Source organism: Mastigoproctus giganteus, chromosome 10 (assembly GCF_048544385.1).
Source record: "Mastigoproctus giganteus isolate SK-2022 chromosome 10, ASM4854438v1, whole genome shotgun sequence".
Taxonomy (NCBI): domain Eukaryota; kingdom Metazoa; phylum Arthropoda; class Arachnida; order Uropygi; family Thelyphonidae; genus Mastigoproctus; species Mastigoproctus giganteus.
Genome location: NC_143584.1, coordinates 182,389,113 through 182,461,201, shown reverse-complemented (window position 1 = coordinate 182,461,201; position 72,089 = coordinate 182,389,113). Strand labels below are relative to the sequence as shown.

The window sequence follows — 72,089 nt, the reverse complement described above, 5'->3', positions numbered from 1 at the left end:
GTGATTCTTGCCGTATATTTTCTGAGAGTCCTTCCGGTAGAGGAGATGTTGCTTGAAGGCTAAGTTTGAGTCTAAAATGATTCCAAGATACTTTAGGTGTCTGCTAAGCTTAATGGTTGCTCCCTCAGTTTTAATCTGTGGGAGCCGATGAGTATCTAGTTTCCCTTTTAATAGGATTGAGCCCATCTCAGTCGGAAATTGTCAATGAGTGCAGCTTCGTCCATTCCAGTAGCTTTTCCAGTACCCTATTTGCCTGGATTTTCAAGCCTGCCCTTGAGTTCGCCTCCATGGTGAGGATGAGGTCATCTGCAAACGCTTGACTGTTAACCTCTCCCAGGTCCATTGAAAGGAAATCATCTAGAACAACATTCCACAGGAGCGATCCCAGCACCAAACCCTGCGGGCAGCCCCGTGTACGGGTCTGATACGGTGTTATAACTTCTACTTCCTGTAGGTATGATCTTACAGTGTAGAGATTCATCGGTAGGCATGCCTCCCAGAGTCTGCCGAGGACGCTCGACTATCAAATACTTTGCCATTGATCAGCAAAGTCAATGGAAAGCACCAGGAAGTATTTCTTGGAACACTGTGTTGCTGCTTTGATAGTTTTGGAGATCATGTACTGTTGACGAGCCTGGTTTGAAACTATATTGTTTGCTAGAGGCGAGGTTTGCTGAGTTGTAGTGGCTAGTAATTCTCATAAGTAGGAGTCTCTTGAACAGTCTGCTCACCATGGAGAGCAGAGCAATTGGCTTATAGGAGTCCGACATATCTTGTGGTTCTATATTATCATTGGTGTTATAGGATTTTAGGCGCATCAGTGACTTAGACCATATTGTTTGTATATATTGTGCATCTAAAATTGTAGGTGTTCTTTGGTGTTTGCATGTTTTCTGGATAAAAAACTGGAGTTTATGGAAGCAGAAGCCATTCTACCCTCGGCCGAGACCAATTAACTCAGCCATGTAAAATATACCCGTAAAAATTCCTCTTTTCGTTAAGGGGATTCGAACTCAGATCTTTTCCACCCAGTTTGGGGAGAATGGTTATAATACCAATTGTGCTACCCACGAGGGCCTACATAATCGATTTCGCACAGTACCGTAATTAGCCCTTTTTCACTCTATACGCAACTTTCTTTTCGCGACTCATTTTTGTATAGGTACCTTTACATTAGGAGCGAGCGATGTTTATTACTGATTGGTATTTATGAAACCATTCACAGTGAGCGATAAAACTGAAGAGCGATGTTGCTTTAAAGCTGATCTTGTTTAAAAACACGAGCGATTTTCGAGCGAGAAACGTTTTTCGCATGCGCACTGGACTTCCCCTCTCTACCTTATGCTAGTGACAAACAGGTTGTTCTTGTCAAATATGCCTTATGCATTAAAGGTTAATGATAAAATTCAATTTTTTACAAAATTCAACCTGATTACATCATTTTCAGACCTTGTAATTTCCTTAATTATATTCTTGAAAGAAAGCATTTCGTGAGGTACATCCATCCATACAGGTTAATTACACTATACATGATATTAATAATAGCCAATTTATTCTGTTGAACAATTACAAAATTAGCATTACATGTGTCATCTGTGTCAATCTCTTGATCATGCACAAGAACTCACTGGTAGAAAATTTAAAAAAAAAGTCATGATTGCTGCTAACATATAAACCTCTAAGTGTCATACATCCGCCACACATCTGGCAAGTGTACGAGAGAATATTATTTACAAACTATTGGGTAGGGCTCAGGATATGAAATTAGAGAGCTTTCTGCTCCCGATTAGCATTTTTCTAGTTGTTCCCAAAGTTTGTTCGAAAGTTATCTCCGTATTGAATTTCCTTTCTTGGAATTTTTTGCAAATTCTTAAGTCAGTGAGTCTTATCATGGTGTTTAGTGTTGTATTTTGGCATATTGAAGCACTCAGCAATTAAAGAAAAACACTAATGGAACTTCTGAGTGTTTAATTAAAAAAAAAAATAGTGTTTTCAGTTGAAGGTGTGTACATCAGTTGGTTTCATTTATTTCCTCAAGTGACTTCGCTCAGACGAATGGAAGAATTTGGTTTGTAAACAGATACTGTCGTCAAAGGCAGCGTCCGTTTACAAACAAAAATAGCGAAATCAGGAAAAACAAAATTAGCATGTACTGCAGTACTGAGTAATTTCGAAAGATTTTGCTTTAAGACTTGGTCAAAAAGGAACGTTGGAAATGAGGATTGTGGAGAAGCAGTAATATTTAAATGTAGTTTCCTCATTGTTCCAATGAGGAAACTACATTTAAACTTTTTACGTATAGTGAGCTAGGGCCAACCAGTTCAAATGAGAAACATTAAAAATAAATAAATATTTATTGTAGCGTAGTCCACACAATATCCCATCACTGCGACAAGCGCCAGGGGTTAACATGTACAAACTTGAATAACATAAAATGATTGCAGAATAAGTGACTGGCGTACAATAATAACATATCAATTATATGTATACATGTATATAATTTGCTTGTGCCCCCCCCCCCCGTCCGTGACTCTCTTTAAACTTGAATAACTCAGAGTAAACAAGCTTTTGACCTGATTCCTTTGCAATAGGATTTTATTTAGCAGTAAAATTGAAATAAATAAATACAGTGTAAATAAAAAATTTCAAAACATTTTCCCACCGATTTTCGAATCCCGAGAATTGATTTAGTTCTTAGTGCAACTAATTTGCCATTTACTTTGAAGAGAAGACAATTTCTTAGCGTTTGTTATCAATCAACAAACCTCATGGTCAGCAGACCTTCAGCGAAATTGGTGTTTTTTACTAATGGACAACTTTAGGCAGCAGTTTCCAGGTCTTGATAATTTTTGTGCAATAATTGTGATTTTTTAAAAGAACGATATAGTTATAGACGGCCGCCGTAGCCTAGTGGTCAGGCGCGAGGGTGCATAAGTACACGTGCCTTGAATGACCGGGGTTCAAGCCCGTGACTGCTGAATACCGCACTGTTTCTTGTATTCTGTATATCTTGTAAACTCCTCTGACCGTTTGGTCGTCCCGGAGTATAAACAGAAAATTTATTTATTATTTATTTATTATATATGTAAAAAATTATAAAACTAAATTTGTAGTCATTTTATTGCTCGAGTACCTCTCTTGGTTCTTAAGGTTGTCATAGACTTGACTTCCTTTTAGGTATGCAAAGCTGGGCTTGCTACTTGGGGAATATAAAATGCTGATGGATCTGATATTTGGGTGACATTCAAGCCAAATGTACCTAATTTCGGTGAAGTCCGGTCAGTCTGTGACAGCCAAATCCTCTGCTTGCACTTACACGATGGTGGGACTGTTAATAACCCTGGGCAAAATCCCATGTGGAAGTCCTGAAATATGGCACCTACTATACTGGAGGTGACCACCCAGCTGCAAACCAACGTAAGCATGGGTCGAGATGTGCTCTCACACTACACGGGGGAATACCGCCCCTCTGTGTTACCAGGCAATTCTAGGTGGTAGATGACTCGCATGAACTGGTGCAATACCACCACATTGCTTATTGGAGGCTTGAAGTCGTGGAACCCATGTTTATTCTCCAGAGCATAGCTCCAGCAAAACCACCCTCCATATCTTCCATTATGCAGTATGATTGATGTCTTTTGAGGTTATGATGGACATCATGGCGAGATTCAATCTTCCTTTAATTTCGAGAGTACAGCTATAAAACGGTGTTCACAGGCCGTCAGCCGACCGGGCTAGCCAGGTGGGTAAAATGCCTGCCTGGCAACCCAAAAGTCGCGGGTTCGAATCCCGCCTCGGACTTGGATCAGAGTAAAATGCAAAAACTTTGGAAGGTGCATTATGGCCACAGAAGCTGATGCGCCAACAACTAACAAAAAAAAAAAAAAAAAAAAGAGAAAACAGGCTGGCCGCTAGACAGTCTACCGGACCGAACCTATTGGTAACTGTCTAGGAGGCTTCCGGATTAGCTAGTATATAATCCCGCTGCCTCTACGCTGCCCGATAATGACTGGAGGAAGTCCGATTAATGTGTATACGGGACATTATCGAGGCCACGTTATGTCAAGCAGATAGTTATATTCTTGCAATGTTTAATCCACATCCAAAATTTTCATTGCTTCGTACAGCATGTCCCACGTTTTCTTACTACTGAATATATCATGAATTGTCAAAATAATATAAACTTAGCGAAATGATATAAACTTCCCACACACTTCCTCATTCATTTCACAAATATACCTGGTCTCAGTTCCAATTTCAATGATATTCATTTCCACTTACATTGCCAAACCTCATGTATTTTTTCTAACAGAATCCCAGTTATTAGTTGTTTCAACCACTGCCCATCTCAATTGTCCGAGTTATTCGCTGTATGATTCCTTTTGCTTCAAAGGTGGTTATCGTTATTGTAGTGGGGTTTTAGGAGTCAGCGACTAAGGCCAAATTGTTCCGTGTATATTGTCTTTAAATTGCTTGGGGTCTGAGGTCGATTTGCTTTCTGCTGAACGCAAAACCCGAGTTTCCAGAAGGAAAAACCATGCTACCCTCTCCTGAGACCGACTAACTCAGGAACTTTGTGAAAAGGGCCAATAAAAATTCTTCCCTTCATCGACGGTACTCAAACTCAGGTCTTTTCCACCCGGTGTCGGGAGGAGGGCGATTATATCAACTGTGCTACTCAGGAGGGCTTCAGTAGTCATATCATCAAAACCTTCCCCTCCTACCGGCGTAGCAAGTTCTGCTATCACACCGATTCCGTTTTCTGCCGGTTCGACCATATTTCCTGAATGAACTTACTATGGCTATACATTTTTCCACACGCATTTAACATTGATGGTTTTACTTCTTTCACCGATAAAGCTATAATTCTGATACAGTTCACAATTGAGAGATGTTTCTGTGCTTCCATTACTTCAATAGATTTGGAATATTTTTTTTTTTTTTTTTTTTTTTGCAAAATCTATTGTAACGATTTTCTGACGTAATGAGATTTAAAAGCGGATATACACTGTGCTGCCACTTTATTAGGTACACCTACCTAATAGCGTGTTGAGCTTCATTTAGCCTTCAAAACCGCCTGAATTCGTCTAGGCATGGATTGAACAAGATGCTGAAAACATTGTGCAGGAATGAGTAAAATGCAGACATGAGTGTGTCACGCAGTTCCTTGAGATTCGACGGAGGTGTAGGCCTGCAGCGAACAACCCTTTCCAGCTCATCCCAAAGATGTTCAATAGGATTGAGATCCGTGGACTGAGTGGGTCACTGCAGCAAAGAAAAGTCACTGTCATGTTCCTGGAACCATTCCATGGTGATTCGGGCTTCGTGCGCCTGCGCATTATCCTGCTGGAAGTAACCATCTGACTGAGGATAAACTGTCAACATGAACGGATGCACTTGGTCAGAAACGATGTTTAGGTACGATGTGACATTCAGACGTGAATCTATGGGTATCAATGGACCCACCGTGTGCAAAAAAAAAAAAAAAAACATTCCCCACACCATAACACTGCCCCCACCACCTTGCACAGTAGTCATCAGACATGACGGGTCCACGGATTCATGTTGTTTTCACCAAATTCTGAGCTTTCCATCAACATGATGCACCAGGAACTTCGACTCGTCAGACCAAGCAACTGTTTTCCAATCCTCGATAGTCCAGTGCTGGTGTTGCTGTGTTCACAGGAGGCGTGCTCTCTTGTTCTTCATTGATAACAAAGATACGCGATGTGGCCGTCGGCTGTTGTAGTCCATTCGCGACAAAGTGCGACTAGTGGTCCGTTGATATTTTGTTCTGCGCACCAAGGTTGTATTCTGACGTGATGTGCGACACTGTGGTCCGTCTGTTTGCTTGCACAATTCTAGCCATCCTCCTCTGACCTCTCTCATCAACAAGCGATTTTCTTCCAGAGGAGAGCCGTTGGGAGGATGTTTTCTGTTTGTTGCACCATTCTCAATACACCCTTGAAACTGTGGTGCGTGATAAGTTCAGGAGAACTGCCGTTTCAGAGATGCTTTTTCCAGCACATCTTGCACCTACTACCATGCCACGTTCGAAGTCCGTTATATCACTCTTTTTCCTCATTCTTGCTACGATTTGTACGCTTAGCTGATACTAGAAAGGTTGTTCTGCTGCATTTATATCCACAACTGTGGTCATGTAACTTGCAACGTTGTGGGACAAATCATTTGTGTGCACAGCAGGGGGTGTACCTAACAAAGTGGCAGCGCAGCACAGTGTAATGCCTTGATCTAACGGTGAATGAAAGAAATTGTATTAACCCACTAGAACTGTGGCGGTTGGAACGTAACTTCAACGTTTGGATGTCTTAAATCTTTTGGATGGCCTGGTGTTCTATCCAATATAATAAAACTTTGAAATCTCGATTTTTCAGCAAGTACAAGTTCAATAGCACAGAACGTAACACCGAAATTTCCCAACAAAATAAAATACAGGGATTTCTCAATAATTTTTTTTTTTTTTTGACTAGCGAGTCAACAGCGGGGATTCAAAAAGAGTGGAAATGTTGAAAAATTACATTCAACATAACAGCAGAGTTTCCCCCGCACAAAAGCTCAAAAATACTCTTTTATACGAGGTTGTGTGTAGGACGGAAAACATTCTCTCTCTCTCTCTCTTTTTTTTTTTTTTTTTAATTTATTTATTTTTTATTTCTTCCCATCCCTTCTCTCCTCTTCGCGTTCTACAGTCAGTGCGGCTGTGATATGGGTTTTTTTCCCTCTCTTTTCTTTTTGCGTTCTTAAGGGTTGCTGTTACATTTTTTTTTTAAATTTTTAATTTTATTTATTTATTTTTAATTTTTTTTCTATTTATTTTATTTTATTATTATTTTTTATTTTTTTTTGTGTTTCTATTATTTTTTCTATTTATTTTTTAATATTTTTTTATTTTATTTTTTTCTATTTATTTTATGTTATTATTATTTTTTAATTTTATTTTTTTCTGTTTATTATTTTTTGTTTTGTTGTTTCGCGTTCTACAGTAATATCACTTTTTTTTTTCATCTCTTCTTTTCTCTTCGCGTTCTTCAGTGTGGCTGTCACGTTATTTTTTTCCCTCTCTCTTCTCATTGCGTTCTTCAGGGTTGCTGTCACACTGTTGTTGTTTTTATTTATTTATTTATTATTATTTTTTTTTGTTGTTGTTTCACATTTTACGGTCATATTACTTTTTTTTTTTTGCACCACGGGAAAATTACATTTTTTTTTTTCTCTCTCCTCTGGAGTGGGCCCCTAGAGGAATCTGGCCCACCTTTTGGCAACATCAGGTGGGCCAGAGTCTCGTATTGAGATAGTACGTGTTTTGCTGGGACTGGCCCACCTTCCCGTGGTGTGGACGAGTACCCAGAATCATCTGTCCAGGTGACTGATGCTTCTGGGTAGCCAAGAGGCCAGAACATAACAACAGAACACACACACATAATACACACAAACCTACGTCATACACATATCTGGCCCATTTGTAGTGATACTGTTCTTCACAGAGATACGAGGCGGAGTTGAACTAACGTTCTAACTCCTCTTACAAAAACACATGTCCACATGTTATACGAGGTTTAAAAAAATAAAATTCACAAGATAGACATAATACAAGAAACAGCACCGTATTCAGCAGTCACGGGCTTCAACCCCGGTCACTCAAGGCACGTTTACCGAAATTCTCTAACCGTGTCAGAGCGAAACCGTGTTATATAAGTACCGTGTTATACGGGGGGAGGGTGCCTGTACGGGCATATATAAGAAATTATGGGTGGCCCTAATATAATAGTTTGAGGTTTTATTATTATTTTTTTGATACTATCTCGACTATATACCCAGAGTATATTTATAAATTTGAGCATCCTAAGCAGTTTTCCAAAGAAGAAACTTGGGGAAAGTTTGTTTTCAAATAATGATGCTTGAAACGTTAATTTGAGCTTATTATTATTTTAAGTTTAAAACTTAATATGACGATTTTTTCTGTGTCTAAAGTATAGCCTGCTGGAGTACTGTAGTAGACTATGTCTAAAGAAACTCTTACAGGTGTCGAATTTTACAAGATATAACCGTCTTGAATCTGGTAATCGAAAAAAATAAATGAATATCAGGTTTGGTTCAGGTTTAGCTTTTTATTATTAATGATATATATATATTTTAATCGTCCGGTTTAGTTTAATCCAAAAATACTGGCTCTTTTTGGTTCCCCTTCAGCCATACCTTTTAAAGCAATGTTAAACTCAATCGAAATGCGAAACCGTACAATATTTTCAATAGGGCGAATTCAATTTAGTCAGTAATAATTAGAGCTGAAGCAACGGCATATAGAGTGCTTATGTATCTATTCATGCTTGTACTTCTAGTGTTCCTATTACTGTACTTGTAAACTTGACCGTGTTCTGTTCTTGTATATCTGAATCTCGTGTATACTTGCGTCTTGTTTGCTATCGTTTGACAATTACGATCCGAATTTCGTCGAATTATACCAATGCTCTTCTCTAATTTCATAATATCGAATTACAATTACGCACAGAAATATGATCCGTTAGCTTAATACAAGCACTTAGCTCTGCCTATGTTCTTTTAAACATAGACGTGCAAGAGATGTCTGATATTCGCAAAGATTACTTATAACTCTTAGATGTGATCGCCTTCCATTAAGGGCGTTTGCAATGGATGGTTAAGTCTAAATCTAAAGATAAAAATTATTATATGAATCAGAGTTTTATGTGAACTACTTGCAGCACCTTTGCAGATAACTGTAGTGAAATATGATACAGTTAGACGGTTCTCGTCCAAAGGAGATGCTTTTATGTGTTTTTGATGCAAAAAATGCGAGGAGACTAAACGATAATTTAGTATTCTAACGTGCGAATATGAGAACGTGAAAAAAAGAGTTATATTATCGAAAGAATTAAAACGAAGGACCCATCAAGCACTCAGCTGCTCAACTCAACACTAGAGATAATCTACAATGGCAGAAAGTGCTGGTCGGTCCCAGAGAAAGTAGCTAGTGTTGGTGAATCTGTTGTCAGCGAAACAGGAAATATATTGTGTAAAAAGGATAGGTGAAATAGTACTAAGGTATATCTGCTAGGGACAAAAGTTAATGTTGTAGAGTGAATATCATTTTTTAAGGGCCCAAAAAGTAATATTGTTGTAAACGTCGGTACTAATTATATCAAGACTAGGCTATCTGAGGATTTACTTAATATCGTGTGGTACCACCTAATCTTAATTCTAACTCTTGGTTTTTGAGAAAAAGGATGTCTAATATAACAACAACAACAACAAAAAAGATTAAGCACTCTGCTTCCCCCTGCCTCCACTCTTCAATTAGCTATTTAATTCATCCTACTCTGGTTGCTGTATCGCTTGGTTAAATTATTCATACATCATTCCCATTTATAAAAAATACTCCAGTCTATGTGTACAGAATTATTGCTCTCAATATCATTAATTCGGTCGCAAAAACTTTCGATTTGCAAATACAGTACGTAATTAGAAACCTTTCCCTTATTTCAACCACTTGCTTTCCATGACACATAGTATGGTTTCTGGCCGGCAGGTCTGTTGGATTTACCGCCTTATAACTTTTGGTAATTTTGCACGTCTTTTGCTGCAGCTAGATGAGGGCCTTCAAACAAATGACAACTAGAGTTTTTTCACTGATTTAGTTCATGGTACCAAATCATCTGATGGTTTTTGTCTGGCGTTTCTGTGTCGACTTAGTTCATGGTGTCTTGGTTGATAATGCCTGGTCAACTTGAATGCGTCATCTGCGCATTTCTACGTTAGATTACAAAGAAAATCCAAGTATTCTGAGGCAATTGATTAGGGGCTAGAGATTTCGATTCTTTGTGCTCTTTGATTATAATCTGGTGCGTCACCTCCTATCATACTCCTGAATGTGATTCCTTTTGCCACTAGTGGCGTCTCTGTACGGATTTTTTTCAAGAAAGATCTGCTCAGAAAGACCTTCAAGAAGGAACTGTTTTCAATCTATTCATGTGTTTTGGAGAATCTGTTACTTGACACTTGATTTGGATTTGAGACCTGATTGTGACATTTTTATGTTATTTTTTTAGGAGTAAATCTGTAAATTTTAAATATTATTTATGTTGAAAATATACGCAGATTCCCAAGGTTTGGCCGGGACCGCCTAGTACGATAAATAAATTAAAACAAAGATCTCACTCACCATTCGCGCGTGGTTATAATCACCGTCCTCCCCATTTGGGCTTCCCGGGTACGAGAACTGCTGGCATCCATTGGAATTACACCATCTATAGTGATACAGGATTCTTTGTGGTCTTCACCACCGTACCTGAATATAGGAGACTGCTGCACCTATACAACTTGCTTATTCCTATGGGTGCTGGATATAATACATTTAGTATAATACATATATAGTTTTTGTCCGTCTCCTCGTGGTGTGGACGGGTACTGGAAAGCAGTCTTCCTTGTGATCGCTGCTTCCTGGTAGCAAAATAGCTAGAAACAACACACACACACTGCACAAACATAGCACTACACTCATTTATGACCATTGTACAGAGTTTTGTGTATCATCACAGAGAACCATGGCGGAGTTGAACTGACTTTTAGGGACTGCCTTACATAAACACAACACATGTCCAGTCACCGTCCTTCCCCACGCCTGGTGGAAAAATCCCAGGTTCGAATCCCGTCAATGATGCAAGGAACTTTTATGGGCTTTTTTTCACTGTATGCTGAGTTAGTCAGTCTCAGGCGTGGATACCAAGATTCCCCTCCAGATATTACGGTTTTTTTTTTTTTTAAGAAAAACAGCCAAACCGACCAGGGAACATTCAATTTAGGACATGATACCTTATGGCTGATGAGATCGTTCTCGAATGACTATTATGACAGTTATTGTTCTCACTCACCTTCGATTCTCTTGCTTCATTATTTCTTCACCCACCTCTTTTACTTGGCCTAATTATGTGGCTTGAAGAAACATAACATTCTCATTGTGTAAGTTCCAATAATCATTCGTATTTGGAGTCACTATAAAAACAAAAATAAAAAGAGAGAAACGTTTCCTCAGCTTTTCGGCCAGATTAAAATGGAGAAACTTGAGGTTGATGGGATGTCTGGGTTCAATGCAACGTATTTGATTATATGGTCGGTTTTCCCGTTTTGCATCAATTTGACTGAATTTGAAAATACGAGAGCGACAGAAATTAAATTTTACAAGCAATTTTTATGAAAATTGTTTTTGTAGAAGAAATAACTGAGTGTGTGATGCATGCTAGATTCATTGTTTCAGATCGCTTGCTCTATATCTGCAAAATGGAATTCATCGGACACACATTACGTGTGTTCACTGCAACAGCGAGTTCCCACACCATGTGACTCGAACCGGGTTGAAAAGGCCCTCGTTCAAATCTCGTCAGTGACACGAGGAAGTTTTATGGGCTTTTTTCATTCTGTGGCTCAATTAGTCGGTCTCAAGCGAGGATAGCAAGGTTCACTCGCTTCCCCTCCCCCGGAAATTTGGATTATTTGTACAGCAAAACAGGCAAACCGACTACAGAACCCATGCAATTTAAGGACATTAATATTGTTAGATACGAAAAGTTTGTGTCTTAGGGAGCCATTCACAAATGACGTGATTGTTTTTAATTTTTTGGACACCCCTCCATAAAGTTTCTCAACACAATCTTTGTCCTCCCTCCTCAATATTACGTAGCAAAATACTTAACTACTTTTTTATTTTTTAAGAGAAAAATCTGTTAGTAACATTCATGCGGTACCTTCCCCCTTTCACCCATAATGCATTATAACATTTTATCTGTCCCGCCCTGTTTGAATTACGTAATTTGTGAATGCTATCTTATGTAAATTGAAGTAGACATTCACCAACATTCTCTTCAACTTCTTGATATCGCCTATTTTTTCCGCAGAAAATCATTATTGTCCACAAAGATTCCACTTTCTACAAACAGGCAAGTCACTTCCATACATTATTTTTTATTTCCTCAGATTTGGAATTTTAATTATCATCTGATACTTACTCCACACCCGGGTAGATTTAGGAACAGGTTTACAAATTAAATTACTATCTGACAGCATAAACTTCGAAATAATTTGACTCTAATAACATTAAATATTCATTATTAAATACTAATTAATAAATAATGTTAAATATCAATAAACAGCTAATAAAATAACCTTTTGAAAGAGATATCGCTTATAAATTTGATAGAAGTAATTTTGGTGGCTTACCTATATCACTTTAACTTCTATTTCAAAAATTAGCGTGCGTTATACCCTATTAGGGAATAAAAAAAAAAAAAAAAAACTCTTCTAGCGGATATCTACGTTTCCTGAAAACCTAACTTCTAAGTGGCATGCAACCCTCTAGTTATCAGCATCTCATCTGTAAAGTTGAATGGACTGCAAGTATACTAGTTAATAACAGTCCAATCACTTCTTTCAAAAATAACACATATCGATATATAATCGATGGGAATCATCATATATATCGATTGTTACATGTTGATAGGCGGTTAAGTGGTGTGGCCTAACCAAGTTTATTATTTTCATTCATATTTTACTTGTTGGCAATTAAACTGACTATAGGAGAGTTAAATTAAGTAGGGGAAGTTCGAGATGGCCCCTTCTTGTGACATTTTACTGCTTTGTGTTTTACTTATGTTTATTTTATCGTATGAGTATTATTTTACATAAAACGCCCCAGCAACTTAGAAAGATTGGATCCGCTATTACAAGTCATCAATATTGCACTTTATTCTGTATGTTCTTCACGAGCTTCCTGTTCGCGTGCCGTTCAGTGTCCTTGAGAAGCACGTGCAGTTCGTGAGAAGAAACGTCACTGAAGTATATAAGGGATCCAGGATACTTAAACATGCGCATAGAACTTCATTAGTGGGACAAGAGTGGTTACAAATACTAGTCCTAAGAATGCAACAAATCTGGCACTTGTTCTACAATACTCTTATGGAAAGAAATCTCAACAAGACTGCTGTTAGATTGCGCTTCTCTACTCTTAGGCTTTCTCCCCCGGTAAGTTCTTAAATTTCTGTGGTGGCGCCTGATACTGAGCTTGGATAAGCCTTGGCCTGCATAATGCTAACGAATGTATATCCGGACGTACTTTCTGGAGCACTTATGGCGATATTTTAAATTGATTACTTTGGAGTTTATATTAATCAAAAGAAAGAAACTCAAGTTTATTTGAAGAATGCGAATACTTCAGTGAAATTCTATTACAACGAACTTGTTGGGGGTGCATGAAATTATTTCAAAAGAATCACTATTTGTTGAAATAAATTCTTTTGCACTTTTCTAATACATAGATAATTATTCAAATTTACTTTATTTTTTTCTTAAATAACTGCTTTAAAATCAACAATAAATTGATAGACAAATTACGTACTATAAAAGTAAAAATTATTTCTTCAGCGATTTTCGTTTTGAAAGCATGTTGTTGATTAAAGGCTTTAATGATAATTTAAACCAATCATTGGATTATTTTATTGAATTATATGGCATGTATACGAAATATTGTATCGTGTACAATTTTAATAACCCAAACTTACAAAATTACAGACTGAATATGAAAATACGAGAGCAACAGAAATGAAATTTAACAAGCGATGTTTGCGCAGTAACCATTGGTAAAAATTTGTTGCTTTGCTTTATGAATTGTAATCCTTTATTTATCATAATTAGAGTAGCTCCTAACCAAACAAAATCCATGTCACTTTTATAAAACGTAAAAATGATTTTCTTGTTGATTGTCAAATATGTTTTCATATGATGTTAAATTATTGAAACAAAATGCTAGTATAATAACTGTCTTTGGTTAAACTTTAGAACAAGATTCTTACTCTTGAAACCTTTGCGACAGCAAAGAGTGAGCACGTCTGGCTCCCTTCCTCCCTGCTTCGCACTCATTGGACGATTTATTTCTTTGTGTAATTTTGTTTCCCGATTTAAAACCAGCAGTAAATGGTGAGGGGGAAGATTGTTTCCTGATTTTAAACCAGCGCCAAATGAGGGAAACTCCTTTCACAATAAACGGTTTTGGGGTACTTTCCCCCCCCCCATCACTTGGGGGAAACAAAATTACGGCAAGGAATAGATCGTCCAATCACCGCGAAGCACTAGCTCATTGTCGGAAAGATCCATGGGTAAGAATCTTGGTCTAAATTTCAGTCTTTTTACAATAAAACAAATAGTGAATTAGCAGTATCTATATAGTTGCTAAGTAATTTTAATGCTAGTTGCAGTTACTTCCTTGTAAGTTTTCATACTCGTAAAACAGAAATGAAGGTATTTTTCATAATCATTCTCGCAATATTAAGCTTTGATTAACAATTACTCAGAGGACCCACTTTATTAAGCAGGCCTATCCTTTACGTTAAATGCAGCGCCCGTTTAGTACCAACATCATCCTTAACATGAGTTCTAAAGCTGCTGAGTGGATACTTAGGGATGTTATATGTATGCAACTTAGTGCGAGAATGGACAAGAGAGATTTAATAACTTTGAATGTGGCATGACAATTAGTATCTCAGAAACTGTAATCCTGCTGGGGTTTTCCCGTGCGACTATGTCGTGGGTTTAATGAGATCGGTTTAATAATATCCAACCAACTGCAATCCTGTGGTGGGTCAGAAAAAGCTGGTTGATGCGAGAGGCCAATGGAAGCCTCTAGCAACAACAGAAGGGCTACAACTAGTCAAATAACCCAGAATACAGTGATAAGCAAAGAGACATTTCAAAATGCAAAACTCGTCGTACACTGTGATGGAAACTTTCAGTAGAAGACCGAACCAGATTCCACTCCTGTCAGCAATAAACACAATATGTGGTTACAGCGGGTTCAGGAACATCAACACTGTACAGTGATTGAAAAAACATTGCCCAGTCTGACGAATTCCGGAAGACCAGAAAATTGTGAAAACAGCACGAGTCAGTGCACTTATTTTGTCAGTTGTTAATAGCGTAGGTTAGTGGTGGCCGTGTAATGGTGTGGGGAGTTTACTCGTGATTCATATTGGTCCCTCGGTACCAATGGACTAACGTTAGTATGCTTTCTGAAAATGTTTCAGGCGCGTGCCTTCATGACTGTAAGGTAGTCACATGAGAGTGAATTTAGCTTTTCTGCTGTGGCGTCCTAAGTTACCAGATCTCAATCCAATTGAACGCCTGTGGGATGAAGTGGAATGAGCTCTTCGGAGTAGAGGTCTGCAATTATCCAATTTATTACACTGCAGGTAGAAATTTAGCCAATATGGGTCAGCACTTGACATGACTAAGCTGGGTTCATTTCCAAACGAATCAATGTTATTTTGAGGGCTAAAATGTATCAACTCGTTGTTAGGTAGGTGTATCTAATATAGTGGTCACTTAGTCTACGTACTGTATTTCTACACAATTCAGAATTTTGAGATAACTCATGATGCTAACCCATGCCTACAAATATTCCAACTATGATGATTAATGCTGCTATCTTTTTTCCTTGTGTAATGAAATATGTAATTAAGTAATATGCAATAAAGGATTTAATGATAATTTAGACCAGTTATTGAATTTTTATATTGAAAATATCAATATCCTCGTTTGACTACTTCAATTTTACATGTAATTTACAGAATTATTTTAAATTTCCTTTTTAGATTCTTTTCAATCACTTAAAAAAAACAAAAAAAAAAAAACAGACATATAGTAAATTGTTTCTACAAACATAGCTAAACCCTCGCTTTAGCTGAATGTCCACTAAACTCGTCTTTTCATCCTTACAGCAGTAACTGAACCTTGTGATAACAGACGGATGGAGCCCATCTGCTGTCACAAAAAATACATGCCCAATTTTTAATAACTTTGAAAGTGGCATATATTAGCTGTAATAAAGCAGTTATAATGAATTCGAATTCGTTAGGTCCCTTGGGGCCGTATCCGTACAAACGGATTTTTTTTTTTCTCTTGTTACCACCCGAAAATTTTCTGCTGTAGCCCTTGATGGGATTCCTCATTTTTTTCCACAACACTAATTTTAAAGTTGTTTGAGCAACTCGTTGTTAGGTAGGTGCGGGAGTGCAGTAGCACACGCTCTTTGAGTAGACCGGGGTTCAAGCCCCTGACTGCTGAATACGGTCGATCTGCCAACCCGCACTGGACGAGCGTGGCAGATTATGGTCCATTTCCCTCAGCATGAATTGTTGAGGAGGCTTCCATCCTGCAGTGGGTTGATAATGGCTGCACTTTACTTTTTTTTTACCTAATTTAGTGGCCACTTGAACCTCGACTTAGCATTTATTTTATTTTTATCAGTATCCATAAATTTTTCCATTTCCCTGTCTTATAATAACTGCAGAACAGTTTTGTGTTGACGTATCGATCTCTGCGGTTATTTTCACTGTATGAGATTACAGAAAATTAAATGATGCAGCCTTTCAGTTAACAATGTTTTTCACTTTAAATAATTGATGTAGCATACTCGCTATCTTCATCTCAGCTCGCATTTTCCCCTCGCTATTGATCTTGCTAGCAGGTGTTAGAGCTCATATTCTACAAGTGTCCAAAAATATCTCGAAGTTTTGAAACTTAATAGTCCAGCGATGTTAAATTTTGAAATATATATACGAGAAATCTATATATCTCATGTATATGTACTGATAGACTGACGAAGTTATGGCAAGTTGTTAAGAATGTATTATGCTAGCTGTCTAATTTATTAAAGGACGTGGATTATTAGGTGGCTTACCGAAGGATCTGCAGTGACTTGTTAGGTGGCTTACAGTGACTTTTCCTATGTATGTTTGACTATAGATCATACCGCAAGTAGTCAGGGAACACCATATTTTATCAGAGGTGTGGGTAGAGGAGGTTCATGGAAAGACTAGTTTCTATTCCAGAACAAACTCTCTGGTTTTGTCACTACGGTTAGCAGGTGAATATCACCAGAGGTTATTTACTCTGGTCATCTATAGGCGTTTCAGAGCATTAATTGAAAACTTACTTTTTATCGTTTAAAATGAGTGGGTATATAAACTGAAAGAGCACGCATGCCTCAACTAGTCATTAATTACGTAGTCGTACATAACGATGGAGATGAAAAAAGGCATTTCCATTAGTCACTGTTTCAAAAATTCCGAAACTTTTTTGACTATGCTATATAACAACAGTAACAAGCATTTGTTTTGCGTGATTTTTACTGTTGAGTGCAACTTTTCATAGCATATAATGCTATGAAATTTCTATAGACAAACTTTGAATGTTATGCAGTAGGCAAAACTTTTTTTTTTTTTTTTTGTAGTAATTGGCGAATCGGCTTCTGTGGCCATAATGCACCTCCCAAGGTTTTTGCAGTACTTTGATCCAAGCCCGAGGCGGGATTCGAACCCGCGACCTTTGGGTTGCTAGGCAGGCACTTTACCCACCCGGCTAGACCGATCGGCTAGGCAAAACTGCTAAAAGACGCTAAACGAAACTTCCGATTCAATGTACCCATAGAATTATGGAAAACCTATTGGCAGGCATAAATGTTGAAGCTAAATCATGCTAATGAAAGTAAAATTGTACTGTATTAAGATATGAGTTAATGTATCACCAGCTCGATCACACTCCAATTGCCCTTCTCTGCAAAATGCAATCCCATGATACCTTTTTCGTCTGCTAACAGGTGCTGATGATCACCATAATATCCTGGTCACAGCATCTAACCTTCCCCCCGCAAAAGAAGTAGCCTCTGATTAAATTGAAAAGGATTAAGAAAATATCTTTGCTTTGTCATCTTCAACGAGAAATCCATCTGGGCGATGCTGAAACCCAAAATGAAATGTAAATGTTTGTCAATTCGATCTCTTATTTCATTTGTTACATTTTTATAAACTCCATTGAATTCTCGTGCCTCTATATTACATTATGGCAAAATTTTACTTTTTATGGATTTTTCAATTGAGAAGCATACTGATATTATAAAGTAAATATTTTGAAAATGAAATGCACTAGGCATAATCCTTATGGGTTTTGGTAATTAACTATATAGTATCGGTGTAAATACGCCATAGTTAACCCCATAAACTTGAGCTACGTATGTAGCGTAGAGGGCATCGTTTTAATTGTATCTCATATTGTGGTTGCCTTCACAACGAGATAACGGCGTTATTTATTGGAAGTAATTCAATAGCAGCTATCTCGTTGTGAAGGCAACCACAATATGAGATACAATTAAAACGATGCCCTCTACGCTACATACGTAGCTCAAGTTTATGGGTTAACTATGGTGTATTTACACCGATACTATATAGTTAAAAAGTAAATAGACGATTGGTATATAAGCACATTTTTGCTTTTTTTTTTTATACAATCTTATAAATGGAAATAAGAGATTAAATCTCTGCTGTGCTGGGTTGTATCAAGTCTTATTTCGTAGACTATCTGGGGGGAAAAAAATAAACTTTGCAGAATGTGTGACCATCTCATCGGGTCACAATCATCTGAAATAATTTAGAGAGAAGAAAAACATCCTTTATCCCACAAACTTTATTAAAATCGCTGCATTTTATGATCGAACATAATAGCATATTAATATTAGCTCTCACTGATAGCGTAAATATTACCGATGTTCTTCGAAACTGTGGAAATTACCTGCTTTCGATTTCTGTCGAGATTGAACTCTCTCTCTCTCTCTCTCTCTCTCTCTCTCTCTCTCAAGCGGAGACCGAGCCAGTCTGTCCCGGGCAAGAGGCAGATTGTTTAGTTTAAAAAAAAAAAAAAAAAAAAAACTAGGAGTTTTCATCATGCAAATCAACCATAAAATGCGGGCAATTTAGATTCCATATATTAATGATTCATGGTATTACCTGTTCAACTTACGAAAGTGAAATGTCGTGACGACCAGAGGTATTTCGACTCCCTAAACACCGTATGGCATCCTTTTCATCGGGCCTTATACATTTTAGAAGTTAAGTTATGATTTTTCAAAAACCTATAAATTCATTTTAACAGAGAATTCCAATTATGCTTTTTTACTAGCAAATTTAGATAAAACAAATTATATTGAGTAAGAAGATCACGTTCTCGGCATTCTTTCGGGTTAATCAGTAAACACTAAGCAATTGTGAAACTGTCAAGCAATTTCCATACTTTATTTGTTTAAAACAGTTCCAAATCATATCTTTTTTTTTTTTATTTTTTGAGGAGCATCGGCGACTAAGGCCATGTTACTCTGTGTATATTGTCTATAAATTGCTTGTGTCCTGAGGTTGATTTTCTGTTTTGATGGACGAAAAACCCGAGTTTCCGGGAAAAACAACCATGGTACCCTCGCCCAACTAACTCAGCTACGTTGTGAAAAAGACCCACAAAAAAAAAATTCCTCCCTTCATCGACGGGATTCGAACTCGGGTCTTTTCTACCCGGTGTGGGGAGGAGGGCGATCATATCAACTGTGCTACTCAGGAGGGCTTCAGTAGTCATATCGTCAAAACCTTCCTCTCCTACCGACGTAGCAAGTTCTACTATCACACCGGTTTCGTTTTCTGCCGGTTCGACCATATTTCCTGAATGAACTTACTATCCTACAATTTTAGGATTGGATTCAATCCTAAAATTCATTTTCAGCGATAAGCTTTTTTATTCATATCCATAATGAAATAGATTATGAATTGTTTTATTGAAATATGATTAATTTTTTTTCAGATTCATAATTATCGGTCATCAACCAGTATATACTGAAACACTCAGAACACTATGTATGTGTAACTGATAAAAATACTTAACTTGAAACACTCATAAAACGCCAGAAAGCGTGCATGCATTACATTCATTTATAATTTCGTAATTAACTTTATAATATCGGCGTAGATAAAAAAAAAAAAAAAAGTAAAGTGCAGCCATTATCAACCCACTGCAGGATGGAAGCCTCCTCAACAATTCATGCTGAGGGAAATGGACCATAATCTGCCACGCTGGTCCAGTGCGGGTTGGCAGATCGACCGTATTCAGCAGTCAGGGGCTTGAACCCCGGTCTACTCAAAGAGCGTGTGCTACTGCACTCCCGCTCCTGACCACTCGGCTACGGAGGCCTATCTCGGCGTAGATACACCATAGTTTACTCATAAATGTAACTACATACGTAGTGTAAAGGCACTGTTTAATTTTATCTCATTGTGGTTACCTTCACAACGAGATACCAGGTATTGCAATACTTCAAATAAATAAGGCTTCTCTAGTAGAGGAAGCTATTGTTATTTATTCTCAGTGAGCACCACCGCCCAGACGCGTTTCGAAGCTTGTTGGCCTACTCATCGGTGTGTGGGCAGGTACCCTGATAATGAAAACGTGCCATCAGTTGCGAAGTTAATTCCACAATATAAGCGATGGTAAACAGAATAATACTGTATTTAAAGACTAAATGCACAAGGCATAATATGATATGGGTTTAAATTAACTATGTAGATACACCATAGTTTACCCATAAATTTAACTACATACGTAGTGTAAAGGCATCGTTTAATTTTATCCAGAATTATATTAATTAAAAATTAATAATTCTGGTTAATATCAGTGTTTCTCGTCAAGACTCTGGAATAATATATTATTTGTCTTTGTAGATGCAAAACTCGATGTTGATATAATGGATGATCAAACATATTTAAGAACGGTTTTGATAATGCATAATAAATTTCCCTTGGAAAAAGAGATCATTAAACTTTTTTAGATTCTAATAACACACACACATATATATATATATATATATATATATATATAATTAGATTTAAATAATGTTAGAAAAGGAATATTACATAATAAAAATAAAAAGGAGGGTACAGCACACATCAGGGGCAGCAAAACGCATAATCCTCTACATGATGCTTGAAATATAATCATATAAATTAGAATAAAGTTATATAATAAAATAAAATAATGCCAGCAGTACGGCAAGACAAGAGCGAAAAAACAAAATTAAACTAAAATTCAAAAAACAGGGAGGGAAGAGAAATGTAACAAGAGTAAAAATATTGCAGCGAAAACTCTAAATTAATTTAAAAAATCTAAATATACGAATAATCATTCTTTGAAATTTAAAAGCCAATTAAATGAAATTTAGCGGTGCCCCCTCTGATGGGCACCAGGTCCAAATTTATGTGAAATATCACCAAACAGAGATTTAAACTACTACAACAAAACCAAACAAAACAAAAATAGACTGACCATTATGCCCCATCTCAACAGAGGACCACAAGGCCAATAATGGTCAGGGAATCGCTGCATTTCGAACGCTAAACAAATCACCGCAAAGGAGAAACGATCGCAAGATCAGTCCGCCACACCAATCCCCAGATCGGGACCACCCCAGATCAGGACCACCGCTGTTCAATTCCCTGCATTGGCGATTCGATCTGGGGATTGGTGTGGCGGACTGATCTTGCGATCGTTTCTCCTTTGCGGTGATTTGTTTAGCGTTCGAAATGCAGCGATTCCCTGACCATTATTGGCCTTGTGGTCCTCTGTTGAGATGGGGCATAATGGTCAGTCTATTTTTGTTTTGTTTGGTTTTGTTGTAGTAGTTTAAATCTCTGTTTGGTGATATTTCACATAAATTTGGACCTGGTGCCCATCAGAGGGGGCACCGCTAAATTTCATTTAATTGGCTTTTAAATTTCAAAGAATGATTATTCGTATATTTAGATTTTTTAAATTAATTTAGAGTTTTCGCTGCAATATTTTTACTCTTGTTACATTTCTCTTCCCTCCCTGTTTTTTGAATTTTAGTTTAATTTTGTTTTTTCGCTCTTGTCTTGCCGTACTGCTGGCATTATTTTATTTTATTATATAACTTTATTCTAATTTATATGATTATATTTCAAGCATCATGTAGAGGATTATGCGTTTTGCTGCCCCTGATGTGTGCTGTACCCTCCTTTTTATTTTTATTATGTAATATTCCTTTTCTAACATTATTTAAATCTAATTATGTCACATGATAGTATTGGGCGAATTGCTAACGCTGCGCCTGTACTGCCATCTATAGTTCATTATTCATTTATATAAACGGGTTAAATTTGCCTTTGTCAGTAGTGTGGCTTTGTACTGGAGTGCTAATGTCTGTTCTATTTTTGATTTTCGCTGCATCAGGACCACCGCTGTTCAATTCCCTGCATTGGCGATTCGATCTGGGGATTGGTGTGGCGGACTGATCTTGCGATCGTTTCTCCTTTGCGGTGATTTGTTTAGCGTTCGAAATGCAGCGATTCCCTGACCATTATTGGCCTTGTGGTCCTCTGTTGAGATGGGGCATAATGGTCAGTCTATTTTTGTTTTGTTTGGTTTTGTTGTAGTAGTTTAAATCTCTGTTTGGTGATATTTCACATAAATTTGGACCTGGTGCCCATCAGAGGGGGCACCGCTAAATTTCATTTAATTGGCTTTTAAATTTCAAAGAATGATTATTCGTATATTTAGATTTTTTAAATTAATTTAGAGTTTTCGCTGCAATATTTTTACTCTTGTTACATTTCTCTTCCCTCCCTGTTTTTTGAATTTTAGTTTAATTTTGTTTTTTCGCTCTTGTCTTGCCGTACTGCTGGCATTATTTTATTTTATTATATAACTTTATTCTAATTTATATGATTATATATATATTTTTTTTTTATTTATTTTTTTTTTTTCGAAGTCTGTTGCTTTAATTTATTTCAATAAACTATAATTTTTCCCAAAATTTACTTGTTTTCAATTCGAGTGCAATGTTTTCAATTCGATATTTACATTTATCACAATTCTCATATCTGATTTTTTTTTTCGGAAATATCAATAATTATTTATTTAATTATTTTTTTTTTTTTTAGTACCAGCAAATATGAAGAGGGCGTAGTTTTTCGCAAGTATTGTCTGCTGGTAAAATTCTAAAAGATGGCAAATCGATATCGGCGTACAGTACATAATGGTTACGTATGGTATTTAAATGTAAGTTAAATTACGTTCTCTTAAAATTACTATTTTATATTATATTATTTAACTTTAACATGAATTTGTTTTGTAATGTTTGTCAATGTAATTCGGCAGCAAATACACAGATAACATCTAAATAATCATAATAAAAAAAAACTGCAATTTTTTAGCATGTTTCGTCTTTACTACAGTGCAAAGTATAAAGAAGTTTACATAATATGAAACTTAGCTTGGAATTCTTTTTTTATAGATTGTGTTTTGTAAAAATAACCCAATTTCGCTTTTTTATTTTAATAAGAGCTGATTTAATTAACTATATCGTGGAATTGGCTTTCAGAATTACGTCTTTGTAAATGCCTTTATGTCGAAGTTCGTTAGTAAAGATTGACTACTTTTAACCGAGTTAGACAAAGATTTTATTTGAAAGACTTAATGATTCACTTGGCCATTTTAAATTGGATTTAATAAATATGAAGAGGGTACAGTTTGTCTCAAATATCATTTGCTGATAAAACCCTTATTGATCGGCTAATATTTTATATTATTTTATGTATTTCTACCCCAGCTTTAGGGATTATTTTTTTCATTTTTCTTGCAATGCATGACTAAGGCGTACTGAAAGCTGTTCTTTATTATTAAAAGATGTTTTCTAATTGAAAAGTTTCCCAAGTTTTTTTATATTTGTATCTTATGTTAGTTTTGGTAATTACTTTGGATTACGGTATGATGGTTTGGGCTTCAGAGAGGAGAAAAGAAATTCAGCGAAAGCAGTCAATTTTGTATTTAAATTAGAAAGTTCCACAGTTGTTACTTATGTTTAAAAAGAATTTTTTAATTGCAGTATATCAAAAGACATAATAAAATTTATTCTTTTTTATAATTTTAAACAGTTCATAGTAATTCATGATGATATTCTTTTGTACCAGGTGGCCGTAATTAAAGTATTCCTATTTAAAGCTGTCTAGAGTCCGACCTAATGGACGACATTCATCATGACTTTGGCGGTTATGCTCCTTGGAGGACGTGGAAGAGGCCTGCGCGAAAAAGTTCCAGAAATCATCACTAGCGGAATATCTTACTAAGAACAATTAATGTTTTGTAGGATCATCTAGACAAGACTGCAGTAATAATTCAGACACAGCATGGATTTGTTAAGGGAAAGTCTTGTCTGACAAATTTGATTGGATACTATGATGTGGTTACAAAGGAATTGGATGCAAAAAATAACTTTAATATTATATACTTGGATTTCAGGAAAGCTTTTGATACTGTTACGCATGGAATACTACTGTACAAATTGGAACAGTATGGTATTAAGGACAAGTTGCTACAATGGATAAAAGGGTGGTTGAGTGGGAGAAGACAGTGGTAATCAATGGACGCTGCTCTTCATGGACTAATGTTATTAGTGGAGTTCCTCAGGGTTTGGTGTTGGCCCCACTGTTGCTTTGTATATTTATCAATGATATCGCTGAAGGTATATCAGGCTTAATGTCCAATTATGCAGATGATACAAATTTTGGCAGGGTTAGTAATGGCAGTGTGGTACTGCAACAGGATCTAGAAAAGTTGGGCAGATGGGCTGGCAACTGAAATTTAACATTTACAAATGCAAAGTACTGCATATGGATAGAAGTAACTCCAGAGAAGCATACCAACTGTGTGGTATTACGCTCAGGGTGGTAGAAAATGAAAAAACCCTGGAGTAATTGTGCAGTCAGATATGAAGGTTTCTGAGCAGTGCAGAAAGGCTGCCAGAGCAGATCATGGGGTATTGTCAATGATATACAGGAATTTTGCTAGTAGGAAAAAGGAGGTGATTATCTCTTTGTATAAGGCAATGGTTAGGCCATGCCTTGAGTAATGTGTACGGTCTGGAGACCCCTTTTAGGAAGGATGCTTGAGAGAGATGGGCAACAAGGTTGGTAAGAGGAACAAAGAGTTGCACTTACCAAGGACGGCTTAAGTTCTACAAACTGCAGCATCTGGAGACTAGGCACCTGCGAAGTGCTTTGAGGTGTATAAGACCTTGAATGGGCTGAGCAGGCTCAATTCTGATAGGATTCTTCCGCTTGCTCAGATTACAAACCTGATGTGGCATAAATTAAAATTGAGGAAAAACAGTTGTATAACAGATGTGCGGAAATTTGCCTTTAGCTAGCAGGTAGTTCATTGCTGGAACAAACTTCCATCTGTCGTTGTGGAAGTTGATAGCTTAAATAAATTCCAGGAGGAACTGGACAAACTTTTAGAGTGAATGGACGTGTGAAATTGTGTTTTGGCTGATGGTACATAAGCTCGCTTTCTTGCATCAGATTCCTCTTCTACTAAGTAGGACCACCACTATCTCTGTGGTTTTGAGTACTACAAATGAAGAACGCGCCTGCATATACAATAACATTGTCACTTGATGTTTGTATAAGTGTATTTGTTTGCTGATTTTTCTGTTTTGCGGACTGAAACTCGGAATAACTAGCATGTTTTGGTAACTGAATAGTTTACAGGTACTGGGACGGCTTTCTTCTTCAAAAAAAGGACCAATAATAAAAAGTGATCTTCAGTGCGTGCAAGGGAATTTTCGGTACTGCATGGGGTGGTTCAGCGGCCCAAACTCTGTAGTTTAGGTGTTCATAGCCCCACTCAAGTAGAAATGGGCCTCATCTCCCCAAAAATATTCCATAGAAAAAACCTAAGCAATACTTATATTCTGTAGAATATGGGATATTTAGCCGTCTTGCTGCCGCACGTGCTCTGGTTCTGCCTATCGATATCGGTATACCACTGGCCACGTATCTTTCTAAGCCTGCAGTAACCACATATCCTCAACCCGCGTTTGGTTGAGGGATTTGCATCCTCTTTTTGGTTTCATCCCCGGAATTCCTTTCTCATCAGACCGTGCGAATCATCAGACGAATCATCTTTCTGACACCATTTTGTGTCATCGGACCTCTTCGCCGTAATCTCGAATCGCTGCTACTGCTGCATTGCTTACATTCTGATAAAGAGCTTCATAATCAAAATACACTCTGGTAAGGTGAGAGGCATTGCCCACCTAAGACTACGGTATTTTCGTTTGCAGAATTTTAGCCTGCCATTAAAACTTTATGGTTTTCCCCTACTGGAAAAAGTTTTTTGCTATGAAATTTTCGGAACTAATTTCGTTTTTCATGTAATTATCTTTCATCCATCAAAGAGGATATCTGCACAATTCAATTGCATTTCCCTATGATCACGCTCTAGACAGCTCTAAATAGGGATACCTTAATTGTGGCCACCCGGTATATTCAGTTATATGTACCTAGAAGAAATAAAAGATTGTTTTTTTTTAATTACTCATAGGACTTGAATATTGGAGAAATAATTCTATAAACAGATATTTATCCATAATCAATTATAATAACAACGAACCTTCATAAAAAACTTAAAATTTGATTTGTGTTCAAACTGGAAATCACTTTGATTCTTATATTTAGCTGATGGGTTTGCGTCCTCTTCTTGGCTTTGCCTCCTGCTAGACTTCCTGTTTCTTTAAACGGTGCAGTCATTTTTCTGACATCACATGGTGATCGATCGACATCGACTTTGTAAAACCTGTTATCTGAGTCAGTTTTGTTCCGTTAGGTACAGTGATAAAAAAAATTAAATTTCTATGAACTTTGTTATTGGCGTCATAAAGACACTGTTTATTAGCTAATTAAAATATAATTAGCTGAACCTTCGCAGCTAATTATTTATTTACAGATCTTATACGCTGAAACCTCACAGCTTTAGTTGCCTTGGCCCAAAAGCAAAAAACGTGAAATTGTTTATAAATTTTTGTTTAACCCGACACGCTCCTTTCAAGCATATTCAACAACCTGAAATGTACTATTTAGTTCTTATACAGTTTAATTCTTTAATAATAATAATTGTATAAACATTATTTAATTTAATTTTTTATGCTAGCCCCTTCGGGGGCAGGATTCACTGGTATCCAGTTTATTAGAGACGGGATTTTCACCTGCTTGTACCCAGAATTAGGATTCCTTGGTACGGGAACTGCTGTCATAACACTTTCTACAGTGGATGCAGGATTCTTTGTGATATTCAACACCGTACATGATTAGAGGAGACGGCTGCACCCATAGGATTTGCGCTTATTTCTATGGGAGCTGGAAATATTACATTTAGTTTAGTACGTGTATAGTTGGACCAGCCTTCTCGTGGCGTGGACGGTTACTAGGAAGCAATATTCGTGGTGATCGCTGCTTCCTGGTAGCAAAGCGGCCAGAAACAACAACACTCATTTCTGGTTATTGTGCAGAGTTCTGTATATCATCACAGAGAACCATGGCGGAAATGAAATAACGTTTAGGGGTTGCCTTGATGTAAGAGAACACATGCCTCACAATTTAGTTACTTTTCTGTATTCTTACTTAACCATCTTCGTCTGAAGACAGGCTCCAGTATGGACCCCGAAACGTAACTAAATTGTATTTTTTTGGTGTGAAAATTTGTATCTTTTTAAGGGTCTCACTAAACTAACTTTTAAAAATAATTTCACACGGTAATAGTCAAGATTTTTCTTAAAGATATTTCGTAATTAAATTTTAATAATAGTGTTTTAATGACGTTATTGCAGTCGTGGCAATGTAAAGTTCTTGAAAACTGCTTATTCCCATGATATCCTTGACTGATTTGTTTCACAAGCTCATCTGCTTTATATGGGTCCATAATTTAATGTGCATTAACAATTGACTCAGCGGTGTAGTTAAGGGGGATAAATTTTCTCCGAAATTTCAAAAAAAAAAAAAAAATCAACGTGAAATGGTAAAAAAAAGGGAGAAATGAATTAAAAAAAAAATCTAACCCGTTTCTTGCACATATACATATTCTCATTTGCATCTAATTTCATCCACATTAGTTTAGATTACATATGTCTCTCGTACGGTGTGCTAAATCCATAAATTATGCTGCTTAAACAGAGCAGTGATTGCTTCGTAATCCTCTTCACGTGGCATATTGCCCTTTCCGGTGTTGTATGCATTTTTTCCCTTCAACTTTTTCGCTCTACTTACTCGAAAAGAGAAGCCACTCCTTTAATTGCTAGGAGACGAACTACCTCAATCTTAAATCAAAAACTGGAGATCGTATCTAATCTGTGTGTCACTTGTGTTTGTAATCAAGAAGCTGTTTAATTTCGTTTTGTTTACTGCCAACCATTACGGTTAACCCGATATTTTCTATCATTTCTATAAATATCAAGAAGTAGTGTAGACCACTCAGTTGGATACGAGTGCAGCTTGTAGTGAGAAATGACATAACTTGTCTGGCACTAGTACAAGCAGTTCAGTCCAAGTTCCAAGCTTGTTAGCTGGCTTTTGTTCAAATGAAATAACTAATTCACGAGATTTTCTGTATTTGCCAGCACTTAAATGGCAGGGGAAACAAAATAAGTTAACTGTAATCTATTTTCGCTTTTACATTTATATTGTTTTCATAACTAAGTTCCTTTTATACCGAAAAATTTTTTCCTCGTTAAATCAATCGATCTATTTAGCCCAAAATCTGTATTTCCTTTATTCTGCACACACACCTAAGAGGTGTGTGCAGAATACAGGGCGTTACCCCATCTAAAGCCTGTAGGAAATTGATTTTAACGCACACGGCAACCACACGTGCCATTAACATTGAACATTATTCATTTTTAGAGCAGTCCTTTGGTGTTGTTTCTTACCATGCGCAACCCAATTTAGAGAATTTCCGGTTACACTAAATGACAAATTCATTAAAAGAGTATCGTTATGTATCATCTGAGAATTATTTATTCTCAATAAATGCCTCTTTTAAACATTAAGTTATTGGGATTCTAACGTACATGTGAATATTTTAGTATAAAAAAGTGGGGGGAAACAACTTTTTTAACTATTGTCGTGTTAAGCAATTTTTCGACGTACAATTTGAGTTTAATTTTATTTAAGTTACAACTCAGTGTGTGGTCTTCGATAGAAAAGCAACTTTCACAACAAAAAGTACGTCTACTAGACTATCCATCCAGCTGTTATTTATGGCGTAGGCACACTGATGCCCATCTTTTCCAAATAATGTTGCCTGACCACTGTCCCGAAGAAATTCCTACTTCCAGGATAGTGAATATGCTAAAGTAGTGACTTTCTGAAGTTAATAATTCACTAGAGTATGTTTTGACTACGCCGAATATGTAAGCCGGAATAATATCAGCTCTAGACTTTTGAGATGATTGTCAAAGGAGAATCCCCTCACCTGCTCTAAGTGCTTTTTCTTAAATGTCGTGCAACACTAATGCAGAAATTTAAATCGCTCCCAAAACTCGTACCAGAGCCATGCAAATGGAGATGCGCCGCACAAGGGTTTCGATCTAGGGAGCCGTCAAAGTCTTAACATAAATAAACGAGGCCCCTTAACCCCTTTTGCATCCTGGCCCCCAAGTACGTTTGCACGGCCATGACTCCTACTGTGCTGTAAAGCGTACTCTAACAAACGATCGCAGCTTAAGAATTAGGCTTTGTATACGCTGCCCTACCATTAATATCTGGATACCTGCATATCTACAAATCTTCATTTACAGGAAAACCAATAATGTGTGCTGAAACCTTTAGCCATTATGGTAACCTCTAGTCTCTGTGGAATTCTCTCCACCAAATCTTTTGTAAATACGTTCCAATATTTTACGCAATTTAGACTTTTTACGCCATTCAGCTCTTGTTCTTTGGGCAGTCTCTCCTCACACGCACCCAACGATTCAACCCATCCCACAGGTTTTCTGTAAAATTGACTTCAGAGCTCGAGCCTGGCTAGACCAGCTTTTCCATGTTCATGTTTTCAAACCAGTGTTCGTCACAACGCGAGCAATATAGCATGGAGTGTTGTCCTGCTGATTCAAGTATGGGCCTTTCCTGACATAGGTAGGTAACACATTGCCCAGATCGTCTAGACAGACCTCTGCATTCATGATTTTATCCAGGACAACCGATGGCTCAAGGCCAAATCATGAAAAACTGTCCAAGACCAACGCGCTGCTTCCGAAAAACTTAAATTTTCTGGACGATACAGACAGGCAAGTAGCTTTCTCTGGGCATCTGCCACACTCAGGCATGACTGTCAGACTTTAGATTGTCTCGTAATTCATCATTCCAAAGCAGCTCTTCATTGGACTGCAGTCCAAGAGCGGTGGGCCTTACACGAAACTAGACTGCTTCTGATGCTATTCGAAATGATTAGTGGATCGTGGACGGCTATGTCCTGTACACTACTGAAGTTGACATGTGTCCCAGTCGTCTCACTGTGTGTCTGTATATGCTGCGATAACATCGACCTGCGTTCCTAGCAGACAATTCTTTGGGGGCATTCTAGTCCAATTCGGAGAGTTTCTTGATAGTTTCGGCACCAGTCTGCTTCTATTTGCAGGTCGCATCACCAATCGTGTACCTCGGGATCTTCAATGCCGTTGAATGTTACCAACAGGCCGATTTCTTATATGGACCCTATCATTCCGCACTTTCTGTTAACTCCTTCGATGGCGATCTAGCATTCACAATCGTACTACTGTCCCCTCGAATGCCTGCAAGCATATTTATAATTGTCTGACACGTGATGCTTAGGACTTGACCAACTGTCAACGGAAGTGTCCGGATATTAATGTTAGCGCAATGTACGTGTGGTTTATTGATATATTTTATATCGATAAATTCCCTTATCGATGTAAAATATGGCCGCACTTGACTGTTAATGTCTGGATGTGGCTGTTTCCATGTTAACACCGTACTGTGTGGCCTTTGTAGTAGAAGAGGATATTCTTGAAGTGATTGGCGGTTAGTCGACAAGCGTTCGCCGAAATTCTGCTGCACGATTTCTTGTAAGAAAATAGATATGGCATGTTGTTACAAAGAATGGTTCCTTATGTAGAATAGGTACAAGAACTTTCGTGTTGAAATAGTGATATGTGCCAGAGTTTATGTTCTAGTTTTTTTACAAAGCTATGAATGATCTGATCTCGATTTCATAAATTTTGCTGTGGTTGGGCGATGCCCAATTCATCGGGGAATTACTACATTGTATAATCCATAATCTCAATATGTGGTTGTTCGAAAATCCTCGCATAATTATCTTTAAAGTATCATTTCCGTGTCCAAATTTATGGAGAGAAACTATGGGATTTATATTTTCAACCAAATACTTAGAAACTATACGTTTTATAAGCAACATTTTCGTGGAAATAATTTTCATTCTTTTAGAAGTACCCCTGAATGAATTACTTCGGTCTATCCAACTTAACGTTGGATTGGCTGAGGAGGTTCAATTACCTAGTTACCACTATCTTCAATAGCTGTTTCGTCTATATACCTCACTTATTTTGTTAGATATATAGATGAAACAAGCCCACGTGGGTAGTACAGTCGGTATAATCACCGTCCTCCTCACACGGGGTGGAAAAGACCAGGGTTCGAATCCCATCAATGACACGAGAAAATTTGTCTTTCACAACGTGACTGAGTTAGTTGGTCTCAGGCGAGGGTAAAATAGTTTTTTGTTTTTTTTTCTCCCGGTAACCGGTTTTGTTTCGTGTGTTGCTGATGCGACTAAAACCTACAACAACCAACCAGTTGAAACAACAGTAAGGAGTCAAACACTGGAGTCCCTCAGGGTTCAATGCCGGAACCTCTTATTATTTTCATTATTTATTAACGATACTGTTGAAGGCATAGCAAGTTTACTGTGTGTTTTCTGAATATTCAAAGATTGGTTACTGACAGGAATAAAGGAGGCGCCTCCGTAGCCAGGTGGGAAGGAGCAGCAGTGCGTAGCACACGCTTCTTGATTAGACCGGGGTTCTAGCCCGTCACCACCAAATACGGAGGATGCGGAAAGGTCAGGGAATGACCACCGCATATCACCTAGCAATATGGCCTTAGTTGCTAATGCTCCTAAAAAACCAAACAACAACGACAGGAATAAAAGCATGGTATTACTGCGGCACGACCTAGAAAACTTACGCAGATGGGTTGAGAAGTGGAAATTGTCACTCATGTGGAACCTAGTGCTGGAAGATTGCCTACTTCACAACTAACAACACTTGAATATGATAAACTGTGCAGATGATATTGGTTAAGAGGAATTTAAAAGTAGAACAGATCGAATTACTTAATGGGTGAGTGGTGTAAACTGCACTGGTTAACAGTATCGGTAACGAAAAAGAAAATTTTGCTTTTGAAAGGAAATGTGTCAGTAAATAGATCACCGCTTGTATGAAGCGACCATGTCAGCCTGCCTTCTGTTATCACATCGAAATACTGTATTAGGGTGTGCAGCTTGGCAGAGGGTTGAATATTGCATCCCATATTAATTATCAGTAAAATAACATGATTTATTGGTATGGTTTCAAGAATCACTAAAGTAGAATGGGGAATCAAGTGAAAAGTATTGGGGCTGCTATATGAGTGCATATTTCTCACGATAATGACCTATCTTGCCTCAGCTTGGGTATCAAACGCATGATGCGTGGCAAGAGCGTTCGGTTGTCATTGAAGGGGCCAGTGATGGAAGTTCTTTCCTAATATTAGAGGGATATCATATTAGAGGAAAGGATGGTTTTCACAAAATCTCCAATGCATATTTTTGCTAACTTTTCGGCAAATTGAATGAACATGGCATTTCAGAAAGGTCCAATTGCTACCATGGAATTAAGAAAACGTGGAAGCATGTATTTTATTACTGCCAGGAATATGAGGATCTGCCTTATGAATTTGTACAGTGTTCTGGGGTGGGGCGTTTAGACAAAGATGAACAGTTGGTTAAAACGCGTGAGGACCTTTTTGGTGTTGCAAAAATTGCACTGGAAGAGGCTTCGTAGGAAGCGTGTGCTCTTGAATTATGAGTAGGTCCAAGCATCTATTTGATAGATTCCAATGAAAAGTATTGGTGTCTGCTTGCGCTTTACTAAGGGCCATCCTTGTTCTGCAGATGGATATGGTATCACCCGTACTTTAATAACAAATTATCGAATTTGATATCTCTGAGTATTATATTCCTGAAGTGGATATAGTCGTCACAAGAAGCTTCTCAGGATATAAAACTTGAGGTAAATAATGAATTAAATACAAGTCATCTATATCCTTGACAAAATCGACAATGTGATATCTCTTAGAATTACGTTCGTGGTCTGAACATAGCCATCACAGAAAATTTGTTCTCTTCTGTTTTTTTTACCGATTTTCGTTTGTACGATATTGTAAATACGGTGGGTTCCCAAATGTTGGCCGGAACCGCCTAATGCAATAAATAAAATAATAATAATAAAATGAGCTTTGATCTTGGTAAATGCAAGATACTCATGGGTAACAGTAATCCGTGAACAACACCAACTTTGATTTCCCCACTAGAGAAACTGCATACGCGTCTGGAAGCCTCATTTTAGGAAAGAGTTTCATCTGTTAAACGGTGCAAAAAAGAACAAGAATAATCGGGGGTCTTTAAGAAAGAGTAAGTCTTTCTTACGCTTACTAAGAAAGACTTCAGTTCTTAAATTGCAGGGTCTAGAAAGTGGGCACCTGCAAGAAGACCCGATTGAAGGTTTTAAGTGGATTGTGTAAACTAAATGCTGATAGCATCCTTATTTTATTTATTTTTTTTTTCGGATGACACATGAGAGGATGTAAATTGAAAAACGACGTGTTTCAGGATTGATCTACGAAAATTTGCTTTCAGCAATAGCGTAATTGATTGTTGGAACTAACTTCCATCTAGCCTTGAGTAAGTGGGTAGGTGAATAAATGTAAGAAAGGGTTATATAAATTAATGGACGGATGAAGGCTTGTTTTTTTTTCTTTTCTTTTCTTCCTCCCCAACTATTTTCTGATGCTGTATTAGCTTGCATCTTTGCATCATTTGCTAATAACTCGGTAAGGCGATCCAGTTTTCCATTATTAAGTTAATATAAATATAACAAATTTTCGATCGGTTAATAAGAATTGTAATTACACATAGCAGGCAGCATGCTTAAACGAAGTTAGTGGAGTAGGATCGCCTTTTGACATTTAAGCAGCTGTCACATTAATTTCCCATGCTCAATGTGTGAAGGTCCAAGACTGTTACATAAAGCCATGTCACCTCAGCTTGCAAACTCATGCTTCAAGTCCTACAGTCGTCTACTGTAAAAAATCTAAATTAGTAGTCTTCGAGCCGTGCTCTGCGGAACTTGGGATCCTGCAAATGTTCCATGTTTTTAATTATTGATTTCCTTAATATATACAGTATTCGAGTATATTACTATTTTAAAATATATATTGGGGTTCCGTATAAAATTTAGGCATGGAGAAGCACGATTTTCAGACCGAGGGAAGGTAAAAGAAACATTTATTGCTCTGTTTTTAAATATTGAAGAATAATTAGTTTTCTATAATTAGAAGATTATTTCATAGAAATTTATTTAGTGAATAAATCGACGTATAATTTTACATTGAAATCTCTGTTAAGGAGTATGTACGAACCTCAAGTTATTAAACACTTTATTTTATTAATATTATTCATTAATATGAACTCCTCCCTCCCGCCAGTCCATGGCCTCACAGCCCCGTCCTCCCCACCCACAGGGTGGAAAAGGCCTGAGTTCGAGTCCTGTCGATGGCATGAGGATTTTTATGGGTCTTTTCGCAACGTGGCTGATTTAGTTGGGTCTCAGACGAGGGTAGCATGGTTTTTTCTCCCGGAAACTCGAGTTTTTTGTCCAGCAAACAGAAAATCGACCACAAAATACGCAATTTACAGACAGTATACACGGAGCAATATGGTCATAGTCGCTGGTTCTCCTAAAACCCTACTATAATAACATGACAGCCCGCCAATTAAGAAACTGGTCTCAGTATATTTATATGACGTTTGGATTTGGCTAAGGAAACATTCTAGTTTCACACGCGAAACAAATTTTCTGAGCGTTTATCTTAAAAGCATCACAAATGATAATACGGCCAGCTTATCAGAATAATCGTATCGTGTGGTTACAAGCGCGATATATTTTAGAGTACCAGACGTTGGTACAGTATGTGCTTGGATCTTTCGTCCAGCAAACAGAAAATCGACCACAGAACACACAATTTACAGACAGTATATTTGGAGTAATATGGTCTTAGTCGGTGATCCTCTTAAAACCCTATTACAACAACAGTATATGCTTATCTTTTGTGTTATCGCTGAAAATATGATGAAGATTTCTCTCTGTCTCAGAGAATGTGGGAGGGGGAATTAAATTTCGTTCTTCAGAAGTTTATTGGTTTTTTGGCAAAATATATCCTCCCTATAAAAAATATATCCTCCCTACACTTCAGAAAAAAATGCTCACTATTATTTAACTGTTAGTTCTTAAATTACAATTTGCTGGAGGTGGTCTGATGGTAGGTGGCTATTTCAACTGCTTCGGATTTAGTCCGTTTATGGTAGCGTCTGGAACTGTAAATTCCATGATCTCTTGAGAGTTTTGAACTGATATGCACGACCCACAATGTGGAACGGGTCCTGCCACTATCAGTGCCCCATGTCATACAAAATGGGACATTGACCTCGGAAAGTTGGACTAGTCGGCTCAGATGCGGACCTCAACCCTATTGAACAGTAGTACAATGAATTGGAACGTGCCAGATTAGCCACTTGCTAAACAGCCTTCTTTCAAACTGGCCCTGGCAATTTCTTTATGAGAGGAATGGAGACTAATTCCAAGTCCGACATCAACCGGAAGTTGGAAGAAAGTATGTCCAGGAGGATCGAGGCCTATTGTGCTTTGTGTCCGAATACTTTTGGTCATATAGTGTGCATAAATACCACAATTTTTCCATTTTTCTTAGTTTATGTTAGTGAGCTTTACTCTTGTTTATACCAATAATTAGATATTAACTCCAAAAATTGGATTTATTTCGTTGACCTACTTTCACCTTATTTATTCTACTTGCTAAACGAATTGCGGATTTCTCTCTATTTATCGAGGGAAGAACTCAACGTATCTCCCACTGATTGCGAAAATGCCATTAGCTCTTCATTTAAACATACTTAAAATATCATCAAACATCCTCATTTGTGGATGTCTTTGATTCGGAGTTTAGCACGCGTGTACGCTATGTATAAGTTTGAATGACGCACGACGTAAATGTTTTGATCGATGTAGCCAGTTACGCCGACCAGTAGGACCCACTTGGCTTGGGAGTTATTAGCCAACACACCATCCGAATGTGAATAATCTGTTTTGACTAAGGTACAGCCTACAAGTTCTCAGTTACACTTAAAAACGATCCATCATTAATAGTATAGCTAAAGTACCTTGGTTGGATGTTTGTTTTGATTTACAGTTAGAAATAGTTCTGATATCCGCATCAGTTACCCGATCTTCAGTAGATCGATCTGTTTGAAGAAAAACAGATTGACTGAACGTTTCCTTGAAGAGATTGGACACGCCTCCTTTGATACTTCTGTATTCAACCGGCGAGCTGTTTAAGTTCTACTAATAATAGTGAATGAGAGGATTCTAGTTAAGCTTTGTCAGGATAGAATTTTATTTTCGTAATAACAGCATGAGTAGCATGGTTATGTTTTGTGACTCCCGTGAAGCGCGAATGACTCTCGACAATTAGCCATTATTAGGAGCTTGCGTACCATGACTGCCAAGGTTAGTAGGACAGTGCAACTGATCAATACACGCTCCCACACCCGTCGGCACCGCAGGTGAGTTTGTCATTCAGTCAGCAAGGGGTAGCTGCGGATGGGAACTAAAGATACTAAAAAGTTTATTTTTTTTGCGATAGCTGTTAGTGTTTGCTGTTATTTCTTCCAGGTGGTCTGCTTGTGGGCAAGGATGTCGTGGAGGTATACAAGTTCATGAGAAGATTTCTCGAAAGTGATTATCTACTAACTTGCTGACCTATTTTGCTATGTCAAGAGAGGACACAAGGTGTAAATTGACGTCATGCTGCTCTCTACGACTCAGACCTGCTCTGATGGTCCTACTGAGTTTTGTTGCATTCACTGGAGTCCTATATAACAGTGGAATGCTGTAAGTTTGTATTTATATTTGCATACGCCTGTACTATAATGTGATTTTAAATTCTTAATTTGTCAAGTGAATTAAAATTAGTATTTGGTTCTGGCGTTTTACTTTTATTATTACTGTGTTTATTTAATACAAACGTTTAAATATTTATACTCGGCATCCTTAATACGATTATAGATAACGCAATTTCTTATATAATATCAGTAACATTTTTCACTCCTTCCTGCAGTTGCACCAGCATGCCAGAACATCACCCACAAGTGATGGAATCCAGCTATGGCTTCTGTCATTGATTTTTCTTTAGTATTATTTCTTACTTTTCTTAAATCCATAATTAAGGTATAAGAATTCTTGTAAGGATTCCTATTTAAATTTATAATCACTTAATATTTTATGACAGTTCTTCGTTGTTTGTACCTATTCGTTTCATTCTAATCCGGTACGTCTGATACGATTTAACAACTCATATTTAATAACCCCGAATAACTCACGGGGGAAGAACTTTACTCCCTTCTGAGGTTAATTAACTATAGCCTTGACTGAAGAAGCCTTTAAAAACTTCTCCAATATTCTACTTCGAACCTTTTACCTCACCAAAGGGGAGGAACACTTTTTTTCTGTTTTTATTCCAGGACGGCCACAATATGTGGCCGTCCTGGAACAAAGGAGTTCTAATATGGAAAGAATACAAGGACATAGTCGCATTTGGCAGTCGTCTGTGATTGAACCATGGCTAACTGAAACGCGTGTACAACTATACCCTCTCCTTGGACCAGTCTGCTGCAATAACAAACGTTGAAGATCACATTGTTTTACAAACCCATCATATAGGAATTATAAGTAAAAATCATTTTTGCTCTATTTATTTTTACGGAATATTTTCTTGATATATATACTATTTGCCCACTTTATTAGAGTCACGGGAGTTTTGACTATTTAAAAAAAAAATGTAAGTCAAAGAGGATCCAAATGTGTGATTGCCCTTAGGATTGCGCTATAAATCCGTGTGACCGACTGGTGATCGTATCAGTTAACCAGTAATAGGAAAGACTTCTAAAGGGGAATGGTTGTCAGTACATGTTTAGCAGGTGTTACAGCAGAGAGGACGGCTGCAACTTTCGAATATTCAGTAACTGCTGTCGAGTCTTTAATGAGTGTAAAAGCGGCCGGAAAACATTCGTGATCTGCCGCAGAAAACGTAAGGAGGTGATCGATGTCTGTAGTGGATTATTATGAAGTCTAATCGTCGGCAAATATCGGAACAATTAATCTTCATTTAATGTGAGAAAATTAAAAGGCATCAGTACCTGCACAGATACTGATATAGGGTTCTTTTTTGAGGAAGAAGAATCCTGTAAAACAAGAATGTACTACAGGATTAGGAGACCTTCACGGAAGCCTCATGTTGGACACCAGGCAAAAAATACATCTGCGTTGGTGCAGAAATACAAAGAATAAACGCAAGTTTTAGTCCGATGAGTCCTTATTTACGCTTTTCAGCATCAGTAGAAGAGTACACACATGGAAGAAACAACACGAGGCACTGTAACCATTCTGTTACGTGCCTATAGTACACGCTGTGTGAGTAGGAGGAGATGTAATCATGTGAGGAGTGTTCACACTTGAAGGCATCTCCAGTGCACATATCTTAACGTCGTTGCGGATCAGGTACACCCAGCAGTGTTGCATGTCTCTTCCTATGGAAATCTTTTTCTCAGGGCAAGAAGCCTTCAAGCATGAAAGGGCTGGACAGAAGACCTGTCCATCCTTTCCAATACTTTCTGTTCTTCTTTGAATTTATTCAAACTGTCCACTTCCACAACAACAGATGGAAGCTTGTACAGCTATCAGCAACCCATTGGCTGAACGCAGAATTCCTCCCATCTGTTCTGCAACCATCCTAAATTTGAATTATGTTCCTTTATGTATGTGTAGTCTGAGCAAGAAAGAAGAATCCCATCAGCATTGAAGTGTGCTCAAGCTATTTAACGCCTTAAACACCTCAGTCAGATGCCTAGTCCAGATGGTGCAGTTTGCAAAACTGAAGCCTTTCTTGGTAAGAGCACTCCTTTATTTTCTCCTAATTTCGTTTCCCTTCTCTGTACCCGTTGCTACATTCCTCATCCTTCCTAAAATGAGGACACCAGACCTGTATGCAGTACCCAAGATGTGGCCTGACAATCGCTTTATACAATGGGATAATCTCTCCTTCTTATCCCTTCTAGAAAAATTCCTGCATATCATTGACAAAACCCCATGAGCTGTCTAGGCAGCCTGTCTGTACTACTCAGAACTTCGCTGAGTGCACAGTTACGTACAGGTAACTTTCATTTTCCACTACCCTGAGTGTAGTAACACACAATTGGTACATTATTCTGGGATTACTGCTATCCATGTGCAGTACATTGCATTTGTCATTATTAAACTTCAATTGCTATTTCTCAACTCAACTACCTAATTTTTCTAGATCTTGTTGCAGTAGCATACTTCAGTACTGTCATTAGCCACCATACCAACCTTTGTATCATCTGCAAGCTTAGACATGAAACCTGATATACCATCATCGCAGTCATTAATAAATGCAGAAAATAACATTGGGCCCAGTACCGAAACCCGAGGGACTCCTAATAATATTAGTTCATGAAGAACAGTGTCCATTGATAATCACGCTGTCTTCTCCCACTCAACTGTCCCTTTGTCCTTGTCAGTAACCTGACAGTCGTTCAAATGCACTGCTCGACAAAATTAACAGAACAAAATGTTTTTAATGAATATTTTATTGTTAACAGTGTCGCCGAAGGCGAATATTTTACGTAATAGGCATCCTGACATGCAAATTCAGATTATCCAATAGAAATCGATCTACCACCTTACAGTGCCGACATTATGCAAATTATTCATGCCTTTAAAAACACGGGTTGCGACCACATCACTTCATTCCCGTTTTTTTTTTTTTTTTTGGCTTGCTCAGTGGGACAGCCAATACCCAGGATGAGAAGTCATCGTCGTTTAGATGATTCCTTGAGATGGCGGGACGTTAGACGACTTGAAGCCGCGCAGGCACCACGTTGGCTTACTGTGTCACGCAGCGTCGTCTCGGCACTATGGAAACAGTTTCCGGAGACAAGAAGATGTGGGCAACTCGTCCGAGGTCTACGTCAATCAGAACAGACCGCTGTCTGTCTCTAACAGCAAGACGGAACTCTACGATGTCCTGTCATCAACTGTCTTTGGGATTGCTGCGGCCACAAGTGAAAACATTTCCAACCGGACTGTTTTAAGAAGGCACAATTCAAGTGGATTCTACGCAAGGAAGCCAGTAGTTTTGTATGCCATTAATTGTCTGCGCGCGTAGCACAGTGGTATCATTATAGTCTTCCCCACACCCATACCGGGTGGAAAAGGTCCAGGATCGAATCCCGTCGATGACGCGAGGAACTTTAATGGACTTTTTTCATTCCGTGGCTGAGTTAATCGGTCTCAGGCGTAGATAGCAAGGTTTTCTCCCCAAGAAATTGGGATTTTTTTTTCGTCCAGCAAAACAGGCAAATCGACCAGAGAACACACGCACTTTACAGACAATATATATATATATATATATATATATATATATATATATATATATATATATATATAAAAAAGAAATTATAGGTGGCCCTAATATAATAGTTTGAAGTTTTGAATGCCATTTACTCTAAACCGCCGCAGAGCTCGTCGAAACTGGTGCTATTAGCATGTGACTTGGATCTCTGACAAATGGGGTACAGTTCTGTACTGGGAGTCCCGTTTTAAGTCTACAAACAGATTCTGGACATTTTTCATCTGGAGACAATGAGGAGTGTGTTACCATCCCTCCAACATCACAGAAAGGGACATGGTGGAGGCTGTGTTCTTATGTGGGAGAGGAATAATGATCAACGGCCGCACCTCTTCGTGTTTTTGATAGGTTACTGTAACTGCGCATAGTGGACATAGTGTTTTTTGTTATGCGGTTCCCGTGGTTTCCCACAAATCCGCGTTAAATACTCTGTTAACATAGCAAAGCCAGTCAGTGTGGGTTATGTGTGAGTAGTGTGTTGTTTGTGTTGTTTGACTGGCCTCTTCGTTACTGGGAGGCGCGATCACCAGGAAGGAGCCTCCCAGCATCCGTCCACTGGCACGAGGAGCCGGACCAGGGAGTAAAAGACATCTGACGGGCCGTCCACACTCTTGCAGGAGCGAGAGTGGGGGGGCCAAGGAAAGAGCAGAGAAGAGACAGGAAAGTGGAAGACAGACAAGATAGCGAGGATGACAGAGCGTAGGCATCCTCCCAGGTGAAACGGAGCAGGAAGAGTGCTAGGTGCAGTTGTGGGAGTCCTGGAGAAAGACTGTGGGTAGGAAGAAGAGAATAGGTAAAGTTCGAATTAAAGAGTCCAGGATTGTCACAATGGAGAATCACGGAGCGGCGTCGACAGGGCTGTCCGCCATTTGCAGTTTCATGTCTGGAAGTTTACGGTGCTGGGTATCAGTTGCTGTCTAGAGGAGGTTATCCAGGAGTAGTGTTCGGGAGTTGCAGGTGATGCCAGCGACGACGAAAGACCTCGTTGGCATAACTGGTCAGTGCACGGAAGGAATCATTAGATTCCAATAACTTGGTTTCTGGCCGAAGTGATGTAGTGTGGAGGTCTAGGAGTAGTTGGTTTCTTAGATCTAAGTATACGGTGCATGAGTGCATCACGTGATCCCAGTCTTCAGGTTCTCCGCAGATACAGAGGGCATCCTCGACTAGGCCGAACTCTAGAAGGCGTCTCTTGAAGGACCCGTGGCCAGTTAATAGGAAGGAAGCATAGACGTTAGGGAAGAACCAAGTGGAACGTTGTTTGTTGATGTAGGTTACCTCAGGAAGGAAAAGTTTAGTAGTTGCACCAGTTGTGGAGTTATTCCAGCGGGTTTGCCATAAGTTTATGAATTCTAGCCACACACGTTTATGTTCCTGTTTGATGTCGGTATCGGTACGGGTTTGAATAGTGAGGAATTCTGCTTCCTTATTCTTCTTGATGGCATGAGAGAGTCCGATAAAAGCGACGTGGAGGTCCAAAGGGAGACGGCCTGTTAGTAGCTGTAGGGCGGCAGTTGATGTCGTTCTACATGCGCGGGTCATTTGTAATAGCATGAGTCGTTGAATTTGCTGAATTTTACGTTGAGCATGCACTAAAGTCATTCGGTGGTACCATACTGTAGCTCCATATGTGACAATTGGTATAAATACTGCTGAGTATAAAAGGCGTTGAGTTGGTCCTTTAAGACCCCAGTCCTTGCGGGTAAAGCGTGCTAACATAGTGATGTAATTTTTTATCTTTTCTTTGATAGCTTGGATATGAGGGATGAAAGTTCTCCTGTCGTCCAAAATTACTCCTAGGTACTTCACCGATCGGTAGTTTTTCAGTGGGCGGCCATTAAAGCGTATGGTAGGAGGTCTGGAGAAATCCAGTTTGCCTTTTAATAGGAGGGTTTTGCTCTTCTCAGTGGAGACTGAGTTTATTTTCCGTGGCCCATACGGACAGAGCAGCGAGAACAACCGTAGCCTGGGTTTCTATGGTAGCGCGGGTGGGGCCCTCAATGATAATAACCATGTCGTCGGCATAAGAAAGCTGAGTAGTGTGTGGGTAGTCCCTCAGGAGCCAGTCGTCGAGTATCATATTCCAGACAGCTGGCCCCAGGATGGAGCCCTGGGGACAGCCTCGGGTTAGATGTCGTGTGATGCAGTGATATTTTGTTTTGATGCTGACCTTGCGGTTAGAGAAGTAGCTTTTGAGGCAGTGGTAGAAATTCCAAGTACAGTTAGAGACTCTGGCCCTCTGAAGAACGCCCGGCCACCACACTGTGTCAAAAGCTCCTTTGAAGTCAATGAAGATTGCCAGTACATAAGTTGCATCCGACTGTTCTGCAACTTTGAGGGTTTTAGATAGAGCATCAATTGTGGAGCACCCTTGTTTGAATCCAAATTGAAGCGAGGATGCCAAACCACTGGCTTCATATCGGGGTTGGAAGCGGGAGAGCAGCAGTCTCTCAAAAACCTTGCCGAGAATGGGCAGCAGCGCAATCGGGCGATATGCCTTGGAGGTACCTGTGGGATCCTTAGGTAAGAGCCTCAGGTTAGCATGCTTCCAACGTGATGGAAAGTTACCCTCATTCAGACAGGTGTTGAAGAGCTGAAGAAGTATCATTGGAGCTATGGCCCAGAGACGTTGCACAGTCTCGCCTTCAATAAAATCCAGACCAGGAGCTTTACCTTTTTTGATTTTTTTAATTGCTGCATCGACTTCTTCCTCTGTGAATGGTTCCTCCATATTGTCTGGCTGGAAGCTGGAATTTTGTACTGCTATATTCCTGTGGATGTCAGTGTCAGAGTTGGTGTTGTCCTGATATATTAGTTGATCCAGAATCCGGTTGATTGTATCTTCCCAGTGTGTAGTCTCAGACGAGTCATCAGAGCGGACAGAGTGTATGACATCCGTGGATCCCAGCTTATTCCTCACGAGTTTGTGGACTAAACCCCACGGATTCCGGTTCCCCTCAGTCTCGACAAGGGAACGCCAGGAGCTTTGCTTGGCATGGTAAATTTTGTTAGTATATTCACGGCGGACTGCTTTGAATCGGTCTCTATACTGTTCTACGATGTGAGCAGGTTCAGTCCTTCTCTTGCGTTGGTATTCTTTCCGAGCGCGCTTCAGAGAATTGCGCAGGTTAGTGAGTTCCTGCGACCACCATGGAACAGATCTTGGTTTCCTGGAACATTTTTTCATGGAAGCCTCTGAAGCTTTGAGGAGCAGACTCTGCACAAAGTCTGTTTTCTGCGCACTGTTCATTGATTGGTAGAAGTTGCTAGCTGGATCATGAAGAGCATCTTGAATTACATTGTCAAACTGGTCCCAGTTCGCTGTTTTAGTAGAGAATCTTACAATATCCTGAATAGGCACTTGACGAGGGAGGGCAGAATCGGTGACACTGTAAGTGATGAGGCGATGGTCGCTAGTAGTGGCTGTGTCATGCACCTGCCAATGGAGGAGTCTATTGCGAAGAGAAGAAGTAGTCAGTGTGATGTCCAGGTTAGACTCTCCAGTTCCCGAAGAGTAGGTGGTTGGTTGTCCTGGTCTATTGATGATTTCAAGGCTGCGTGAGGCAATGAATTCATCTAACATATCTCCTCTTGCGTCGGTAGAGGTGTTGAACCATTGTGTTGACCGGGCATTCGAATCTGCGGCTATGATGACATCAGTGTTCTCCAGGAGGTCAAGAGCTTGTTCTAGTCGAGCTATGTGCGGGAGGATATCTGTACCAAATTGGAAGTATGCTGTTAGGACCGCAATACGGCCGAAGCTGCCTTCTATTGTAGCCCCCGCTAGGTGGGGAGTGCAGAGTGATTCTATCTGTGTTACTACTAAGTCTGGATTGCGGACGATGATAGCAGCGAGGCACAATTGGTTTGTCGTCTGGATTTTCCTGAAAGCCAGGGGGTAACCAGAGACCCTTCCACGGATGCAGTATGGTTCCTGAAGGAGAAGAATGTCTAGATTCAACTCGTCCATTAGGGGATGAAGCTGTGTTGCCACTGAGATGGATTTTTGGCCATTGATTTGAGCTATACGAAGTCTGGGAGAGGGAGGGTTGAGCATCCTATTTTCCATAGTTAGTCTTATTGCGTACTATATCTGCTGCTCTTCTATATACAAGGCACGCTCCATCCCGCACAGAGTGATCGTAGGGTTTGTTAATTGCTTTGCAATTTGAGCATTTAGGAGGTGAGGCTTTGTTGGGACAGTCCTTGTAGAGATGCCCTGCCTCAGCACAATGCCCACATATTGGTTGTTTTTTAAGACACTTAGCAGAGGTGTGCCCATAACCAAGACATTTGTAGCATTTCAGGACTGGTACAAAATCTCTGAATCTGTGGGATGACCAGCCCAGAAAAATTCTATCCTGGCTGTGTAGGAATCTCCTTATCCTGGGGGACACTTCTATAACCCAATTAAGTCGACCGCGAGTCCGTGCATTGGTGGAAAATTGAATTTTCATCTCCTTAATGGCTTCTTCTTTGCTCATGGATTCAAAGAGATTTCTGTTATATACTTCCTCCAGTAGGTCAACTTTCTGGATTGAGCCATCTACATCAAACACAATTAAACTTGGTCCCCTGAGTTTAGGGGTTTCAAAGGTAAGAGTTAGATCTTCAGCTGTGCCGCAAGACTTGATCTGTTCTAGATCTGACTTAGTAGCTGTTTCCAATATTATCCCTTTGTCGCGAATTTTGCGAATGCTTTTGATTTGGAGATTGTCTAATTTTGGTTTTATCTTCTTTAGGACGGTGTCCTTCACTCCATCGCTATCTGGGATGTCGCACCCTTCTCTAGCTTTTATAATCAGCATATGCTTGTTCTGTGTGGTGGGGATCTGAGGTAGTTTGAGCGTGGCAGCATAAGACAACTGGTGCCGAGTATCTCCATCAGAAGCTTGGTAACTGCGCAGAGGTACCGAGAACAGATCCTCGAGCCCTATGTGCGACTTCTTAGGAATGCATTTGGCCCAGATTTTCATTTCATGCACGACAACGCCATTGAACACAGCTCAAGTGGTGGAGAAATTTCTTGAAGCTCAAGATATCCTACGACTGCCGTGGCCAGCACGATCAGCAGACTTAAATCCGATCGAAAATGCACTGCACGCCTACAGGCAACTCCTCGGGCACTTGGTGAGCTGAGGTCTGCGCCGGTGGAAGAATGGGATTTGTTGCGAATGTTATTGATATCCTTATATCGGGCATGGTTCATCGCTATCAGACGCGCGTAGCCGTTGGCGGGGATCATACTCCGTGCTGATGTCATGTGACCAATTTTCGAACATCTTGCATCGACTTCTGTAATGTGACCTTTTTGGTAAGTTGGTAACACAGTCCCTATCAATGTCCCTTATACCTGTCCGAAGTTTCTAGCTGGTTTCTCATTTCATCGTTATTCTATAGTACACCAACGTACGAAATTTTGTTCCTCTTCATCGCAAACTGCACGAGTTACACCACGTTTTCTACGTGTTCTGTTAATTTTGTCGAGCAGTGTAGTCTGATTTTTGTAGTCTAGAGCTGGCTCGAGGCACAGAGGCTTAGAACTAGTCTCGCACGTTACTCACTAGGCTGTAATCTAGAAACTGTAGAGTATTTATTGTATGATAAACAAAAAAAATATATTTATTTTCTGAACTCCATTTCCGAAGCCTTTAGTTTGGGTCGGCCGTATGTGGCTTTGCGGAACGATCGCTAAGGAAATAATGAGTATTATTTAAATAATTCAGTACAGACCTGTTTCTCATCATTTTCATGATGAAATTGTGATGAGAGGCTGTGGTTTAACTGCCATCCTCGTTAACACCACCTAGTTCTATTATTGCTTTTCGCAGTTGAATGTGTTATCCGGTTATCTACATTGATAGTTCCGGTGCCACTAAATTTCCTGAGCGGAACTGGAGTTGAACTGCTAACCATTATCACGTTTGTGTGATGATCTACTTTCTCGTTCAAATGTATGCGAGTACTCGTACTCTGTTTTTTCATTGTGCTTTTAAAATATTTCCATTATTTTTGGTGCTAATTTGTTCTCCATTTTTAGTAACAGTACACTATTTAATGTCTGATGAAATTTTATCGCTGTGGAACTAGTGACAATTTTATATTATAGTAATTTTTATAATAGAGTTCAGTGGTTAAATGCCTGGAACTTCCTGCTCTGATCCTGAGCGTACTTCCTGGGGTATAAGCCGAACATGCACTATACTTTATGTAAATTATAGTTAGTATTATTGTTAAGACATTTCATAAGTCACGGATTTTGTTTGAACACAGGATTCAAACAGTTTCTTGAAAACGTAATACGTCTACTCATTTTACATACATTGAATGGCCACTAGGTGCGCCTACCTAACAGCTAGTGCTCAACCTTTTTAGCTCTGAGATTTGCCTGAATTCGTCATGGAATGGACTCGTGGACTTATCGAAAGCTTTCCTGCGGAAAGCTTTCGAGAAGCGATGGAATCTGCTCGATTGCTTCTCACAACCCTTGCAAATTGAATTGTTGCTGATTTCTACTATGATGAGTTCATTCCACAGCTTTTCGATTGGATTGAGATATGTGGCATGCAGATGTTGCTCCACTGGTATCAAGGGACCCAAAGTGCACCACGAAAGCAATCTCAATCATTGCGCTACCACTACTAACCTTCATTGTTAACACCTGGCAGGACTGGTCCATGGACAAGTGCTGACATACTCTTGCCGTCAACGTGAAACAGACAGCAGGAATCGGATTCGTCAGACTAAGCAACGTTTTTCAAATCCCCCACTGTTGATGATCCTGAGCTCATTATAACCGTATCTTCCTATTTGTTTGTCGACAGCAGTGGAACACGGTTCTATCATTGCCTGCGATAACCCATTCGTGGCAAGGTGTGGCGAGTTTCTGTTCTGAAATGCCTCTTGGTTACCGTTGTACTAGATTGTTATTTGTCTTGATTGTAGTCTTTCTATATCCTGCACAAATCTTGTCAGCCTTCGTTGGCTTTTCCCGTTAACGAGTTGTTTGCAACCATAGGAGCGCTGCTGGTTGGATGTTATTTGATTTTAGGACCAATCTCAGTACAGCCGAGATACAGTGGTACATGAAAACCGTAGATGCAGTTTCCGAGGTACTCACTCATACGACGCGTCCAGCGATGATTACAGTACCGCGTTCAGAGTGAGTCAATTAAATCTTTCGTCTCGCCCATTTTTACACTGCATTGGACACATACAACATCTCTGCGCACCTGCCATACATCACGCTGTAAGAACACATGATGCAACTACTGAAAAAATGCTCCATTTCAAGTTGAAATTTTAAATGGATGGTAATATCTTCATAACGAGTTGCTTGATATTGCACAATCTCGAATAATTAACGCTTCATCAGTGGAGAAGCCTATTGTTACTTATTCTCAGTGGATACCACCACCCAGACAGCCATTTCAAGGCTGTATGGCCTCTCATCGTTGGGTGGATAAGTACACTGGTGCTGCAGTAATGACAATCCGGTTATGAAGTATAACTTTACAATATGATATACGATAAAAATGATGCCATTTTGCCATTTTCGGTAATTCACTATGTACAAACATGATGTTAATGTTCTAACCTTTACATTTAGTGAATTTCTGTAAGTTTAGGCTTTAGCCATAAATATTTTCAGTATTTACTGTTGTACACCATCTGGCGTCTCATATTGTGAATATATACTTCATAACTGGATTGTCACTATTGCAACACCAGGGCACCTACCGATGAGAGGCCAAACAGCCTTGAAACTGCGGTCGGGAGGAGTTTGATGCTGCCCGGAGTTATCAAGAATAGGTAACAACAGTCTTCCCTAATGGAGAAGCGTTGCCTATTGGACACGTTTGAGGAGTTACTGTCCCTTTCATTCTTCAACGCCGTTTCTTCTTCCTCTTCTATTATTACTTTCCTCTACATTTTGCTTTTATAAGTCTAATAGGAACAAGTGGATAATACAGTTATTATTAAAAACACACTTTCAAACAGCCTTGAAACGGCTGTCTTGGTTAATGGTATCCACTGAGAATAAGTAGCAATAGTCTTCTCCACTGGTGAAGCTTTTATTATTCGAGGTAGTGCAATATCAGGCAACTCGTTGTAAAGGTATTCACAATGCCCCGAGAAGTGCATCTATAATGATGTTGCTCTCGCAGTCTTTGTGCATAGGATCGAACATGCCCATTATGGCATGACAAATAGAGCTACTATAACCTGTTTATTTGGTTTTTAGGAGCATTAGCAACTAAGGCCATATTGCTCCGGGGATATGCAGTGGTCATTCCCTGACCTTTCCGTATTTGGTGGTGACGGGCTCGAACCCCGGTCTAATCAAGAAGCGTGTGCTACGCATTGCTGCTCCTTGCCACCTGGCTACGGAGGCGCCACAACCTGTCTTCGGTTCTTATCGCAGAACAGTGACAATCAAAATCTCGACACCATATATCTGTACATAAAATCAGCATTTGACACAGTCGACACCACACCCCTTCTTGTCTCACTCAAAAAAGATTCTACGGGTTATCTGGCAATATACTTGAGATCCTCGAAAATATTCTATATAGGAGAATGCTTCACTTCGCAGGCAATAACAGTACAGTCTGTAAGAGTGTGGATGTAGGTGTCCCACAAGGCGGTTCTCTCTCAGCTCTGCTATTTGCTTCAATACTCGTTCCACTGATGGATCAAATTCCAACGTTCTTATCATATGCTGATGGTATTGTGTGCTACTTGTTATGCAAACACCATGTTGGTGACGCACAAGCAAGACACCTCATCAGAAACTTTAAACAGCTACCTAAATGAAACAAACGTACAGAGAAGAGAATTAATAACAAACAAGACTACAAGATGAGCAGAACATAAAATGACTTCCGCATACTAGGACGGGCACTTATGATTGTCCTTTACATCCAGAAAGGGGCGTCTCCGTAGCCAGGTGGGCAGGAGCAGCAGTGCGTAGCACATGCTTCTTGATTAGACCGGGGTTCGAGCCCTTGAGCCACCAAATACGGAGGATGCGGAAAGGTCAGGGAATGACCACAGCATATTCCCGGAGCAATATGGCCTTAGTTGCTAATGCTCCTAAAAACCAAATAATAACATCTAGAAAGGACGACAATTTTTGGTCTGTAAGTTAATCTAGAGAAGTCAAGCTATCTCATCTTTACTCCAAGTCGGATGACGCCTGCTAATACTGCATCTTCCCAGCTTCCGGAACTAGCTGGAAATATTCTGACTCCTACAGACTGTCAAATTCCTGGGTTCGCATCAAGGATGCGATTTTTTTGTTTACAGGTGAGGTTTTTCATCAAGGATGCGAACCTCACCTGTAAACAAAAAACATCAAAGCTCAATGCTCCAAAGCCCTCCTAGCCTTCTGGGGAATGAAAATAGATTTGTGCAAAACTCACAAACAAATAACCAGGAAATACCTCTCAATGTACTCTCCTATGCCGTGGAGATTTGGTCTTCCGCATCTCTCACCAGCCTCAAGAAACTATGGGATCTAGAATTCTTTTTTGTGGTCTCACCAGATATACACGACATCAAAATCTGCGCTATGCTCCAACCCTCAATACACACCCACAGTCCATAGAGCCCATGTGCTAAAAATAATGGCATTCCTTCATCTGTGCTCATCCAAGCATGATTGCATGAACATTTGGAATAGGTTGGTTAGCGTTTGTCTGGAAGAAGACGCAGTATCCTCAAGGCTCCAGAGGTTAGAGTTTAAATATCCACTTTCCAAATGTAACTCTGCACACTCAACTTGTTCAACATTGACCTATGGTCTAGTGATAGTTCATATCGCGAGGACATCTTGGCTCATCTTTCTGGATGTAAAGGACAGTCATATAAGTGCCGGTCCTAGTATGCGGAAGTCATTTTATGTTCTACTCATCTTGTAGTCTTGTTTGTTATTAATTCTCTTCTCTGGTACGTTTGTTTCTTTTCTTTATTTGTTATGTTATGTAGAGCTACTTTGCCTAACTTAGTATTTCTGTGTTTGGTCATTTGCATAGATAATGTATTGTTAGGCCTCTGGTTATGTGTATGCGATTTAAGTTAATAAAGAACAATTATTATAATTATTATTATTATTATTATTATATGAGAGCCGATAAAAACGACGCCATTTTGCCATTTTCGGTAATTCACTGCGTACAAACATGATGCTAATGCACTAACCGTTTAGTGAATTACCCATAAATTGAGAATTTTTAGCCCTAAATATTCTCAGTCTAACTTTTGACAGTCACTCCTGAGTTGGATGCAGGAAATAATTTCGAAATTGTTTATTTGGATTTCAGCAAAGCATTTTACCCACTCCCGCATGTAAGCTGGAACATGTTGGAATCGCAGGAAAAATCCTTAGATGAATCGCAAAATGGCTGCAGGACAGAAGGCTATGAGGTTAGATAGAAGAGGATTGTGAATAACGATTATCTTTATCTAGAGTTAATGTAAGAAGCGGGTGTCCCCAAGGACTAATACTACTACTTTTTTGATTTTCTTAAATCATGTCGACGAATTGATATCAAAATTTGCAGATGACGTCAAGATCGATAGAGAAGTTAATAATAAGCGCCGAACTGAGATTCTTCAGGACGACTTAGGAAATGTCAGAAAAGAGGTGCTCTTTTAATGCAGAAAAATTTAGGGTCTTAAACTAGAGGAAATAGCAACCCCAAATGAACTTATATTACAATTGGCGTAATTGAACTAAAGACAGTAGAGGAAGAAAAGGATTTTGGAGTTATGATCCAAACGAACATAAAGTTAATGGAGCAGGTCGACAGACATGAAGGCCCCCATGGTGTACTTCCACGTGCAAATGACCTTATTTTTATGTGCACCTGCTTGTAGACAAGGGAGGCCTTAATCGCACTGTATAAGGCATACGGTGCGATTATGGCATACTGTGTTCAAATGCGGAGAGACAGCACCTAAAAAAAAAAAAAAAAGCGCGCTTCTTGAAAGGGTCCAAAGATAGCAAGGCATCTGATGAGATCGGAAAAGGGCATCCATATGAGGAAAGACAGAATATGAGGGGTACAGGACTTTAAAACCAGGCAGCGTGGAGGAGATTTTATTGAGGTGTATAAGACCTGAAAGGTGAAAGTAAAATGAATGAGGGTGTGGTTTCACTGTTATAAATAATTCCGAAATAGGAGCCATAAATTCAAATTACGGAGGGGAAGAGGTTTGAATTGGATTGCAGGAAATTTTCTTTTCGCCAGCACAATATTACTTACTGCAATAAGTTACCTCCATGGGTGGTTGATACTGAAGTTTGGGGAAATTCAAGGTTAGCCGGATAGACACATACCTACGTGATGTGAGGAAGTAAAATAGGTAGTTATTTTATTTTGCTATTTACCTATTTGATTATTTTTTGGCCGGTGTAGAAAAATCCTAGGTCTTTCTTCCACAGCATGGCTGATTTTAAACTTTCGTAGAGACTGGTTTCGAACCCAAACTATCGAATGGCAGCTATTATAACCGCTGTACTATCGCGAAAGCAATTATAGTAATGGAGTTACTGTAACAAAGGCTGTTTATGAGCAGAGAATCTATTAATCAGATGTACTAAAGTACTGACAACGAATTGCTTTATATTGCTCGAATTTTAAAATGGAGTGTGGAAAAAAAAATGCTGTTTTTTGTGTCCGGTCACTGCCAATTTGTGGAGGAATTGTGCAAAGTTTCTTTTTGTGAATAAATTTCGTAGCAAGCAGCTCACTTTATTTCAAAATGCATCTGATAGTTAATTTAATAGTATGGAAGGTCACGAGGAGATAGAGGACGTTACACAGGCGTTGCAGGCAAACTACAGAAAAGATGAGAAAGACCAGGTACATAGCATCCTATTACAATACTCGTATTACGAAAGACAACGGAACGGCTAATATCTTGAACATGTGTGGTCGCGAAGCAGTTTATATGATACAACGCAGTTATGCAAACCAAAAGCTCATATCGTGAGTGTAGTTCACTTGTTTCTTCGAAAATGCAACACATTGAGCGAAAAGGTAAACAGTTACTGTGTAATCCCTTTCGACCAAAGCTTTTAAACCTTATAATAGCTCTATACATTTTGAAGAAATTTTAGGAAATATGTAACAGAGCATCATGTGTACAATAACGTTCCCAAACCACAGTTAGGAAGCTTGTTTTTACTTGTAGTTGGAATAGATATAGGCAGTACTTTTGATCTAACTTTAGCAAGACTTTTCTTGGAAAGAGATTATTGGCCAAATAAATTTTACTAACCCAAGGACAGTGCTCAGGCGTGTGGAATGCGTCGTCTTTTCAAACAGTTGTTTAATTTAAGTATTTTTACTTTTTCAGACTAATAATCCGACCTTACACTTCTAAACAATTAGTCAGAGTTTAAAAAATTAACTTTCATTTTTTATTTATTTTCTTTTTTTAGCTCTTCATCGATTACCTCCAGAGAGCCGCTGTCCAATATCTGTTTTCCGCAGAGCAACGTTGCCTTCATCAAAACTCACAAATGTGCCAGTTCCTCAATTCAAAACATTCTCATGCGCTACGGATACGAGCATAACTTAACCTTCGTTCTTCCGTCGAAAGAAAATTATTTGAGTTATGGCACTCCATTCCGTCGAACCATGGTACCCAATGCCTCTATCTTCCACCTGACTTATAATATTCTTACTCATCACTGCCGCTTCAATTACCGGGAAATCAAGAAGTTGATGCCACCAGACACGTTATTTATCACCATCTTGAGGAATCCAGCTGATCAGTTCGAATCCATGTTCTCCTATTTCGAATTGCAAAAATTCCATCGGAAGAATCTTCACCAGTTTCTTAGTAGGCTACAGAAAGCTCCTGGAACTGCATCCGTAGCTCGTTCTAAAGGAGTGTTTGGTGTTAATCAAGCAATTTTTGACCTTGGATTTATGACCAATAACTTTGGAGATGAAGCAGCAGTAACTGCTTATATTAAAGACTTGGACAAGACATTTCATCTGGTTATGATCGCGGAAAGAATGGAGGAATCGCTAATACTGTTAAAGAAACTTCTTTGTTGGGATTTCGACGATGTGGTTACGTTCAAAATCAATGCTCGTATCTCAAAAGTTAAGAGTAATTTGACAGAAGTTGAGCGAAGAACCCTATTAAAAGTGAATCAAGCAGACAGCAATATGTATGACTACTTCCTTCGCCGATTTGATGAACGAGTAAATGATTTTGGTGTTGAAAAAATGAAGGAAGAATTGCAGATGCTCAAAAGTCGTACTCGTTCCTGGTATGAAAGATGTGTACACGGTGAGTTCACGAATGCCTCTAGTTCCAAGTATTACAAGAATCCAAATGTTTTAGAATATAAACTTAAAGAAAGCGCCGCATTAGATGAAAAATGTCAGTCTATGACTCGTGAGGAACTGCGGTTTACCGACATACTCAGGGAACGACAAAAATATTTATTTGTAAATTGGACAGATCCAAATATTAAACGAGTGAAGAAAAAGGTTTTAACCATCAAGAGGAAAAAAGCTATTCGTCGGTTCAGGAAGCGTAAAACATAACTAGGATCACCAATATGTATCCTGTGGTGAAAAAAAATATTTTGTTTGCAGTGCAAACTTTTTAACTCTGCAATATAACTCCTATTGTGGAGTTCTTATCTAAGGAAGATATAATCCTTTTTATTGCCGCGTAGAGAAGCTTCTAGGATGCTCAGTAAAATATGGCTGATTTCAAAGACATTTTTTCCCCCTTGAAGGGCTAGAATAACAACGAAGTCCAAAGTTTCTTTTTTGTTTTTTATCATCGTTTTGCTGTGGCTGAATACTGTAATTTGAAGTTTTGTGAGGGTGATATGCATCTAAAAGAAAACGTGTTCAATATAGGGTAATAATATGCCCAGCTGTGGCTGATTCTGACATTGGAGAAACTTGCTAAATATGTGTTTCGTGCTTTAAAAAATAATGATAAGATAGACTTCGTAGGTTTTATTGAAGCCAAGGTCAATCTTCATTGAACTGTGAAGTTCATCGAAAGAAAGATACTATATTATTTCAGGTAATATTTTCAATAGTATTAAAGGAGACTCATTTTGTGCATAAATAGAAGTTTTCTTTGTACTTCAAGAGTTTAGAACTTTATTTTATAATGTTGGTTGTGCATATTCCTTTAGGACTTTGAATACTCTTGATCAGAGAATTAAAGAATATTTTATTTCTGGTGTCCTTGATTTGTTTATAACGTTAACATTAGAAAAATTTTGCACAGTTAGATGAATTGAGACAAAAGTAGGAAAAACTGACGTACTTGTAAAGAATTCAAAATATTAAAATTGACTTTTCGATTACATTTGCCCTAGATCGATGGAAAAAGGGTGTAAACCCATCCTTCCCGATGAATTAGGAGCACTGGCTATTTAAAAGTTATGAAGAAAAGAATATATAAAAAATCTCACACCACCAAGGCATTGAAATACATTTCTGGACTTCGGTTATATTTTAAGAAAATGTTACAAACAGTACTAAATATTGAAGGCGCCTCCGTGGGCAGGAGCGGCAGTGCGTAGCACACGCTTCTTGATTATACCGGGGTTCGAGCCCTTGACCACTAAATACGGAGGATGCGGAAAGGTCAGGGAATGACCACCGCATATCCCAATATGGCCTTAGTTGCTAATCTCCTAAAAACCAAACAACAAAACAAACTAAATATTGAACAATGGGTCTATATTCTATTTACAAAAATGTTTATCTGATTTTTTTTTTGCCTTTTTATAATCGCCCATTGGTGTCTCCCGTAATTCCAACAGTCTGCCAACATATTTGGACTCGGGTGTCTTCCGTGGTATCTTTTTATTTTTCATTTGAGAAATATCTTGGTAAAACCTTTTAACGCGTTCGTCGGAAACCGCTCCCATGTTTTCAGGAAAAAATTCTAAATGGGAATGTAGGAAATGAAGCTTTAACGTGTTGCATCCCAACTCTCTGTACGCTAAAATTAGCTCTTCCACTATTTCACTGTAATTTTGTGATTTCTCATTGCCTAAAGTTTTGGCAGCCATTTTCGAATGTCTTTGTCTTCAGCCTCTTATTTTTGTAGCATTTAATTTTTTAGTGAATTCATCTTGGAACAGCAGTTTGATTTGAGGACCCACAAATTCCCTCTTATCTTGGCTACACTGATTCTAGGAAACTTTTGCTTCAAACAGGAATTTCCTTCTCTCTTTTTTCCATCGCTTTCACTAATATTTTTTTTATCAAACCTAGCTTGATGTGCAACGGAGGTAAATAGATTTTTTTTACCAAAAGATGTGCTACATTTTTCTGGCCTGGAGTAGTTTCTGAACTTTCTGGTAATTTTTTTTACTCTGTAGTGGCAATCCTTCGCTCGGCTGCCATAAAAATCAGCATTATTTAGTGTATCCACTTTGAAACTCAGTCAGCAAAACTACCACTTAGGTTGGCACAGATATTCCATTTGTATTCCTGATAGTGTATTTTTTGCAAAAGAACCTGTAAGTTCTCGTACCGTTTCCTTCATGTGAACTGCACCGGCCAATGGTATAGATGGATAATTAATCCCATTATGGAGTAAAACTGCTTTTAAACTGACCTTGGATGAATCAATGAAAAGCCTCTGGTGACGTGTTCGAGATGTAATCTTTCATTAATTCCGGGATCATTGTTACAATAAACCAAAGCACCATCCATGGACTAATAGGTCGTTTCATTAGACTGCCTCTTCCAATAAAAAGACACCTTGACACTCTTTTCAAGAAGATTCCATTGCTGAAGCCATGATCCTAGTAATTCAGCCTTGGTTTTTTAGAGGTCCAAATCGTTCAATTCTGAGTGATTAGATGCGGCTTTGCAGTATTAAGAGTTGAAATGTCTGGATCTATATTCGTTCTGCATCTTACAGAGACTCCTTTTCCGATCCTGACTCAGTCAAGTCCATAAGTTTCTGGTGGCTTTGCAACTGGAATTGTCATTGTGAGGAACCGGGCTTAGAGCAGAGGGTATTTTGGAATACTTTATGCTTGGGTTTCCCAGAAATACTGGTCATGGAAAAGTAACAATTGTTTATGTGCTCTCGAGGACAGCAAAAGTAATCGATTTATGACTACTACCTCTAACCCAGCCTGTCCTCTAATGCTCTTGAACATGAGCTATAAGAAATATTTGAAGCCCATCCTTTATCTTCCACCTCACATCCAAAATAGTTCATAGGCTTTTTCCACTTGTGACAGTGGCTTCAGCTGCAATTTTAATATAATTTCTTAGCAAAAGCTATCAGGCTCATTTCAGCAAGAACGCGACATATTTCATGTACGGTTGAGGTACGCGCATATAAGAACACAATTAAGAAATTGTAATTTTTAATTTAAATACAATTCGCTATTTACACTAATGCATACAACACTTGTTTAGAAACATTAATTCACTATTGTTCACCACTAGCTCTCTAAAAAACACGGGGGGTGGGGGGAAGATATCGTTGATTTAATTTTGATTTAATTCCAACTGAGGTCTCAAACGCACATCACATTTCGCAAATCACTGCAATTCACAGAAAATTCTAGATTTTAGGGCGTGTAAAGCGGGTTTTAGCAGAACATTTAAAGACATTTTGTTTTCAATAAATTTACAAACCTTTAATGAACATTTATATAGTATTTACAACTGGAAAATTGTAGATCTCTTAAAGTACCATTTATAACTGACACAATATAATATTTACATAAAATATAGTATTTACATAAAAAAAAAATAATTACATACAAGCGTACCAAATTCAATATATTTGAACCATACTACAGTACAATACCCTACCTATCTCTCATCAACTATTCTCAATTTATTATCATCAGTTTTATCTTAATAAAAATCTTCGATGATTACTCAATCATTCTCTTACATAACCAAGTTTTATTACTTACATCAGTAACTCTTTTTACTGCTTTTGTATATTTGTTTCTAGCCTTTAAAATGATATATTACAACTGGTATCCTCTTACCTCAGTAATGTTCACTATAAATCCCTCATTCTACCTTAATTACTCTCTAGTCATCATCTTAGTCATCCCTCTTTACCCATGAGGTTTCTCTATTAATAAAATTTCTTTCTCTGTAAACCTCATCTGGTATGTTATCTTGTGTTGTCACCTGGACTAATTTAATGATATAGGTTAACATATCATTACAACACTACCTTATAAATGTAATTTCTTTATTAATTCCTTTATACTATTACTTTCCCTTTACTTACCCCTGTACCACACTTTCGTTATTTTATAATCATTAACATTCATAACAAATTATCTTAACCTTAGTAACTAACTTTGCCAAATACAACAGGAATGTTTTTTTTTTTTTTAAATTACTATCACTCAATTCTTTACAGAGCTAGATTACGAGTCCTTGAGTTCAGGATTCGAGGGAAAAAAAAAAAAAAACAACAGGAACAGACTTACGTTCCGGAATGGCTGCTACTTGCAATTTCCTTGAGTTCAGGCTTCCTTCTTGGCAAACAGGCTTTCTCCCATTTCTTGGGCACACTGAATTCCGATGCCGGACCAGGCTTTCTTCCATTTCTTGGCTCACTTATCTGCACATCTGGCCATTATCACTGCCTTCCGATGCTGAACCAGGCTTTCTTTCTCTTCTTGGCTCACTTATCTGCGCAACTTTCAATGCACATATTCCCACTCTTCCATACCTCCAAAGGCGCCTCCGTAGCCAGGTGGGAAGGAGCAGCAGCAGTGCGTAGCACACGCTTCTTGATTAGACCGGGATTCGAGCCCGTCACCACCAAATACGGAAGATGCGGAAAGGTCAGGGAATGACCACCGCATATCCCGGAGCAATATGGCCTTAGTTGCTAATGCTCCCAAAAACCAAATAACAAACAAACTAACCATACCTCCAAAAAGCCACTTTCAGTCGGCAGTTACTCGCGTCCTCTACGTCTCACTATTCCTTTCGCTCGCGTTTTTTCTTCATCTTGCTACCACGATATGTGAACTCTGACCACCAAAAAAAATCTACTTCCACTTTTACCTGCAAACTCACGACTTTCTCAGAGAAGTCAGTTACACAAAGAGGACACTTGCTCAAATTACTCCCCACGAACTTTACTCTTTCCCTCAAGTTTGGAACGCCTCCCCCAAGGACTCCAACCAATTCCCATACTATTTAATTTTTTTTAATCCCTTCCTATTTGCTAAAACAACTCGCCCCAGCTGTCTCCCCTAGCGCAAAAACCAACCCTTCTCTAGAAATTTCTTAATTTTTTTCACACGCTAGCATGATCTTTTTTTTTTTTTGCCAGGTCATTGCCAAAACACCCATTTTCGTGTTCACGCCTCTGCTAAATATATCGAACTTAACCCAAATATCCAGTCACCTTGACGCCGTTTTCTTTTGACGCAAAACACTAGACGTCCACTAATTTCCTGTTTACTTCCTAACGGTGGCTTAGATCAAAAGAGACTCTTCGTAATCCCATATCACAGTCCTATTGTTCTTGCCCTCAGCAACCCTTTCACGCCTGTTCTCAAATGGCATCCTCTACCTAGTCCTGCTGTCCCTGTTTGCTCTTTTATATTACTCGAAATTACTTGTTTCCATTTAGCCGCTATTTAACATATACGTCTATAACTTTCCAACCGGTAGAGAAGTTTCTAGAAGGCTCACAATGTTTTTAGAGAACTCTGTCGGAAGTTCTAGAACCTTCCAGAAACATCCCGACTTTCTTCCGCACGTAAAAACATTCTGGAATGTTCGGGCATTCTAGAATGTTGTAGAAAGCTTCCGAATGCTCTAGAAATATCCCGAATGTTCTAGAAAAAATAAAATAGATGGAAAAGATTAAACCAGCTACAGGTCTTAGTTTTCGGCCATTAACCTACGATATTTGAGAACTGAGGGTGATGAGAACTTTTTGAGCACATTTACGATTATCTGTCGAAATTATTTCAGGGAAGAAATTGATGCAGACCAGCTGCAGACACCAGGCTACCCTGAGAATGTAATAGTAGCATTCTCCAAGCTGATAATATACAGAATATTTAATAGTATCTTAAATATTTCACGGTTTAGAATTACTTAATTTCTTCCACAGTCTCATTTCTGATACAACCTGTCCAGGTATTATGTAATATTTTTTACAATGATCTTTGTAGCGAAATCTGCGTTTGTGCTGTATTTCTGCTTTCGTTCAATTAGGGAATAGCCTCCATTCTATGCGTAGATATGAGCAACTTGCGCATGGATGTCTTAGTATTGTATTATGAATAAAAAGCACTGCTCCGATAGAGAAGTAAATTGCCATTTAAAGTGTATGCCACTACCCAGACAACGGTTTTGACTGTGATTGATGTAGCGTCGCTGGATATGGTATATACCTACAACAGCAACCAATTCGAACATACTTCGCCATATTTAGCTGTGCTCGTTATTTAGGACAATTCAATACCAAGGCGTTTTTTCGCGTGTTTATTGGTTGAAAAACAAAACAAAACCTGGTTTCTATACCAGGCAACCCTCAGTGTGAGCTAACTTAGAAAAATTATTAAAAAATAAATTTTAAACGACCACAACACGATTACGCGTACACAACAACCTTCACATTTATTTATATACTTCCTGATCACTTTATTAGGTACATGGATGTTTAGGCAATAATCTATACAAAAATTTGGTTTTAATTTCCTATAGAAAGCTTTCTTCAGCAAATTTTTATTATAGGCTGAGAAAAACCGGTTTTCTGCATTTTTAAAACCAAAATGTTTTTTAATCGTGTTCTGTTTCTTTTTTGACCACTTAAAAACACGACAATAAACAATTCTTGCAACTTGATATTTTTAGAACTACATATTTAAGTTTTTTGAAAGTAATATCTAAATAACTGGTAATTCGGCTTTACATTTTATCCATATTAAGAATAAGTTGAAATTCCGATAACGTAAATAACGAAACATTTAAAGAACATATACCAGTATAAGCTGTAATCCCACCATCACACCCTGTCACATTAAGCTTTTTTAGCCAGTGACCTCACTACGTTTCCCTGTTCCCATGCCCCTTCCTACCTACAAACTCGTATGCATGCAACGCAATTGAGAACTCAACTGAGTTTCATGCAGCAGAGCCGAAAAAATTTCCTACCAACCAAAAACCTCACATTTTAGAACTCCACCAATCACTCTCGTGAAGGTGTCGAACATCTATAAAAAATGAGGCAGATACCATTTTTAATCCCGCCAACGTTCCCGATACAATAATCTCGCCATATAAGTCCACAAATATCCAAATTTGTTAATTTGGAAATATGAGGAGGTATCCTTCTAGTCCCACCGTCACACCCGATAAATCTCGCCATAGCCACCATTAACCGCATCCCAACCAACCAACCAACCATCATTTCCACTGCTTTGTCCACAAACTGGGATCGTTTCTGATCAAAGCATTAGAAATGTCAACCACTTAATAACCAACACATCTGTTTCCAAACCATCGTCGGAGTTCACCGAGTATATGAAAAAGGTGAGATGGCTATAAGTGGAAGTTTGACTTACCTAATGAAATAAAGACCTCATATTCGATTATCACTCTTTGCTCTTGTTATATCTACTTTCCTTGCTTATTCTCCAATGTACCTCCCCAATGCAGATTTGTGAATAAGATCATTCAGAACGCCTTTATTTATACTACACAACAAAGGGACTTGCAACAATGGAGGTAGTCCGGAAATTTCTCTGGGGCAATTCAATTTCACTCTAACAAAACACGACGTCAGTAAATTACCAACAATGGAAGTGTCATTTGGTTCAAGGATAAACTGATACCAGGAATTCAGTTCTACGTGGAATTGGTCTGTCGTACAAACTGTGGAAAACATTACCAGTAAACCATGACTTAATGTACCAAAAAAATGGACGAAACTTTGCTGCGCCTATAAAAAAGTAAATTTAAAAGCAGAATTTAAGCTAAGCATCATTTCCGGGATTCAAATCCAGGCGTTTTCCACTTTGTGGGGAGAGGACAGTGTTTATACGCACTGTGCTACCAGTTACGAATGACAGTTACTGAACTATGTTAGATAACCCTTGTTCCAGTTTTGTGAAACAGTTATAACGATGTGAATAATGTATGGTTTTAAGAGCATCGGAGATTAAGGCTATACTGTTCCGTGTATATTGCCTCTAAATTGCGTATATTCTGTGGTCAATTTGCAGTTTTCTGGACGGAAAACCCGAGTTTCCGGGAGAAACTATTCTACCCACGTCTGAGACCGACTAACTCAGCCACGTAGTGAAAAAGACCCATAAATTCCTCTCGTCGTCGATGGGACTCTAACTCGAACCTTTCCACCTGGTCTGGGGAGAACAACGATCCTACCAACTGTGCTACCCACGAGGGATTATCACGATGATTAATGACAATAAAATTAATGGTCTGTTCAAAAGTTACTTTTCCATGTAGCAAACAATTATTTTTATATTATTTTAAAATATAAATTTTTACATGGGCGTTGCCGTGTTTATTAAAATTTTCTTTTAAATCTCTCAGCTGATCTGCAAAGAAAGTAGAAAATGGTTTAACAACTTCATCGTGGATTGCAATGTGGAATACCACATCATCAGGATCACTGTCCTTTTCACATTGGATGGAAAAGACCTTGAGGAATTTATGTGGCTTTTTTACAACGTGGCTGAGTTATGTCGAGAGTAGCATGGTTTTTTTTCCCCACAGAAACTCGAGTTATCCGTTCAGCAAAGAGAAAATCGATCACAGACGACACGCAATTTACAGACAGTGTCTGTATATATATAAGGAGCAATATGGCTTTAGCGGTTGGTGATCCGAAAATCCTACTATAACATCTTTCTGGATTTAAGATTTGCATAGCGTTTCTACATTGAAATCTTTTTTTTTTTGCTGATAAGGATTACCTATATGACAAAGACTTCTTTAAAGTCACGAGCTATTATTTGTGTCCTTCAAAGAACCAGGTTCCCGTGCTTTTAAACACTATGGTTAAGAGGCATAGGTTCAGATCATGAAATTGAAGATGTATATGGATTACTGATATAGCAGACCCTTATAAACATTTAACTATAATCATTCACTCCTGATGACCTGAAACTGTATGCTTGTTTCTTTGTAGATACGTTAGACATTTCCCGAATCATTAAATAAGAACCAAATTGATAGCCTTGTTCTACAGCATTAAGTTACACCGATGAGCCAAAACATTGATTAGCTAGTCGTTAGTTTCAGCAGAATGGTTCGCGGAACGTGAGGAAAACCTCCAGGTACTGCCGTGGCCTCCAAATTCCCTAGACATCAACCCCATCTAGCATCTGTGGTTTGTGTTGGAACAGCAACTCCGAACTGCGGCGTCTCAACCACGGACCTTACAGAAGTTAAAAGATCTGCTGGTTACGTGTTGGCACCAGATACCACAAGACACATTTAGAAACCTTGTAGCGTCCATGCTTCGCGAAATACGAGCTGTTTTGCCTGCACGTGGAGGACCAACATATTAGATAGGTGGTCATAATGTTTTGGCTCATCGGTGTATAACTGAGTGCACTGAAAGAGCATTTCTGTACATTTGCTGATCCTTGACACGCATAATAAACTTTTGATGCATAATGACTCTTTTGATGTTTTATTTACAATATTATTACAGAGCAGTTTCAGTGGGCGTATTTGTTATCACGCCTGCATGAGGTCATAAAATCTTTTGTGATAGAATTTCCACGCTACTGCAATGTCAACATTTCTGTAGTTAGAAATGGATGGATGATATTTAACCTTGATTCTTCCAAAATTTGTCGATCCGGCCTGTAAACAAACACAACAAGGAATAGAATTGCATTTATCGACTTTGTTTGTTCACGTGCTTCACTAAAAGGGGAAAAATCAAATGGTTGTACTCCACTCTGACGCTACAGCTGAAATAGTAAATGTTTGATAGAAGATATATTCTTATATGCACATCTGTTAAATATAAATACATTGTTCTGCTTCAGGTATCAAAGTTTTTGTCATCACGTATTAAAGTTAATAAAAAACACACAAAACATGCAAACCCCCAAAGATTATTTTGCATTTTGAAATCATTAATCTTCTTGTGATTAAGTAAAAAAAAAACACACACACAGTAAAGCCTGTCTTCTTCCAGAGTTTGGCCATTTCTTCTAAATTACAAAATAAGGAAGAACGTAGTTCCATGCATACTTCTAAAGCTCCAGTGGCGTAATTAATTGGACAGTTAACTTAAGCCAACTCCATGAGCTAAACTGATAAAATTATCATTTATTGATTCCTAAGTGTATTACAATTACTACGAAATTTCAAATTCATCATCTCGTGGTTTCAGTAGAAAAACACGTTAACTCAGTGTGTTGCTCACCATAGAATTAATATTTTTTTTACAGTAACTTAACACCAGATTTATTTTAGAAGAAATATTACTACTTGAAAACCTGTTCAATAAGTACACTCAAAAGCCAAAACATTACGACTATCCCTGACTCCGCGACTAAACGCATTCCCCATCACCTAAGAGTAACGTCACCGATCGGCGCAGAATATATAGTGACGGCACGGTTTGTACCTTGCAGTACGAAACCCGTGCCGCTGCTTAATGTAATTGGATCGATCCTATCCGCTCAAGTGCCTTTCTTATGTTTAATTTCAATTTCTCTTCCACTTTCCTCTCAGTTATTACAAAATCATTTAGCTCCCTGTTAGTTTTTGATAAACTTCCAGCAACCCCTTCCCCCAATAATTCCTAATATGTGAATGCAGATGCAAAATAAATACTCATTTAGTTTGTCAGCAACCTGAGCAGGATCATCAACAGTCGAACCATCGATATCGAGTGAACCAATGTGATTCATCCCCTTCCTTCTAGTATCTACATAAGTAAAGAAGTCTTTGCCGTTTTTCTTTGCATCCTTTCCCAAAGATTTCTCACAATCTGCTTTCGCTTGCCTGACTTCCTTTGTGACTTGATTACAGACTAGTTTATATAAACCATAGGCTTCTTTGTTGCCTGATAATTTATATGCATCCCATGCACTTTACTTCTGTGCCACGAGGTTCATCTGTCATCCATTTAGGCCTTGAAGAGTATTTCTCTTAAAGTCAACAGAATAGAACATTAATCTAAGTAATTACATAAGCTAAAAAAATCGCAACTTAACAAGTAGAAACCCTACTAGGATTAATCAAACAAAAAATATTCTGAAAAATCTACGTTTGAATGTTGTCTTTTGTGGTGAATGTTATCATCACGAACGAAGAACGAGGTATTTTCCCATCACAATTTCATCCTACTTTCCTTGGTACCTCTTCACCATTGATTGTCTTGATAGAATCTCCCATCTATGTCCTTCACTGATATTGGACACATTTGGTCTTAAGAAATTCATTGGAGTACAACCAATGGCGCTTGACTGACATTCTGTATCCGATTTCGTACTTTACAACTAACGTCAATTATTTCTTTGCAATTTCACTATTAATGTTACCAAGAAGCCCATTCACTATCAGCCATATTGTCTTCCAGCTTTTGTGTACCAAGCTCCCACTTTTCATAGCCTAACAACGTTCTAAAATATGTTCCTAAAGTATGTAACGACACTGATTATCTTTACTAACAATAACAAATGGAATACTAGTGAGAAATGGGGTAATAACTCCTCTTAATTGACCGATTATATTATTCAGAAAGTGACCACATTATACTAATTCCTTAAAAGGCTCTCACTAAAAATGCTAGCCCTGGGTCCCCAAGAACATACATCCACCCCTGTCTGTAGGAGACAATTTTCGAAACATAGGTTTGTATACACTTGAAGACGTTGCCTTGAGGATTCAGTGCTTTAAGGAACTGTTTGACCAGTCCCAGCTTACTATGGAGTGGTGTAAGCAGGACTTTCTTTCTCAAAACCAAGGGACTGTTCGTATCAGGCTGAAACTCAATCGTAGTAGACCATTCTCGTCTGTTGTAGCGCTGATATGTTGTCTCAGTGGTAGAAAAGCAAAGGATCATAATGCTACCACCTTTCAAACCTAGAAAGAATCCTGGCATCCTGAAGTCCCCGTTTATACTGGCCATACTTGATCTATTTTAAAAATGCTTCACATTCTTCTGTTATATGAGCAGTGTGTGCATCAGGAATAGATGGGCGAAAATTCCCATTGTGAAGCAACATGACTTTCATCTGAACTGTGAAAAGATGTCACTCCTGGATTGTGACTAATTCCAATTTCTTTTAAAGGCCAATAGCATCAAAACACTATCACAGGAGTTCTGCAACAGTATAAAAACGTGCACGAATGACATGTTTCTATATGTGTAAGCTTTGCAACTGGGATTCCACTCTTAACCTCGTTCCACTAGATTTGAGGGATTCTGCATTGGATTTGGTTAGCCCAAGTTGTTCTTTGAATTATACAGTTTTGCTGATGAGAAATGGGGCGCTTTACTTGAACAGGAGTCCGAGGTATAATCCCAAATATCCTGTTCATATCCATCCAAGTCTGAAGACCTCTGTGAATGGTGGAATGGAAGGTGCTATGGCTACCGACCTTTACCTCGCATTTGGAAAATCGAGCAGATTCACAATTTTTCAAGACGAATGCTACAAAATGAAATTTATGTTAAAAAAGAATGGAGGTTAATTTCTAATTTATCCTTATGGTTTTATTTCTTTTCACAAAAATTATTAACAGTTTCTGCTTATAAATACAGTGAACAAATCTGTAGAGGGAATAGATTCAGTTTATTTTATTTGTATTTTATTTTTGAAACGAACACTTCAGATTATCATTTACTCGGTAGATGGCAGCACCGACTAACTACCATCTCGCGTGATTTTGGGTGTGTGTCAGTATCATCGATTTTTGTCCAGATTACGGATGAAACGAAAGGAAAGTTCAAAACTAATTAGCCCAAGTACTATATTTGGAACGAATACTAATTTATTTCTAAAACAGCTGTTTGCACGTTGCAGACAAAAGTAAGAGCAGACAAAAGTAAGAGATGTTCCAGTTGCTCGCAGGCATGGCGTTTACAGGTTCTTAACACAACTACTGTATGTCACGTGATAGAAAGTGTAGAAATCTAAAAATTATACAATATTTAAAAAAAAATAAATTTTACAACGATAACGAATAGTGTTAAAACTACTTTTCTCATGTTTGTGTTAATTAAAAATCGTTCGGTTTGGTTAAAAATTCCACGTCCAGCCTCGATATATATGAAGTGGCCACTTTATTAGGCACACTTACTCCTTTCACGGAATGGAGTGTTCCTATAGCAACAGCGTCACGTATTCGTACTATGCGATATAACGAACGTGTGCACATCAGTAGGGATGCTTTACGTGTTGGGGTCCCTTGACACAATTATCTAGATCCTATGGCAGTGTGCTACTGCAACAGGATCTAGATAATTTGGGCAGATGGGCTAAGAAGTGGCAACAGAAGTTTAACCTTGACAAATGCAAAGTACTACATATGGGTAGAAGTAACCCCAGAGAAACGTACCAACTGTGTGGTACTACACTTAAGGTGGTAGAAAATGAAAAAGACCTGGGAGTAATTGTGCAGGCAGATATGAAGTTTTCTGAGCAATGTAGACAGGCTGCTAGGGCAGGTCATGGGGTTTTGTCAATGATATATAGGAATTTTGCTAGCAGGGAAGAGGAGGTGATTGTCCCTCTGTATAAGGCAATGGTCAGGCCACGCCTTGAGTACTGCGTACAGGTCTGGAGGCCTCATTTTAGGAAGGATGTAGATTTACTTGGGTGTGTACAGAGAAGGGCAACACGATTGGTGAGGGGAATGAAGGGATTCTCTTACCAAGAGAGGCTTAAGTTCTGCAAATTGCAGTGGCTGGAGACTAGGCACCTGCGCGGTGATCTGATTGAGGTCTATAAGGCCTTGAATGGGTTGAGAACGCTGAATTCTGATGGGATCCTTCCACTTGTTCAGATTACGAACCTAAGGGGGCATAAATTCAAATTAAGAAAAGACAGATGTAGAATAGATGTGCGGAAATTTGCCTTTAGCCAGCGGGTGGTTAATTGCTGGAACAAACTTCCATCTGTCGTTGTGGAAGTTGATAGGTTAAATAAATTTAAGGAGGAACTGGACTGGCATTTGGAGGGAATGGTTCGATTTATTATTTTTTTTTTTTGGCTGATGGTACCAGCTGATGGTACCCTTGCTTTCTTGCATCACATGCCACTACTACTACAAGTTGAACAATATTTAGATGCTACGAGTAATCTAGAAATTGTTTCCCAAGCAGGCTCATTCCTTCGTGGCTAGGGTATCCATATGCGATTGGGTCCGTAGGCCGCCGTAGCTCAGTGGTCAGAAGCAGGAGTGCAGTAGCACACACTCTTTGAGTAGATCGGGGTTCAAGGCCCTGACTGCTAAATACGGTCGATCTGCCAACCCCCACCGGACCAGCGTGACAGGTTATGGTTTATTCCCTCAACATGAATTGTTGAGGAGGCTTCCATCCTGCAGTGGTCTTATAATGGCTGCAGTTCATGCGATTGGGTTCTTCCAAAAGGATAATGCACCGTGTCACAAGGCCAAAATTGTACAGAGCCTGTTCCAAGAATATGAAAGGATTTGAGTCTATTGAGGTGATCTCTCCTAGTAACTAGATCAATTGGTCACGTGTTAAGCGCCAAAGAGTTAGCAGATGTCAGTGTATTGTGTCTGTAACTGAGTGTAAAAAATGAGTCCCGGGATTAAAAACCTTCCCCTGAACTGGGTAACTTAGCCACATTGTGAAAAAAGCCCATAAAATTTTCTTGTGTCATTAACGGGATCCGAACTTAAGCATCTTCCACCCGGTTTAGGAGGATGGTGATTATAACCACTGTGCTAACAGCGAGGGCATCACCAAATCTAAGGCCAACAGAACACCTTTCTGATGAGGTGAAACGAGCTGTTCGAAGTATAGATTTGCAACCAACAAATTTGTAACACTTGTGGGAATCCATTGAGTCAATGTGGACCAACAACATCCTTGTTGCATGTTGCCGACACATCGTTGAATTCATGCCATGGCGAATCTAGGCTGTTTGTTTTGAGGACTAAAGGGTGGGATCTACTTGCTATGTCGGCGTCCCTAATAAAGTGACCACTCAGTTTATGTTATGTATTGGTGAAGCACATCAGCTATTGAAGAAATGTAAAAAACCCCGTTGTTATACAAACCGTGGTAAGCGTTAATTGTCAGAATGAGGGAATGTACACCATCCTTTAACAAAGTACCTGTTTCAGTACTTTGTTGAACTAATTACTGAAAATACACCATACTAAACCACTATTGGGGAAAGTATTTTAATAAGTCGGAAATTCACATTTTACCCTCAGCACAGTACGCCCTCGCTTGCCTAAGCAGCAAACGTTCCACCAATGATAAGTTTCAATAGAAATATTTGTCCATTACTCACACAGGCAATCTTTTAATGTCACTTCTGAAATCAACCCCCATAATCGATAGCAGGACAAAGTCAAGCCAATGGAGCAATGCAACTCGCAGAAGTTTGTGGGTAGCACAGTTGGTAGGATCGAAGTCCTCCCACATCGGGTGGAAAAGACCTGATTTTCAGTCCAGTGGATGACGGGAGCGATTTGTATGGATATTTTTCACATCGTGGCTGAGTTAGTCGGTCTCAAGCGAGGGTAGCATGGTTTTTCCTCCCGGAAACCCGTTATACACGGTGCAATATGCCCTAGAACCAACGATACATCACACTTCATGTACCGTACAAAATATTTAGCATTTATTGTAAAAAAATCTCAATATAACAGGAGAATTGAGATAAAAATATCTCATTAACAAATTAATACACCTTTTTATTTACAGATAATCCACCAACTAGAATGGCAAGACATTGCAGCTATAACCGTTCTGAAGTCGGAAATGAAGTTTGCTGATTGGATTCTGTCTTTTGTGGACTGTTCTCATTCGTAGCTCCAACGTTTAACGATTTCAACTGAAAAAGAACGGAAAATGATAGTATAAACATTTTATACAAAAGCACAGTACGTTTTACTCAAAGTTTGAAAATTAAGAAAGTTTGAAAATTAAGAAAGTTTTAATCAAACTTTGAAAATTAAATTACATCTGATTGTCCGGTGAAATTCCCATCCATTAAACCAAACCACCTCCAGACAGCAGGACTCAATAGCTCACGATTGACTGATTTATTTGCACCTATAAATGAACATTGAACATAAAATAAAATGTAGTTTTTCGTTTTTTGTATTTGTTTTTGCACTACTTACTGTATATCTATAATGTTAAGTCGAATAAGAACTTTATTTTTGACCTAATTTCAAGACTCCACTTACCTACGCACAAGCTGGCAAGGTAACCAAATATAACAGTTGCTGTGACGCTTATCACAGGATACCACATGTAGGATATCTTGTACAGGGGAAAGACATACCTAGAACGAAACATGAATAGCTGTTCAAGATTAAACCATCAACAAGATTAAATTAATTGGAAAACATTTAATGTAACTTCAGAGTATAATAACAAATTCGAAAAGCAAACTTTTTGTGGAGATTTTTTTATTTCTTATAGCAAACTAGTTTCCATCGAGGCATTGTCGATAGAGAAACAAATTTGCGCCAGATTTGAAAAAAAACAAATGAATACAATATTGGTATAGATTCGAAGACTGCCAAATATTGAATTTACAATGTAATTGTTTAAGATCTGAGGATTGTCTTTTAAATAAACTCCATAGATGGTTTTTTTTTATCATTCATTAAATAGGTGCTTGGGGGAGAAGATTGACTTGTCTTGACTTTTTGCACAAACCTTATACTGTATCTCAGTTTCGTTATAGAGAGGCAAAGGAACAAAGGGCGGTCTTACTTCGATCTTATCAAGATGGGAGGAACTTTTATGTGCTTTTTTTCAATGGCCAGGTTAGTCGGTCTCGAGCAAGGTCTGCATGGTTTTATATCTGCCGAAAACCACTTTTTTATGCCAAAATAGGCAAACCGACCGAATAATTCATAGAAATACAGACAATAGGCACTAGCTGGCACCTTGCGGGTTACATCCACAGAAAATACATCGCCTATTTTTACTCAAATGCTGTTATATCAGCTGCCCCAAAAACAATCACGATGAATTCTAAACTTTTCTGGCTAATGGATGATTGTACTGAATATATCAAAAGCATAATGAATTTTATATCTTGTGGGGGGGGGGTACTTTTTAAATGTTTATTAAACAGATCTAATATGTAAAAAGCATCTCCTACCCCTTTTTTGACTAGTGTTCCATTGACAGAATTGCCTTACCTTCTTACCTTTCGTCTTCGCCAGTAGAATTTCGAAGACCGACTACACCCTCAGTAATGTAGGGTGTTTTAAGAGTGGTCATACTTTCATTCCCTGCATTTATGTCCGTACTGTTAGAGCTACATCCATCGATGGACAGAGGCAATGGTTTCTCAATGGCTTGAAACACCATGGCTCCACCTTGAATCCAACCGGCCAATAGGATCGCACACAAAGCTCCAGTTAGTGCACCCTGTAACATAAAGACAAAATACCATCAAGGTTCGTACACAGTTTTATGAATCTATATTAAGGAAAAGGAATCTAGGCTTTTCTTTTTGGAATTATAATTGTTGTATGCTAATATTGTTTGGTTCACTCAAAAAGCTAATAGAGAATCTTTGCAGAAGAGAGGCAACAGTTTTATTGCTTAATATGTTAAGTCTACAGTGCTGTTTGCCTAACTAAAATACATTCATGTGTTGATATTAAGGACCCAGGGTTCCAGCCATTTGTATGTAGTGTGCTGGGTGTATAAATGCAATGACATGTTCTGTTGTAGTGTTGTCGGCCGGTACTTGGCTCTTAGTAGGTTCATTCATTTATTAATGAATGAAAGCGGCAACACCTGGTCACCACATCCCACCCCCCATCCCTGCCACGAGGAGACGGTCAATATCTACTATCATCATTGTGCGCTGACCTAGGACAAAGTCCCAGGACAGCGTGATTAAAGATGATCTTCCGGTTATATCACAGTGGTGTAAATCTGCAATGTTATGCTTGGAATGACATCTTTTCTCTACTCTTTTGTTGCATATAAATTGATGGAGATCTGCATCCAGGTTCTGGACAGTTGAAGCAGTCAGCTAGGTGGGAACCTATTACAGTTGCTGCGGAGAGAGAGAGGCTCTAAGGGTCGATGTGGGATCCTCCAATAAGAGATGTTTCAGAAATCAAAAGAGCTGATATAGCCTGAAATCAGTTTTATAGTGGTAGTCGGTCTTCTTTCTTCAACTTTTGATTTCATAGTTAGGTAATTGAGGATTGCTATAATGGTGATAATGTGGATGTCATTTGTGAGGTTATGTTTGCGCGTAAACCACCCTATCGTCCAATATTCGTCGGA

General features: G+C 38.6%; 2 protein-coding genes across 5 annotated transcripts in view; one reads left to right on the top strand and one right to left on the bottom strand.

Annotated features, from left to right (window-relative positions):
- Window positions 1–12,905: 12,905 nt before the first annotated feature.
- LOC150079602 (galactosylceramide sulfotransferase-like) lies at window positions 12,906–54,598 on the top strand. Of its 4 annotated transcripts, XM_090382473.1 has the most exons (4): window positions 12,906–13,050; window positions 22,848–22,965; window positions 36,782–37,000; window positions 53,047–54,598. In XM_090382473.1, the coding sequence occupies exons 3-4, from the start codon at window positions 36,879–36,881 to the stop codon at window positions 54,167–54,169; spliced, it is 1,245 nt and encodes a 414-aa protein (XP_090238599.1). In that variant the 5' UTR covers window positions 12,906–13,050; window positions 22,848–22,965; window positions 36,782–36,878; the 3' UTR covers window positions 54,170–54,598. The 4 variants fall into 4 exon arrangements, with proteins under 4 accessions (XP_090238599.1, XP_090238600.1, XP_090238601.1 ...); XM_090382474.1 differs by lacking the exon at window positions 22,848–22,965; XM_090382475.1 differs by lacking the exon at window positions 36,782–37,000.
- A 14,826-nt stretch (window positions 54,599–69,424) lies between these two features.
- Window positions 69,425–72,089, bottom strand: part of LOC150079601 (putative sodium-dependent multivitamin transporter) — an 18,330-nt gene continuing 15,665 nt past the window's right edge. Inside the window, exons 10-13 of the mRNA XM_090384136.1 lie at window positions 70,990–71,213; window positions 70,013–70,110; window positions 69,784–69,875; window positions 69,425–69,654 (exon numbers count right to left, since the gene is read on the bottom strand). Of these exons, the coding sequence (XP_090240262.1) occupies window positions 69,559–69,654; window positions 69,784–69,875; window positions 70,013–70,110; window positions 70,990–71,213 (510 nt within the window). The 3' untranslated portion in view covers window positions 69,425–69,558. The remainder of the gene's footprint in view (window positions 69,655–69,783; window positions 69,876–70,012; window positions 70,111–70,989; window positions 71,214–72,089) is intronic.

Excerpts from the sequence above, each read along its gene's own strand:
- LOC150079602 (XM_090382474.1), top strand. The coding sequence starts at position 36,879 with ATGTCAAGAGAGGACACAAGGTGTAAATTGACGTCATGCTGCTCTCTA. Across the intron at positions 37,001-53,046 it reads CTATATAACAGTGGAATGCT|CTCTTCATCGATTACCTCCA; the intron begins GTAAGTTTGTAT and ends TTCTTTTTTTAG.